General features: G+C 38.2%; 1 protein-coding gene across 1 annotated transcript; it reads left to right on the top strand.

Annotated features, from left to right (window-relative positions):
- Positions 1 to 1,124: 1,124 nt before the first annotated feature.
- On the top strand, positions 1,125 to 39,753 carry MYBL1 (MYB proto-oncogene like 1). The gene is made up of 17 exons (XM_053930353.1): positions 1,125 to 1,460; positions 2,912 to 3,022; positions 12,704 to 12,809; positions 13,138 to 13,209; positions 16,495 to 16,587; positions 17,662 to 17,882; positions 19,432 to 19,597; positions 21,932 to 22,003; positions 22,576 to 22,680; positions 29,078 to 29,311; positions 30,373 to 30,786; positions 32,574 to 32,716; positions 33,076 to 33,190; positions 34,034 to 34,150; positions 34,243 to 34,347; positions 34,789 to 34,968; positions 37,119 to 39,753. The coding sequence occupies exons 2-17, from the start codon at positions 2,994 to 2,996 to the stop codon at positions 37,245 to 37,247; spliced, it is 2,301 nt and encodes a 766-aa protein (XP_053786328.1). The 5' UTR covers positions 1,125 to 1,460; positions 2,912 to 2,993; the 3' UTR covers positions 37,248 to 39,753.
- The last annotated feature ends 32,336 nt before the right edge of the window (positions 39,754 to 72,089 follow it).

Below are 72,089 nucleotides of genomic sequence, written 5' to 3' on the forward strand. Positions count from 1 at the left end.
GTTACAATATTAACGTGTGGCTTAGTGCTCTATGCAGTAGAGCATGTTACCTTGCATATCTGGATCCTTTACCATCTCTAATGGGTACTGTAGTTAATGTACTTTAACGCTACTTGAATTGAGCAGTTCATAGTTACTAGATCTGAAACCTGTCAAGTAGTTGCAACTGCTAAAAGCTCCTCGGATGCAGTTCCCCCTCCTGCCGTCCCTCCTACTGTTGACCGCCGTCCTCATTTATCTGTGCGAAATTCCCAGCCCGCTCCCGTCTCCCAGCCTCGTTCTCCCGGATCAGGGCTCCTGCCCCGGGCACATCAGTTATTTCCCCCACTTCGAAGACTTGCCGCCGACTTGGATTATTTCCCTTTTCCGTTCCATGCACGTCTCCAGCTAAAAATATTTTTTTCACCTGTCACACTCCTGCTCATTCATGATATTCAGTTTTCTACCACAGAGTGTTCGCCACCTCAGTAGTTAAGCCATCTGGACAAAAATAGTTCACAGTTTTGCTTAAGCAGCAACGGCCGCCCAAATTTGATGGTAAGATTTGTCTCACGTCCAAAGACCGCGCCTCCTACTAGTGCGGCTTGCTGTGTCGGATGAGTGAGGAGCTGTGGCCAAAAGAAGGCTGCAGGGACGTGCCCCAGCGAGCCGCCGAATCCCCCTGGGACACAGTCCACGGACCCCTAGAAGTGTGAGCTCCCGTCGCCGCTTCCAGACTCGTCTCTCCGCTAGTGCTGGCATTCCTTTTCCCAGCAGGCCCCGCGCAACCCTCTGCGCCCCGCCTCCTCGCGGTGCAGCACAGGGCGCGCTCCGCGGTCTGTCAGAGCTAAACCCGCGAGCCCCACCCGCGGACCTACACCCAGACTCCCAGCTCCTTCCCGACTCCCGCGAGTTCCAGTCCCGGCTTCCAGCACCCCAGCCCCGCCCTCAGCCGCGCGCGCTCTCCCCGCCCCGCCCCCCGTCCTCGCGTGCGGCCGCCACAACCAATGAGGTTCCGGGCCGCGTGCGCAGATTCAAACGGCGGCTCCTGAGGGAGGCTAGGCGCGAGATTCGGCGGTGGGCACAAAACCCTGCAGGAGGCTGCGAGCCCTGCAGAGCCGCTTGCTGCGGAGGGAGGGCGGGGGTCGGCGCCCGCGGCTGGGAGGCAGAGAGCCGGCGGGAGGGGCCGGCGGAGGGCGGGAGCGCGCCTGCTGACATGTTGGGGTCATCCCTGAGCTGGCCTGACCGGGGCTAGGAACGGTGCTGTGGGCCGGGGGCGGGTCTCTGTCCGTCCCTCCTTCCCATCGTCTGGCCCCCGCGGGAGAAGCGTTCCGCACTTCGTGCCCTCGGAGAGGGAGCCGGGGAATCGGCGGGAGGGTCGAGGGAAAGGAGCATTCTCCTGAGGCTGGAGGAGGCTGAACTGCGTCCCCGCCCAGCCCGCGCCTATGCGGTACTTGAAGGATGGCGAAGAGGTCGCGCAGGTGGGTGACATTCCTTTCGCCCAGGCCTGTCGGCACAGCCTCGGCCCAGATTCTCTTTCCTTTCGCGCTGCTTCCCCACCAGGCCCTCTCCGGCCGGGGCAGAGGTTTCCCTTCCCGCTGCTCCACAGCCGCCTCAGCCCGTCCGGCCGGAGCGCAGCCGTGACGTGTGCAGAGTTGGGGACCACTGTGTAAGACGCGGAAAGTAAAGTAGTAGTAGATGCCCAGGTTGCTCCTTCGAGTTGATTCTCTCCATAATCTTTCACAACCACTTCTTGGTGGGGAGTTTCTTGCCAGGTAAGTCTGTGCGCTTTGGGGAATACGCTACGCAGAGAAAAGTGGTACTCTCCTGCCAGGATGACTTGAAAATGGTGTTCGGGGGACTCTTTCTCTGAATCACTACCAGTTAAAATAGGAACTCCGTGGTAAATCTGGGCGGGGACCCCTCTGCCATCCTTGCTCCCTTAATGGGTTGAAAAATCTGCTGAGGAATAGTTGAAGGAGGGCGTTTTTGATGTTTTCTGTAATTACCATACTCATGTTCTCAGCCTTATGTGTGTGTATAATATTTTCTGTTGAGAAGCTGTCACACTGTTACCACCAGTAAGTTGATCTTAAAATAAAACAATGTATTTGATTCACATAATATTTTGAGTGTCCATGTTTGGCTCTGACCGTACCTAAGTTTGCACAGAGGTAAGACACATTTTTTGTTGTTGGAAAATTTGCTAGGATGAATTTATGCCTCTTATTTTTATATCTATGTCACTATAGTAGGTACCCTTAAATTGTGTGTAGTAATCACTTAGAAGACAAAAAAATAGACTGTCTTTTAATTTCATTATTAATAAACTTGAAAAGATATTTGACAAAATTTCCAAATGGTTTTATTTCTCGATCAATAACCTCAAAGTCTTAACTTATTTCTTAAGTTGAAACTTAGTATCAGGATTCGTTCATTGCAGATTTCTGTTAAAAATAGGTAATAATACACATAATATTTGTTGCTTTATTCACTTATTAAGTATCAGTGTATGTACGATGTTTTTTCAGAAAGCAGCATAAAATATAATTAAGTCTTTGTTAGCCTATTTGTAGCAACTACAGCATATAGGTCAAACTCTTGTGGTGGAAAAAATTTACATGCACACACATATAAACCCACATATCTAGAACAGGGTTTTCAACTTTGGCACTCTTTTTTTTTTTTTAAGACTTTATTTATTTTTAGAGAGAGGGGAAGGGAAGGAGAAAGGGAGAGAAGCATCAATGTGTGGCTGCGTCTCGCGCGCCACCTACTGGGCACCTGGCCTGCAACCCAGGCATGTGCCCTAGACCAGGAATTGAACCGGCGACCCTTTGGTTCTCCATCTACACCAGCCAGGGCTCAACCTTGGCACTCTTGATGTTGATATTTTGGGAGGAAGCTGACCTGTGCTTTGTCCCATATTTAGCAACATTCCTGGCCTACAAACAGTTGATACCAGTAAGGACTTACCCCAGTTCTGAAAATCAAAGATCTCCAGACATTACCAAATGTCTTGTTGGGGGACAAAATCACCCAGGTAAGAATCATTGCTGTAGAATGTCAAGGGCCCAACCTCTTAAATTTCAGAAAAGATCAATATTGAAAGCTTCTGTAATTATTTAGGTACTGGTTTAGGCCTTTTCTTTTGAATATACAAAAATTTTAAAGTAATTTCATTAAGCAAAGTGACAACTGACTATATGTGGCATTATCTATTTATCAGTAGTGATGTTAATCTTATTCAAAATAATTTTTTGGCAAATGCTGTCATCAGCATTTCATTATGTTTAGACATGGATACTTGAATATTACAACCCTGCCTTCTCCAGTTGGTTTTCTGTTTGCTTCATAATAATAGACTAAGAAAGAAGAAATGATTTCATGATGAATTTGCCCATATAAGCTTTCTTTTATTGACAATATTGTGAGCTTTTGAGATCTAAACATTAGTTGTACTGTTGACTTTTAGTCCTGGTTTGCAGTATAAATTAATTTAAATATATGTTATAGAATGACTTAAAGAGTCTTAAGTGTGGAGTAATTAAACATAGTGGAGTGAAGTTATACTCCCTATGGGAGTATTCAGGTGGAGAATGAGGTGAGAAATTATCTCTGAATGGTATATTTTCTTAGGGCCTTCATACTTGAACATTTTGTGTTCTAAATTATAGTTCTTGTATATGGAAATGTGACTTATTTATCTTAGAAGCTAATAGAATGTGAAATGCTTTGACAGGGAAACAATCTAATCATTTGGCAAAGTCTAGGCTCAGGTCTTTTGGCTAAATATCTTAATATTAAATATGAACTTAATTTATAATTGAAAGGGAAAGGAAATAATTCAGTCACTTTAAGATCTCCTCTAGACAACCATTTAAGTATTTGAGTGAAAATTATACTTTGCAGTATATAAGTTTTGCATAAGACTATAGGCATAAATCCTGTAACACACTTTTTCTGTATGATCTGGAAAAAAAAAGTAAAGCACTGTTACCTCAGGTGTGAAACAGCTGAAGGATGTTGGCTTTTTTGATCTTTAAGATAGCTATATCTATATATACATAAAGGAAAAGGCTCACTTAGTGTTGTGACTTTAAATAGTTTTAGGTTCCCTTAGGGGTTTTAATGACATAATTTGCAGGCAACACTAAAATTGGCATATATTATTAACATGTGTTTGATCTTTAAACATGTTTATGTATTAATTAATTTTAGTTTTTTAAGGCAGTTCTACCCTTAAAAATAAACTTAAAAAAATGTCATTTAGAAGCCAGAAAGACTATTTATGTAGTAACAGATTTAGGTATTTACACTTGAAATGACCTGTGACCGCACTAAAGTAAAAGATAAAAGCCAGATCTTCAATTGGAAGATGTTTTTCAGTGGGATGAGTGTGTGTAGGAAGCAATTTTACTATGTTGTCTCCAGCAAAATGGGTGTTATCGGTGAAAGAATACATAAATGTGAGGACTGATTTTTTAAAAATCAGCTTTGTCATTAACTAGCAATGCTGTTTTGGGAAAGCAAGTAAACTCTGTATGCCAGTTTTTTATCTGTTATTGTAATGGGTTTGAATCTTATGGTTTGTAATGTAACTTCTAATTTAATATAGATCCTATTTTGAACCCTTTTGTAATACTCTTTTCTCATTAAAAAATATCCACACACTAATGGAATAAAATGGAAATGTTCTCACATTGTTGTTGTTTATGGATAACTAGGTAGAACTCTCTTCAGTATTTACTTAAGTATTGCTCTTAATAATGGTCCAAAAAAAGTCAAGTTTGTTTCACCATGATGATGCTAGTTGGCAGTCAAGATTTAGGGAAAAAATATTCATGTATGCAATGCATCATATTTACCACTGGGTGGCCTGATTTCACTGTATTAAATTAACCTGGTACATTTTTGTATCTCGAATTCAATTGGACTTCAATAAATACAGTTTTTCTGTCAAGACAGTATAATAAAGTTGTATATTTTTGACTATGATAAAAATTTCAGACTTGATGCAGTTTCTGGTTTAAAATATGATTAATTGGAAGTGATTTTATATTAGAGCAAATTTAATAAAACTACTGATGTTTTTCCCATTTCAAACCAGTAGTTTGTTTTCAAATAAAAATAAATTTAAAAAAATTCTCAAATTCTTCCTTTGGCTGCCTCATTTTACTTGTTTTAGGTGGTAAAATCAGTGGCTATAAAATCAAACTTCTTCCATATGTTTTATCTTAATATTGTCAGGTATGAATAGTTTGTGTATTATTTCACAAATGACTGTCACATCCTATTAGCTTACACCCCAGTGCAAAGTTACCCATAACCATCTTCCTTGCATAATGAGTCATAGTATTTTTGTGTGTGTCTGTGTGCTTCATTTTGCTGTTTTATATCACCCTAGTCTCTGTGTTCATTCATAATTGACAAAACTCTTTTCATTTGAATATAGTACTTAGGTAGTATATTAACAGTTATACCATAAATATTTTCTTTGACTCAAAAAATAAAACTGGCAGAATGACTCAGGAAGCCAAGGCCTGAATAAAGATTCTGAGACCAAATTCTTCTTCTAGTTTTGATTGCAGATATAATTTCACTTTTTCCCCTATCTTCTAGACTAGTAACCCCAAGCTAGAAATGGTTTATCTACACAGTAGGAATTTGATTTTATTTTTTACATCTTACAAGCACCGATTGCTACAATGCAAATGCTAAAAGGTGATGTAAAAATCAGAAAAATAGAGCAGGTTATAGAGCAGTAGAACTTTCTCATTGTTAAATGGTGAAATCGGAATATTGGTGAGGTTTCTTGTGGGGTTTTATCCTTTCCCTTATTTTCACCCATCTTTCTGTTGTGATGTTGATAAGTTTGTATGATCTTTTTCTGTCACACGTACTTGAAAGTTACACCATCTTTTACTTAAATAATTACTTAAATAATATAGAAATAACTTAATTATAAACTAAGAAGTAGCTAGACTCTACTTCTTAGATAGACTCTAGGAAAGTCCCAGTGGTAGAGAGATGATTCTAAGAAATCTGCATTAATCCTCCCTCACACTCACCCACTCAAAAACCCAGCTTCCTGAACACTGGTTGAGCTGAATAACTGCCTGAAACTGATGACCATGCTGATGCAAAACAGAATGAAACCTCATGAAGAAAGAGAAATTTCTCACAGACCAAATATATGGTTAAAAAAAATAAGGGGGAATTTTAAAGTTAAGATGAACACGTTTTCAGGAAAATTACTCTTTTGACCCAAGTAATATTTTTGGATCATATCCTTAAAATAGTTTGATAACCTTAAGGTAAATTTTGTGCAGATTGGATATGATGTAGATACTTTTGTGAATACTTGAGATTTACATGGACCAGTCCCAAAATAGAAAATTGTTTTTATTTATAAATAACCTAATTTTTAAAACAATCTCAAAATGCTTTTGTGGAAGCTATCTGAGGGAAGGGAAGAAGAGGGAAACCTGTGAAGAGCACAACTGAGGGCTGTTTGGGATAGCAGAAGCAGTAATGTTGCTGGGACAGTTCTGGGAATGGTTAGCAACATTAGCAGATACCCCAAAGAAACCCTTCTGTACTGAATATATATGTATATATATTTATGTTTATTTCAGCAGGTTCTGTTTTATATATTCTACCACTTGGAGGTGCATTTGGATTTTGAAAGTCTTTTTTAACAAATGGGAATGCCTTTCCTCTCCTCCTAGAGGTATTTTCATTTGTTAAAAAAAATGTTTTCTTTTTCATATCTACTTGTGAAGTAATTTTTGGAATCCAGAGCACTTGGAAGAGGTGAAAGAATAAGGAAACTAATTCATTAATTTTATACATACATATTTGAATGGCAGATACTGTGTTTGGTGCTGCAAGGTGAACACATTAGATGTGGTCTTTGCACTCCTGAACTTACTATTTGGTTGGGAAGGTTGGCGGGGGTAATGGGCATTAAAAAGGAAGGGTAGATGCTATGGTTATATACAAATTGCACAGAAAGATTTCAGTATGGTGTTCTATCTGCCTTCAAAATTTATGAAATCATTGGATCCTGAAACATTTCCAGTTTAACAATTTGTAATCTTGGCTAATCAGGTGATATTTCTGAAAGCCGAAGATAGTTGCAACTAACAGGTATTTTCTTTATCTAGACTTTTGTTTTTATTTTAAGCGTGGTTTAATGAAACAAGTATGTATGGAAGTAGGATTGGCAGATTATTGTTACAAATAGACATTGGCTTTATGGGGAGAGCACTGGAATATTGAAGTGTGTTGAACTAAAGAAGCACACTGTATGTCTACCCTAGGTTGGGGAATAAGGGATATTGGTGTCTTGCTTGGTCAGATTTGAGGAATTTTGGTCCTATGGAATTAACAAATCAAGGGAAATGAGAAGTTCCTACAAGGGATTTGTAGACAGTATATATTAAATCTAGGTCTTTATTTGTCAGTTTTATAAAATTGAAACTATATGTAATATCAGGAACTACCTACATGTTCTTAAGTATATATATATGTTATAGTAAGATTAAACAATTCATCAAGTTTTTGCTATTTGAAATCAAAATGAGTTTTTGGGAAGTTGAATCTAGTAAAGCAAAATAATTTTGAATATTTTTAGGCAATCAGCCTATATACATAATAAGAATATTGAGCCACCTCTCTCTGCCATGCTATATAAGGTGTTTATACATGTTTTCATTTATTGTCAAAGTAGCACTATAAGGTAGGTGGTTTTCTTCATTTTACAAACAGGTGAACTAAAGCCCTGAGAGACTAATATGTTCAAGGATACGAAGGGAGTAGGTAATTTAGAACTAGAACTTTGTTATGATTTCAAAAGGTACTTGAGGTTTATCTTTGGAATGTTCCAGCTTTTTGTATCTTCTTACCTATTTTTCCAATATGGTATATTTAGTGGTAAGATAGTAAGTTTTGGAGTTGAGCCATGCTACATTTCATGTAACTGTGGGCAAGAAATCATGCACTTCCAAGTTTTATTTTTTTTTGCTTTTAATTTTTTAATTATATTTTATTGATTATGCTATTATAGTTGTCCTGAGTTTTCCTCCTTTGACTGCCTCTACCCAGCACCCCATATTCCCTTAGGCAATTCCCCCACCATTGTTCATGTGCATGGGTCATGTGCTAAGTTCTTTGGCTACTCCATTTCCTATACTGTAGTTTACATCCCCATGGCTATTCTGTAACTACCTATTTGTACTTCTTAATCCCCTCACCTCTTCACCCATTCTCACCCACCCCACTCCCATCTGGCAACCATCAAAACATTCTCTGTATCCATGGTACTGGCTCTGTTCTTGTTTGCTTAGTTTTTTTTTTTTTAGATTCAATTGTTGATAGATATTTTTTGTCATTTTATTGTTCATAGTTTTGGTTTTCTTCTTTTTCTTAAGTCCCTTTAACATTTCATATAATAATGGTTTGATGATGATGAACTCCTTTAGTTTTTTCTTTTCTGGGAAGCTCTTTACCTGCCCTTTGATTCTAAATAATAGCTTTGTTGGGTAGAGCAATCTTGACTGTAGGTCCCTGCTTTTCATGACTTCGAATATTTCTTGCCGATCCATTTTACCCTGCAAAGTTTCTTTTGAGAAATCAGCTGACGGTCTTATGGGAACTACCCTGTAGGTAATTAACTTCTTTTCTCTTGCTGCTTTTAAGATTCTCCCTTTATCTTTAACCTTTGGCATTTTAATTATGATGTGTCTTGGAATGGGCCTCTTTGCATCCACCTTGGTTGGGACTCTCTGTGCTTTCTAGACTTGCATGTCTATTTCCTTCACCAAATAAGGGAAGTTTTCTTTCATTATTTTTTCTGAATAAATTTTCAATTTCTTGCTCTTTCTCTTCTCCTTCTGGCACCTCTATGATGAGAATGTAGGAACTCTTGAAGTTGTCTCAGAGGCTGCTCATGCTATCCTCATTTTCTTGGATTCTTTTTTCTTCTTCTTGTTCTGATTAGTTGTTTTTTCCTTCCTTATGTTCCAAATCTTTGATTTGATTCTAAGCTTCATCCATTCTACTGTTGTTTCCCTGTAAATTGTTCTTTATTTCAATTAGTGACTCCTTCATTTCTGACTGGATATTTTTTATGCTGCTGAGGTCTTCCCTAAGTTCCTTGAACATCCTTATAACCAGTGTTTTGAACTCTGCATCTGATAGATTGCTTATCTCCATTTCATTTAGCTCTTTTTGTTTGTTTGTTTGATCTATTCTTTTATTTGGGCCATGTTTCTTTGTCCCTGTGTTTTGTCAGCCTCCCTGTGTTTGTTTCTATGTATTAGGTAGAGCTGCTTTGACTCCGTGTCTTGGTAGTGTGGCATACTTGGTAGTAATGTAGTAGGTGTCCTGTAGGGTCCAGTGGCACAGCCTCCCCTACTCCCCAAGTGAGGTACTCAAGGTTCACCCTTTGTGTGGGCTGAGTACACCCTCTTCTTGTAGTTGAGCCTTGGTTGCTGTTGGCAGATCAATAGTAGGGATTTACCCAGGCCAGTCAGCTGCAAGGATTGGCTGTGACCACTGACCACCAATCTCCACCCTCCGTGGAGGATCAGCTGTGCAGGGTCAGGGTGGTTGGTACTCCAATGTGGTCTGTAGCTGTCCACTGGGTGCACTGGCCTTGGGGTTTCCTGGGTAGGTCAGGCCAAGGTCAGCCCCAACCTTTGTTTTGCCCAGGGCACCCTCACTGAGCTATAAAAGCAATCTGAGATGGCTGGTACTTGTGCTGGGCTTGGAGATTCCTAGGCAAAGCCAAGCTGTGAATCTAGGCTAACTGCTGATAGTTCCCCACCTGGGGCTCACTGAAGCCATCAGTTGCTTGTTTGATAGGATTTAGGAAGTTGTGAAGCATGAGCCAAGACCAACCATTCACATGGAAAAAAGCAGCTTGGGTGGGCCCCTAAATTGGGTGGTGCAGAGTCTCTGGGGATCTCCAACGCATGTCAAAGAGTGTTAGCCAGGTTGATGGAGTCTCAGATATGACACCAGCTTGCTGGCTCTGTGGGGGGAGGGTTTAGAAAAGGGACAGTGGCCTCTGTTTGCTTTGATGTCAGACCCTTCAGTTTCTCCCTGTATACCCCTGGTGCCTTTCAAGCTGCTACCGCTGTGCTGGAGCTCAGAGTCAGTAAGTCTGAGTAGGTGAGTGTGTGTGTTGGTTGTTTAAGAGGAACTGCTTGGGGCTCCAGTAGTTTCTTTCATTGACTCAATCCCCACTGATTTTTGCAGCCAGAAGTTGTGGGGACTTACCTTCCTGGCACGGAAACCCTGGGTTGGGGGGGCCTGTAGTGGGGCTGGGTCTTGTGGTTCGTGAGATACCCCTCCCAAAGTTTTATCCACCACACATGGGTGAGGGACCAGCCTGTTCTGCTTCTGCACCCCTCCTACCAGTCTGGAAGGATGTGGTGTCTTTAATTCCGTAGATTTCTAATGTTTCTGAGTGATGGTTCTATATTTTAGTTGTAATTTTGATGTATTTGTGTGTAGAGCAAGCCATGTCTGCCTATGCCAGCATCTTGACCAGAAGTTTTAAGTTTTCTATTATGTAAAATGGACATAATAATAATCCCCTTTGAGAGTTATTGTGGGGTTTTAGGAGAGAAATTATAGTCTGCCAGAATGTCTGGTACTTAGAAGGTTTAAATAAATATTAGCTTATGTTATTTTCAGATGCTGATGTAGCCCCCTGGCTACTCAAAATTTCCTAATTCAGTTTATCATAAAGACCTGCCCTCCTTTCTGGGGCTTCTTGCTCTCATGGTTTTAATTGTATTCTGTATTCTGGTGATTGCCAAAACCGTGTGTCTACTACCCTAGACTTCTTTCCTGAACAGAAGATCCATATGCCCAGTTGCCTTCTAGATCTGGTCTACACAATAGGAATAGCTATTGAGTTCTTTTAAGTGGCTCTTTTGAATTGAGATGTACTGTAACTATAAAGTACACACCAGATTTTGAAGACTTTAGTAAGAAAAAAAAGGAGTGTGAAACATTTTAAGATTATGTTGATTACAGGTTGAAATGATAAATTTATTATATATTGGGTTAAATGTTTATTATTTAAATTAATTTCACCTGTTTCTGTTTTCTTAATGTGGTTCCTAGGAAATTACATATGTGGCTTGCATTGTATTTCTTTGTACAGTGCTGTTCTATATATATCTGCATGTATATTTCTCATATGGTTCTTTTGTTTTTAAGATTTCATTTACTTATAGTTAGAGAGAGAGGAAGGGAGGGAGAAAAAGATGGAGAGAAACATTGATGTGGAGAGAAACATTGATCAGTTACCTCTTACATGCCCCCAACTGGGGACCTGGCTGGCAACCCAGGCATGTGCCCTGACTGAAATTGAACCTGAGACCTTTCCGTTTTCAGGCTGGTACTTGGTCCACTGAGCCACACCAGCCAGGGCTCTCATATAGTTCTTAAGTGCCTTGAAATCAGGTAGTACAAAATTGCTTACTCTCCCCATTCCCTTCTCTCTCCCAAAGTTCAGTTTCTCCTTCTCTATTCCTTAGCTCAGTGAATTCCTCTATGCTCCCAAAGCCAGAAATTTTGGAGTCATCCTCGATTCCTCCTTTTCCCACATCTCTCATATTCATTAGTTGTAAAATCTTTTTATTTCTACTTGTTTAATATCTGTTTCATATGCTTCTTTCCATTGTCATTGTCATTACTTTAGTCAGTTTGTTCTTTAGTGGTTTTTTGATTTGTCACATTTATATCTCCTCTATTCAACAATATAAAAATGGAATTCTACTCTGTTATAGTACTATTATGATTTTATTTTTAAAAAGGTAAAATATTTGCTTCATTTGATTTTTGTTACTTTAAAGTAGGACTTGATCTTTATTTTTTAAAAAATAACTACCCAGTGCTTTACCATTTATCAAAAAGTCCATCTTTACTTCACTGATTTGATAAGTTATTGTTAAAATTTACCAAGTTCCCAAATGGATCTTGTTTTTTTTTTCTGAATGTTCTATTCTGTTTTATTGATCTGTGTATATGTTCATGTACCATTGCCATTCTGTTTTATTTATTGTTTTTCTACAGTATATTTTGATATTAATTTAGGGAGAATGGATATCTAGAATACTGTTTTTCCTGTCCAAGAATATGGTCTGGATGTTTTTCCATTTGTTCAAGTCTTTCGTGTCTCAAGATAGTGTTTTGGTTTTACTATACTTTGATGTTGTGCATAAGTTATTTATACATATTTTAACTTTTGTTGTTGGTATTATTAATGGATCATTTCTTCCATTATTTCTTTTAAATGGCTGTGTTTTATATTTTACCATTACTGTTGTCAGGCCTTAATAATTTCTTATTGGGGTTATTATAAAAGAGTATTAATTGGTCTTCCTTCCTTCATTTCTCCACACTCCTGCCAGTGATATCTGAAATACAAGATATTTATCTTTCAGTCCTTAAAGTCCTTTAACTCTATAGGATAAAGGTCAAATAAAGAATAAGGCTCAAACTCCTTAGCATAACATAAATGTTACCACTTGGACACTGGTGGCATATCCACCTTTATCTCTGGTGTCAATAATAACTATAGCTCCTTATTTTATATAATATATGCCTCTTAGTCTGAGTGACTTCTTCAGTCATACCTGTTCAATGATTAAATTTATAAAAGTAAATAAAATTCTTTATTTCACAATTGTGCTTTTTTTAGTGAGGATGAGGATGATGACCTTCAGTATGCCGATCATGATTATGAAGTACCACAACAGAAAGGATTAAAGAAACTCTGGAACAGAGTAAAATGGACAAGAGATGAGGTGATTATCTGATAAGGTTTATTCATTTCATACCTGTCTTTATTAATGCTATTATAGATATGAGAAATATTTAAAAACAAAACATAAGAAAAGTAATCCATCAACTTACTTTCACATTTTTTTTCTTCAACTAGAGGCATGAATAGTGGATTGATGTTGAAATTGATGGAAACAGTAGAGTAAATGGGAGAACTTATATTATAGTGGCTTTAGTCCTTCTAAAAATGTCCACCAGATGTGACATGAGAGAATTAGAGGATTATCTATATTCAGGGATAGAGGAATACAGTGGTAGAAAGCTTTCTAATATTCATACCTGTTTTAATAGGATGATAAGTTAAAGAAGTTGGTTGAACAACATGGAACTGATGATTGGACTCTAATTGCCAGTCATCTTCAGGTAAGTGAAACATTATATTTCTAGATGTAATGGATGATTTAGGTAATTGGGTTAAATTTGCTGTTTTTTAAAAATGTGTCTATATTATTTTAGATTTAGGTTTCCTTCCTAAAAGCATCTCTAATTCTGGTCCTTCTCCAGTTGCCAATGGCTTAGAAAATCTGATTTTTCTACTAATTAGTTTATCTACAGGGCCTAAAAAGATTGGTGATCTAAAACAAAAATGATACTAAGTTTGGGTAGGCCTTTATAAATAATTGCTGATAAATGTTAAAATATTTTGAGAGAAGTTACCTATGTTAAATATTTGATAGCTAATTAATAAAATCAGAACAGGCTCTGTGGAGAAGTTTGTTATAAAATGCTTACATTTTAAAGTGTTAATTGATTTTTATTTTAGAAAAACTTACTGTTCACCATATTACTATTTACATACTTTTATTAGCATGTAATTTTATAATTTACAAAGTATTTTTGTATATATTTGCTCCTTACTACACTGTAGGTACTGAGGCAGAATATTCTTATTTCAATTTTTGTATTGACCGTCTACTTTGGATTTCAGAAACCATATGTTACCTATGTTCTTTTCATATTGTTATGATGCCTTTTAATATAACCTTAAAATTGAAACCAAATAACGGAAAGAAAACTTTTTGAGTCAGTCTGAATTGTGTGCAAATGTCAGCTCTACTTAGAAAAATCTTAACCTCTTTGATCTTCAGCTTTCTTATCTATAATACATAAATAATAATACTGTTTTTGTAGTATTTTTGTGAGAATTAGAAATAACATATAGGAACAGTTCCAGACATTTAAAAGATGTTCAATAATGGAAGCTAAATCCAAAAAGTTATTTACATTAGTTTTATCAGTTTAACTTCAATGGTTTAATAGCACATAAAGTGAACAGAGAAATGCTACAAGAACATACAGGAACCACCTGATTATTTTGAAGAAAGTGATAACCTTAAAATGGGTCAGCATCGATGTACAGAAGCCAAGAATGAAGCTCAATTTGAATAAAAATAATTTGAAGTCCACTAGGCTCAAAGACAGAGCTCTTGGTAAACAAAGTATTTGTCTCTGTTATACCTTTATACACTTCTAAATTATCTATAACTGTGTACAAGGCCTGTCTGGAAAAAGTCCAGCCATTGTTAATATAACAAGAATAGTTTGCTCAACATTGATGTAACCTGGCAGCTAAGGAGAGTGGACTGGAATGCACATGTGTGAACAATGACAACTTCACTGTACTAGTCAGTGGGGGTGGTAGATGCTGTTGAGTGAGCATGTGTACTGTTAGCTGTTGCATTCAAAATGACTCAGTGCATAGAGCATCAAATCTGCATCAAATTTTGTGTTAAGCTTGAACATTCCTCTGCGGAAACTATTCAGATGATTCAGAAGGATTTCGGGGACAATGCAATGAGTGCAGGGCAAATAAAAGTGTGGCACAAATGCTCCAAAGATGGTCGAGAATCTGTTGAAAGTAATCCATGTTCTGGAAGGCCTGCAACAAGCATAACACCTGAGAATGTTGAACATGTATGGGCTGCAATCAACAAAGATCGGCAACTGACAGCGCTGAGAACTAGAAGCTGCTCTGGGAATTCCAAAAACTACTGTGTCTGAGATTTTGATGCGGGATCTTGGCACAAAACTTGTCATGGCAAAATTTGGTCTGTGGCTTCTGCTAGCAGACCAGAAGGAACATCGTGCTGCAGTTGCTAATGACTTGATTCAAACTGCTACCAATGAACCAGATTTCCCCAAGAAGGTCATAATCAGAGAGGAATCATGGGTCTATGATTATTTGGAAACAAGGGCCAAGTTGTTCCAATGGAAGTTGCCTGGTTCTCCACGCCCGAAGAAGGCACTGCAAATTCACAGCAAGATCAGGACCATGTTAAATTGTGTTTTTTTGATTTGGAAGGTGTTGTCCATCATGAGTACACCCATTCAGGCCAGACAATTAATAAAGAGTACTATCTCAGTGTTCTTCATTGGTTGAGACATGTAATATGATGAAAATAACCGTAGCTATGGGCAACTGGTGATTGCCAGCTACATTACGACAAGTGCCAGCTCATGCAACACGTCTCTTGCAGAGTTTTTTGGTGAAACATCAAATCACCCAGATGACTTAGCACCCCCTACAGCCCAGATTTATTGCCCTATGACTTCTGGCTTTTCCCAAAACTAAAATCACCTTTGAAAGGGAAGAGTTTCAGACCATCAGTGAGATTCAGTGAGTTCCCAAGATGCCTACTTTGAAGGGACTGTGGTGTCATTGTCCTATGTACAATGTTCCTTGTATCTTCTTCAATAAATGTCTCTATTTTTCATATTACATGGTGGGATACATTCTGGACAGACCTTGTATATTAACTAATATCTTTGTAAACTGAATCACTAATGAAAAGTTGCTATTGTTCTTGTTGTCATCAGCATAAAACATAGGATTTTCTAGGTCATGAATTGACTAAAATAAGGCTTCGTTTATTATTAATTGTTTTTGGAGTTTGAGATGTTTCTAGATAAGGTTTTTCATATTTCTTTTAAGCTTCAACAATTAAATAATTTAACTGATATATAATGCATATCTCCTATGTAGATATGATTAGTTTTTTCTTGATAACTTGGGAGGGTCATCATTTATAAACATCCTGTAAGTACCATTCAGTAGTCTAGCAGTGTCTTTAAGGGTTTTTTAATTGTGTAGAGTTATGTACTGCTGAACTATTTGAATCCAGACTGCTGTGCTGTTTGAGTTCTTTCATCTGCTTTGTATAGTTTTCTGTTTACTTCCTTTATTTCTCAACCTCCATACATTTTTTATGGGCAGTTTCTGTATTATAGCTTTGTCGCTTGCTGTCTCATAAGACAATTTGTAGAGACAAATACTTTAATTTCAAGTACATATTGTTTTTATTCGTAGTTTAAATCCTGCTACTACTTTAATTTAAAAAGAATTGGACCCTGACTGGTGTGGCAAGCCAGGTCCCCAGTTGTGGGCTTGCAAGAGGCAAATGATGTGTGGTATTTGTTTCACACATTAACATTTCTCTCCCTTTCTTTCTCCCTCCCATCCCCTCTCTGTAAAAATAAACAAATAAATCTAAAAAAAAAAAAAGAATTGGGACACAGGCATGTAAAAGAAACATTACATGTTTAAGGAATGCTGTTGAATACATTATTCTTGAAGACTGTTTTTAAGGTTTTAAGACATAAATTTTGGAAGACAGTTGTTCAATAATAAAATCATCTAAATTCTTTCAGAATCGTTCTGATTTTCAGTGTCAGCATCGATGGCAGAAAGTTTTAAATCCAGAATTGATAAAGGGTCCCTGGACTAAAGAAGAAGATCAGAGGGTAATTATGTTCATATTCTTTTTTTTTCCCCAGAGTGTAGGTAAATTAGCTTTTTTTCTTCCTAGTACATTATTTTGACGCATAAATTATACATCTAAATTACTTTGATTTTGTTCTCTGGGTGCTGTTTGCATAGGAATTGTAAGTTGTGTCTTGAAATGTAGTTTTAAATGAATTGAGTCAAACCAAGTTTATGTAGAATGAATTATACATGTAGAATTTTTGAGAGTTTGGTTTGTGGGAGTAAAAAATACCAGCAACTTAGCACCTTGTTTAGAGCTTAGGTTAGTAAAATTTAGAGTTTAGTTTCTTTTTGAAAATTGAGTTAACATTTTAAAACTAATTTTATTTTATGTGATAACATTATATGTAAGGAAATCATTCTCAATCTTCCCTTTTGACCTGTAATGTGCCTTCAAATAAGACAGATATCAAAGCATCACATTTCCGAAGTGTTGGATAATTTAACCAAGATAATTCTTTGTATTATATAGGTCTGAGAAAAATGGGAGAATTTCTGGTCTCCACTTGGAATTACCCTTTAGTTCATATGCCTTATGGCATAAAAATTGTTAATGTAGTTGAAGAATTAGAGTATTTTTATTTCTACTCAAAAAAAGTTATTTCATTAAGCTCAGAATTGATTTAATTTACCTGATGGCTAATGATAAGTTTTAAAATGTGTGAGCTAGATCTTTTCTGTTTGAGAAAGGAAGCAATGAAAGGACAGTAACTGTGGGTCCTTCCTGTTTCAAAATTGATTTATTTGGCTTCCAGCTGAAGTTTCTGTTTTTTTAAAGATGTATGACTAGAAAATGCATAAGTCTCAACATTTTTATTGCTATTTTAAAACTAAACTATTTAACTTACAAGTCACTTGAATTAGTACCTTATATTTTAAATACGTTTGGGATCAATTTTTGAACTGGGCAAATATCGAAGCAGTATTTATTGGTAAAATTGTTTTTTTAAGTTGTGACTTGGATTTAATGCATTTTTTAAAAAAGTATAAGTTATGTTTTTAACATTCTGGCAAAGTAATGCTTTTTTAAACTTTGTTTTTTTATTTCTTAGGTTATTGAATTAGTTCAGAAATATGGCCCAAAGAGATGGTCTTTAATTGCAAAACATTTAAAGGGAAGAATAGGCAAGCAGTGTAGAGAAAGATGGCATAATCATCTGAATCCCGAGGTAAAGAAATCTTCCTGGACAGAAGAGGAGGACAGGATCATTTATGAAGCACATAAGCGACTGGGAAATCGTTGGGCAGAAATTGCCAAACTACTTCCTGGAAGGTGCTTATATAAATGTATATACATTTTTCTGTATTTAAACTTGATCTTTATTATGTTACTATTAAATATATTTGAAAGTACCCCATGACTTTCATTTTATTTATAATTAAAATTGAGACTACAATACAAGCAACCCTTTGGGACTATTTGTAATGTATCTGTGGTAAGGGATATAATTACTTTTTAATGAAATATTTTATAGTAGTAATTTGTGCAATAAAATGATAAGCCTTTGGATTATGAACATTTGCTGCACTCCCCAAATTATGTTTACATATCAATGCCAATGAGGCAGACAGTCTTTTTTCAACCTTTGTTGGAGTAGAATCTGAATTGAAGAGATTTCTTTTGTATTGGATTCTGTGCATAAGCCCAGAAAATAACAAATATACTGGCTGAAATAAACTATGAAAGCACGTTAGAGAAAATGCAATTTGTAATTAATTATGGTGTGATTCAAATCATAGGAGTATCCATGTGGCTAAAGTATAGAAGTTCCCTCAGGGGCAGTGATATGCTGTGTACACTATATGTTGTACTGGTTCAAATTTTTCCTATAGTACACTAAACCAACAACCTCGGGAAAATCTATGCCTCACTTAGAAGATATGCATTTTTTTATTGTTGTAATCTCGATCTGTATAGTACTTCATTGTTTATAAAATACTTTTATATATATTCTTAATTAATCTTCATATACTTGTGAAATACACAGAGCAAACATTGCTGTTTTCATAGCTAAGCAAATTAAAGCACAGTGTTAAGTGTTTTTTTCAAGTTACTGAACCTGGTCTAGGAACTTTGATGTTTTTAATCTCATACATCTTTTTACTGTCAATAGAACCTACCCTAGTACCTTGACATAAATTACGTTCTCAATAAATGTTTGTAGATTTTATGAAAGATGGAACTTATGCCTTAAGTATCCATAGGTTGAAGAATTACATTTATATAAGGGAAAATTAGGTAAGAAGGGAATCCATGAACTTGTTTCCACAGGTGTTTTGTTCTAGGAAGTGAAAAGGAGTACTGGGATTCTGTAATTTGTGGTTGCTTTTCACAACCATGTTTATACCTGGCTTCAAAGTCTTTGTCCTCAGTATGCCCTTAATCTGGGATGCTTTCTTTCTAATCTTGTATGGTTGGTTTATCCTTGTCATTCAGATCTTAGCTTCACTGACACCCAGAGGTCTTTCTGGACTATCTAATCAAAATTGTCCTTTTTATTCATTTTTCTTGTCCTACTTTAATGATCTGCATTGCACTGGTATCTTCCTTATTAGATACTTAGTTTTTTGTTTTTCTCTTCTTCCTCCTTTCCTTCTGCCACACTTCCAATGAAAATGTAAATTCCATGAGAGAGGGACTTTGTCGTCTTTACTGCCATAGCTCCAGTGCTTAGAACTGTGCCTGACATACAGTTTGTCTTTTTAATTAAACAAGTATCTAATTTACATAAATGTTATAAAATGCACTTTGTTCATTTTATACAGTACTAACTTTGTTGAGTCCTCTTTTTCTTTTAAAATTATACACTTTCATTTTATAGGACTGATAATTCTATCAAAAACCATTGGAATTCTACTATGCGAAGAAAAGTGGAACAGGAGGGCTACTTACAAGATGGAATAAAATCTTCATCTAAACTTCAACACAAACCTTGTGCAACAATGGACCACTTGCAAACCCAGAATCAGTTTTACATACCTGTTCAGGCACATATTTTTAATACCTTTATTATTTCTAAAATTTCTTAAGTTGTTATTTGGGAAGGTGTTTGGTTTCTTAATAGGACAAATACAACATATATTTAGGGGAATAGATATTTGAATTTCCAAGCTGAAAAATTATTCCATAATTGCTGTTAAATAATTAGTGGAGGCTTATCCCTGCTTGTTTTGATAAAAATTTTGGGAACAAATTCATTGAAATGTTTCCTTTTATTGATATATGTAATTTTTACATATAAAAATTTAGTATGTACATTTCCTAATAGTATCATTCTTTGAATCTTCATTTATGATTCAAAGCTAATGATTTCTCTGCTTTAACACCTATTATAATTTTTAGAAAATTTATGTAATTTTAGTATTCCTTATCCCTAAGACGTATGTGTATATAAAATGGTTTAAAGGAGAACATAGTAAAATGTCATTCAAGCTATCATTTTGGTAGGTGTGGTAAATAACTGGTTCTTTGATGGCATTGAACATTGCTTCCAACTACTAACCAACCAGTTGTGTGACTTCAGTCTTCATTTAAAAATGTTCATTAGAGTAGAGATTACCCAAGTCCATAATGGGGCAACTCTATTTTCCATACAGTGCATTTTCCTATCTGTAAGGAATTAGTTTCGTAGGAGTTTTCATAAGGTTTGTTTTACATTTCCCTACGTAGCTATCTGTCATGCCACTGTTCATGTTGAACAATTCTTGGTTCTTGTCACAATGTAAAAACTAAGTCAGAACTTAATAGTACCTACCAAAGGACAAAATTTGGCTAAGTATTAAAAATTTATGCTTAGAAAAAAAAATTATGCTTAGTATGCCTCAGAATTGATTTTATCCCATTGAATGGACATTTTTAAAGACATAATTTTAAAAGAAAGTAATGACATCTTAATTTACAAATAGGAAGGCATATGAAGACATTATAGTTATCTGCTGATACTCAGGACCTGCAGGGGTGTCCAACCTGCAGCCCATGGGCTGCAGGCGGCCCAGATGAATGTGGCCCAACACAACAACATACATTTTTTTTGCTCATCAATTTCATTAGTGTTTGTGTATTTAATGTGTGGCCCAAGACAACTTTTCTTCTTCCAGTGTGGCCCAGAGATACCAAAAGATTGGACACCCCTGCCAGGTTTTTATTGTCTGTTTTTTTACATTTTTCCTTAGTGCCCTAGATGTCAGCAGCATAAACTGAAACCTTCTTCTATCTTAGAAAGGTTATTTAAATTTAATTTTTTAACTCATAGATAATTTTAGAAAATTATTTGAGGCCAAGGGATTTTTTTAATAGTCTCAAGCAAAATATATTGGAAAGATAAGATTTGTACTTTAAGAATTGTTTCCCTTACATTTAATAATTCTTGAAAGATGTGTATATTCATAGTTCAATTCATTTAAACTACTAAAAAGATAATTCTAATTTTTACTTGGAAAAAAAAATTGATTAATTTGAAATACTGTCACAGATTTTAATGAAAAATATGAGAAAGATATATTTCTAATCCATTAGAGTTACCAAATTGATAACTGATTCTAATCAAGTATTGTGAAAATTAAGTTTAATGTTAGAAGTTATGTATAATGATTCTACATTGATGATTTAGGTAGGCCATTATGGGAAATATACACTATCATATTTAGATTTATTATATTTTAAGGTTTTAAAAAATACCATCTCATATTTCTTTCCACCACTGCACACTAAATTTGCATGCAACTTCAAATTTTTTATTACAGATGCTTTAGAAAAGAAGCAGAATAATTGTTAGTCTATTGTTGGAGTATTAAAAAGTACATGAGTGATTCTGATTTTTTTCTAAGCAAGCAATATAAGAAGCCTCTATTTTCATATCTTTCTACCCAGAGGTTGCCATAGGGTAGTGGTAGGAGCAGGAGATATGAATGTTGAAAAATTTGCTTTAGTGCCATCTTTGTGAGTGCTTCATAAGAACTAATCCCTTCCTCTGAAAGATAGGAACAATTACTTTGTCTTCTCCAGGAAATAGAGCAATCCTAATAGCAGATTTAAAAATACTTGGTGGATATTGGAGTTAATAGAGTAACTGGCTGAGAATCTAGACCAAGTAATTCTCATGTTTCATATAGAAGATAGATCTTTCCTGTGCTAAGACTTTTAATCAGACCCTGAGAACAGAGATGTACTTAGTAGATAAGAAACTATTATTGGTATGAACATTTAAAGTTAACAAAAATACTTCCTGAATTTTAATGTTCATATTTTATCAATAGTTTCTGTGTTTTGTCTCAGATTTTCAAATGTTATATGTACAATATTAATGATACAATTACTTTTAGATTCCAGCTTATCAGTATGTGTCACCTGAAGGCAATTGTATAGAACATGTTCAGACTTCTGCCTTTATTCAGGTAACTTTTTATTTATAATAAAATGAAGGAAACCATTTCAAACATTTTTGAAAGTCTAATAGTGCCTGTTTCCTCATATATAAAACTGGAACAAAAACAATATTCTCTGTCCCATTTACTTTGAGTAAGATAACATTAAAGGAGAAAGTTTGTTAAGTGGGTTTGAAAAACATACACTGTAAAGTGGAAGACACCACCAGTAAGGTGGTTCTTTTATTTTCCAACTTAATGCATTCAGGTTGTGAATGGACATATTTTTGCTAAATTAGTTAAGAATATATACTAAAACTTAATAAATTGAAACATACTCCAGACACAAATTTTTAAATTGATACAGAAGATACAGTATACGTTTTTTTAATGCATTTATTTTCCCCAGTTCTTTTCTGTTCTATTGTAAATATTTACCATCACCTCTTTAGATTCCAGAGGGATTGTGATTTTGGATATTTGGGATTTAGTAGTATTAAGCTTTAGAAAAAATAGATTTACATTGTGTAAACAATAAAAATTAGAACACTAATAATAAAGCAATTATGTAAGTAGCCTGTTTTTTATTTAACTTATTTTAGCAACCCTTTGTTGATGAAGATCCTGATAAGGAGAAAAAAATAAAGGAACTTGAGTTGCTTCTTATGTCAGCTGAGAATGAAGTCAGAAGAAAGCGAGTTCCAGCGGTAAGAAATTAGGTTAAGTGTTTAGATTTTGTTAGAATCTTTTATATGCTTTTATAATTTTCCTTAGCATTGACTTTCATATGTCAACAAGTGGAAAGCATATTCATTATGACTTAAGATTTTTATATAGACTAAAAATAGTCATTTTAATTTGCAACTTTAAGGTTACTTAATTTTTTTTAATTGTATTTTTTTCCATTCCCATTTAGTCCCCTTATATCCCCCATAATCACCACACTGTTGTCCATGTCCATGCATCCTTTTTTCCTTTTTGCTCAATCCCTTTACCCCCACACTCCCCACCATTAGCTGTCATCCTGCTATGAGTCTGTCTCCATTTTGCTTGTTAGTTCAGTTTGTTCATTAGATTCCACATATGAGTGAAATCATATGGTATTTCTCTTTCTCTCACTGGCTTATTTCACTTAGCATAATGTTCTCCAGGTCCACCCATACTGTCACAAAGGGTAAAACTTTCTTCTTTTTTACAGTCAATTAGTATTCCATTGTGTAAATGTCCTTTAGTTGTTTTATCCATTCATTTGCTGGTGGACACTTGGGCTGCTTCCATATCTTGGTTATTGTAAATAATGCTGCAGTGAACACAGGGGTGCTTATGTTCTTTTGAATTTGTGTTTTGGGTTCCTTTGGCTATATTCCCAGAAGTGGGATAGCTGGGTCACAAGACAGATCCATTTTTAATTTTTTGAGGTATCTCCATACTGCTTTCCATGGTGGCTGTACCAGTCTGCATTCCCACCAACAGTGCACTAGGGTTCCCCTTTCTCCACATCCTCACCAGCACTTGTTGTTTGTTGATTTATTGATGATAGACATTCTTACAAGTGTGAGATCGTATCTCATTGTGGTTTACTTTGCATTTGTGTGATGATTAGTGACATTGAGGATCTTTTCATATGTCTTTTGGCCATCTGTATGTCCTCTTTGAAGAAGTGTCTATTCAGTTCCTTTGCCCATTTTTAAATTTGGTTATTTGGTTTTTTTTGGTGGTGTTGCGTAAGTTCTTTATAAAGTTTGGATATTAACCCCTCATCAGGTATATCTGTCATATGTTCTCTTATTCTGTGGGTTGTGTTTTTATTTTGTTGATGTTTACCTTTGCTGTGCAAAAAGTTTTTAGTTTGATGTAGTCCCATTTGTTTATTTTTTCTTTTGTTTCCCGTGCCTGGGGAGATATAGCTGATAAAATAATGCTATGAGCAATGTCCAAGATTTTGCTGCCTATGTTTTCTTCTACAATTTTTATGGTTTGGGCTCTGTCCTTTAAGTCTTTAATCCACTTTGAATTTATTCTTGTGTATGGTGTAAGAAGGTGGTCTAGTTTCATTTTTATGTGCACATCTGTCCAATTTTCCCAATGCCATTTATTGAATAAACAATCTTTAACCATTGTGTGTACTTGGTTTTTTGTTAAATATTAATTGATGATGAAGGTGTAGGTTTATTTTTTGGCTCTCTATTCTATTCCATTGATCTATGTGTCTTTTTTTATGCCTGTACCATGCTGTTTTGATTACTGCGGTCTTATAGTACAGTTTGGTATTAGGTAGTGTGATTTCTCCAACTTTGTTCTTTCTCAGGATCACTGTTGCTCTGCAGGGCCTTTTGCGGTTCCATATAAATTTTTGAAATATTTTTTCTAGTTCTGTAAAACATGTCATTGGAATCTTCATAGGAATTGCATTGAATCTATAGATTACTTTGGATAGTATGGACATTTTAATAATGTAATTTTTCTTATACATGAATTCAGTATGTGCTTCCACTTACTTGTATCCTTTTCAGTTTCTTCAGTGTCTTATTTTACAAGTACATCCTTGGTTACATTTATTCCTAGGTATTTTATTCTTTTAGAAGAAATTGTGAATTTGATTGTCTTCTTAATTTCGTTTCATGTTTGTTACTGGCATATAAAAATGCTATGAAGAAAAAGAACATTTAGATTTTATTCTCTCTAAAAAATTTTTTATGTGGATGTTGGGTTTTGGTTACCAGGTGTGAAAACTATTGTCTGAGATTTGGTTGCTGAGAACAACTAGTAGTATTAAATTAGGATAAATGGTAATCATTCTAGCAAAGTTAAACAGGCTATTTTAGATGGATTAAGAGGAAAAAAAGTTTGTACTGAAGTGAAATTTAAAAATTTTAAATATCCTGAGACTTTTTACATTTAAGAAAGGGGTTTTCCTTGGTTTGGGGCTGAATGAGGGATGGGAACTAATATAGAATTACTAAATAGAATAACCTGGGATCTTGAAATAGTATTATGAGGTAGTTGGTGATGTCTTTATACCATTTAAAAGAGTATTAATAAGAATGACACTTGTTAATTGTAATAGACAAGATATATTCCATAGGAAGAATAGTTTTTGTTTTGAAACTATAAAAACCATGGGCAAATAGGAAGACCTGAAGAATACTTATTTTACTTCTTTTTTATTTTGTTTTTCATTTTATTAAATATATTTTACTGATTATGCTATTAGGGTTGTCCCATTTTTTTCTCTCCTTTATTCCCCTCCACCCTGTAAGCCCCCTCCCACCATCATTCCCCCTCTTTAATTCATGTCTATGGGTCATACATATAAGGCTTCTCCATTCACCATGCTATTCTTAACCTCTCCCTGTTTATTTTGTACCTACCATTTATGCTTCTTATTCCCTTTCCCCTTTCCCCCATTCTCCACCCTCTGCCTCCCTGCTGATAATGTAGGTAATTGTCTCCTTTTCTCTTGCTGCTTTTAAGTTTCTCCCCTTATCTTTAATCTTGGGTAATGTAATTATGATGTGCCTTGGTGTGCACTTCCTTGGGTCCAACTTTTTTGGGACTCTCTGAGTTTCCTGGACTTCCTGGAAGTCTCTTTCCTTTGCCAGATTAGGGAAGTTCTCCTTCATTATGTTTTCAAATAAGTTTTCAATTTCCTGTTCTTCCTCTTCTCCTTCTGGCACCCCTGTAACTCAGATGTTGGAATGTTTAAAGTTGTCCTGGAGGTTCCTAAGCCTCTCCTCATTTTTTTGAATTCTTGTTTCTTCATTCTGTTCTGGTTGAATGTTTATTTCTTCCTTCTGCTCCAAACAGTTGATTTGAGTCCCCATTTCCTTCCCTTCACTGTTGGTTCCCTGTACATTTTCCTTTATTTCACTTTTTACAGTCTTCACTTTTTCCTCCTTCCTGTGACCATACTCAATGACTTCTGTGAGTGTCCTAATTACCAGTGTTTTGAACTCTGCCTCCGATAGGCTGGCTATCTCTTCATTGCATAGTTGTATTTTTTCTGGAGCTTTGATCTGTTCTCTCATTTGGGCCATATATTTTTGTCTTTGCGCGCCTGTTATGTAGTAAGGGGCAGAGCCTTAGGTGTTCACCAGGGCAGGGCAACCCAAGTGGCTGCATTGTGGTGCTGTCTGTGGGGGTGGGGTCCAAGAGGGAGCAATATTGCTTATTCAGCTCTCCGCAGCTTTCAGTCACTTCCCCTGCTACCCACAAGCAAACTGGGCCCTTTTGGTGCTGATTCCTGGGTGGGTGGGTTTGCATATGGTCTAGGACCCTGTGGGTCTCTCCAATGAACTCTCCTGTGAGTCTGGGAGTTTCTCCTGCCTCAATCCCCACAGGTTTTTTCAATCAGAGGTTTTGAGGCTTTATTTCCCATCCCTGGAACCATAGGTTGTGTGGTCTGTCTCACCAGTTGTTCTTCCCAGTTTATCCACAGGCAAATGTGGGACTGCCCGCAGCTGCTGCCTCACCTAGTCTGCCAGCCACCAACTTGTCTGCCTCGGTCCCCCAACCACTCCCTTGCCATACATCTTCTCAGTCCATGCTGCTCCTCTCTGCCCCTCCTACTGGTCTGGATGAATGTTTCTTCTTTAACTCCTTGGTTGTCGGACTTTCATATTTTATGGCTGTTCTGGTTATTTTATGTTTTTAAATTTGTTGTTGTCCTTCTTTTGGTTGTGTGAGGAGGCACAGTGTATCTACCTACGCCTCCATCTTGGCCCTACTTTTTTCTTTCTTTCTTTTTTTCTTGTTGTTCGAATACAGTTGTCTCCATTTTCCTGCCACCACTTTTACCCACCCCTTCCACCCCCACCTTTCACCCTCCATCCTTCCCTCCTTTGGCTTTGTCCATGGGTTCTTTATACATGTTCTTTGACCACCCTTTCCCTTCTTTCCCTTGTTATCTCCCTTCCCCCTCTCCTCTGGTTGTCTTTTACCACCTGGCTTACTTCACCTAGCATAATGCTCTCCAGTTCTGTCCATGCTGTAGTGAAGGGTAGGAGCTCCTTCTTTCTTTCTGTTGCATAGTATTCCATTGTGTAAATGTAGCACAGTTTTTTGATCCACTCATTTACCTATGGGCACCTAGGTTGCTTCCAGCACTTGGCTATTGTAAATTGTGCTGTTATGAACATTAAGGTGCATAGATTCTTTTGAATTAATGTTTCATGATTCTTAGGGTATAATCCCAGCAGTGGAATTGCTGGGTCAAAAGGCAGTTCCATTTTTAGTTTTTTGAGGAAATTCCACAGTTTTCCGTAGTGGCTTCACAAGTCTGCATTCCTTCCAATAGTGTACTAGGGTTCCCTTTTCTCCACAACCTTGGCAGCACATAATGTTTGTTGATTTGTTTATGATGGCTATTCTGACAGGTGTGAAGGGGTATCTCACTGTGGTTTTAGTTTGCATCTCTCTGATGGCTAGTGATGCTGAGCATCCTTTCATATGTTTCTGAGTGTATGATTGTAGACCTATGGTTTTTCCAGTGAGCCCAGTGATCTCCCTTTATGAATCTCTTTCCTAGTTGCAAACTCAGTTGAAATGAATATGGTTTAAAAGCTCTCTTCAGAAAGTAATTGTAAACTCTATGCTAATGAAATAAGATTGCTTTAATTTCTTATATTTTTAAGGAAACTTTAAAACAAGTGGGACTTATATTGTAACAGTGTTGAAACTTGTTTTTTCACCTTACTTAACTTGAAACTTAATATTTTGTTATTGTGACTCTAGCACATTCTAGCAATTTTTATTTTTAATAGTAATAGGTGCCATTTATTGAGTGCTTCCTATGGACTGGGGCAATGTTCTCTTTAAAATAGAGTAGTTACTAACCACATTTGATTTTAAATAAGATTTAAAAATTCAGCTCCTTAGTTATAGCCACATTTTGGCTGCTTCTGTGGTTATAATGGCTTCCTTACTGAGTAGCTTCAGATGTAAACCATTTTTATCACATCAGGAAGTTTTACTGGACAGTGCAGTACACTTTACATATTGTGTTTCTTTTTCTTTTTTTCCCCAGTATGTGTTATAATTAACATAGAGCACTGTGGAAGTTTAAGTTGTATAGCATAATTATTTGACTTACATGTGTTGTGAAATGATTACCACTTAAGTTTAGTTAACATCTATCATCTCATATAGCTGCAAAAAAAAGAAAAAGAAAAAAATTTTCTTTGTGGTAAGTACTCTTAGGATCTACTCTCTTAACAGCTTTCAAATTACATATTCTTTTTAAATTATAGCTCTTCCAGGTCTCTTCTCTTGTTTTTTATTATGAGACACTAGGAAACTAGGCTCAAAAGATAAGTATATTGCCCAGTGTACATCACTAGCAAGAGAAAGAAAAATGATGCAGTCCCTGACCTCAAAGGATTTACTCTGTAATGGGAACATGGACAGGAAACAGGACATATTTTGATAAAATAAGTCACAAAGTTTTATGGGAGCACATAGGAGAGTTGCCTAATTGAGAGTTAGGTAGTTAGGGAAAGATTCCTGGAAGAAATTCTATTTGAGTACAGTCTTGAAAGATAGGCAATGATTATATATTAGCAAAGTAAATGAACTAGGTCATTATTATACATGGAACAGGTGAAAGTATAGCCCAATGGAGTGCTTACCAATGTTTGAACTTTATCTTAGATGAGGAATAGGAGGTTCCCTGGTCAGTAGGTTGGACAGCATTCTATAAAAGGAGCAGCAGTTTGTGCAGAGGCACTCCAGGGTAAAAAAAATAACTCATCGGGGAATCTCAAGTACTATAGTTGGGTATTTCCTGGGAGGAGGAAGTGTCAAAAGATGAAGTTTGAATGGTAGAGGCCAGATTCTAGGAGTTTTAACTTTATGTTATATGTGCATGCTTGTATTATCTCACCATGATTTTATAAGTTTTAGAACAAATTTAGTTAGAAAAAAGAAATAGAGTCAAGATATGAAATTTAATGAAAAAATTTATATCAGTTTTGAGGAAAGACAGAATATTTGCTATGATATTTTTAGTTGTAAAGTATGTTGTAGAAAAAACTCTCACTTAAAATATAAATGTTATGCTTAGATGGAGAATGACAAATAATATTCAAATTTCTTTTGTACTTTTAGCAGCCTGGAAACTTTTCTAGCTGGTCTGGTAGTTTCCTCATGGATGACAGCACATCCAATACCCTAAATAGTCTCGAGGAGCACGCTAGTGAGTTTTACAGTATGGATGAAAATCAGACTCTGACTGCTCAGCAGAATTCACCCACGAAGTTCCTGGCCGTAGAGGCAAATGCTGTGCTGTCCTCTCTACAGACCATCCCAGAATTTGCAGAGACTCTAGAACTTATTGAATCTGTAAGTTTGAAACTGTGAGACTATCAAAAGCTCAAATTTAGTTACGTGGCTTCGTGTTTAGAAATTTAGTTTAATGGACACTGACCAGTTTTATGTTAAGCATTACTTTGTATGTCATGCTTAATTTCTCTCATAGTTTGCAGTGACTTCTGGAAAAAATTTATAAGTCTTTCTCAAGTATGTACCTTGTATAGAATATTTTAAATTTTAATATTTACCATTTCATTCTTTGTTATACAAGTTGTACAAATACGTTAGAGGTAGTTGGGAACCAGAGAAAACTGTAAGGAAGAAAATTAAAATCTTTCATAAATCAAGAGTTAATAATTTGAGGTATTTCCTTTCAGCCTATGTTCTATACGTATAAAATGTATATATTCATGTATTTTAAAACCCCAATATATACTTACATGTTTGTGGATTTTTTTCTCCACATATCATTTAAACACAATCTCTGTTTTCTTAAACTTGAATTTTAATGGCTTCGTCTTATTCTATCATATGACTGTAACAAAATTTATTTACCCAATGTATTCTTATTGTTGGTAATGGTGTCCAATTTTTCAATATTACAAATTGCAGAATATACTATGTAAAGCTTTATGTAAAATCATGGTTATGTCCTTAGGTTAAATTGAATTTCTCGATCAAAGTGTGTGACCATTGACCATTTTGAAGATGTCCCATACACATAACTGAATGATTATGTAGAATTTGATAGCATTTTTCTCATATGGAATAGAGTGTAAGGTTTTATGATGATTTGTACTCTTTGATAATAACAAAATAATTTGTTCTTTTTACTTAAAATATGATGACAGTAAGATTCAACTGCTGAATTAGATGGAATATCATTTTGGGATATTCCAAATTGTAGTCATAGTAAAACCATAATCTGTTCCTCACAAATGGTCTTGTTTTTAAAAAAAGATGAACAAAGAAAGGAAAACCTGTTTCTATTGATAAAAATGAATAGTTAATTAACTGTGCAAATCATTCCAAGTTCAAGATTAGATTTAACTAGGTTACAGCATTAACTTTAAGAATTTGATGTATTGCAGGATCCTGTAGCGTGGAGTGATGTTACCAGTTTTGATCTTACTGATGCTGCTGCTTCTCCTGTCAAGTCCACTCCAGTTAAACTAATGCGAATTCAACACAATGAAGGTGCCATGACTCCTGTTAAACTAATGCGAATTCAGCACAATGAAGGTGCCATGGAATGTCAGTTTAATGTCAGCCTGGTTCTTGAAGAGAAAAAAAACCGTTGTAATGATGCAGAAAGTGAGGCTGTTCCTTCAACATCCCCAAACATGGTCAAGTTTAGTACTCCACCAACCATTCTCAGAAAGAAGAGAAGAACACGAGTGGGCCAGTCCCCCAGCAGTGAACTTAGCGATGGCTCTTTCAGTGATGGCAGTAATATAGCATTAAAACACACACCGGTGAAAACACTACCATTTTCTCCTTCACAGGTAGTACTGTTGTTTCTATTTATCTTTCCAAATATTGATGAGCTACATTAAATTACATCTTTAATATCCTTGCTAGCAATTCATTGCTTTGATATCATATAAAAAGGGATAATGTACTTAAAATGTATATGTGAGCATGCTAAGCTCTGATAAATCAGAAGGTATCTCACAAAGTGTAGTAGTGGCATTAGAGTGTCTTACAATTTTTAGGGCTAAAAGAGATGTTTTAGATATGTAGTTCCACATCTTTAAAGAGACTCATCAGGAAATAGGCCCAGAAAGGTGAAATGTTTTGTCCAAATTATCTAATGGCAGAGCTGAGCTTGCTGTCAAGTATTCTGACTGACTGTTCAACAGCTTTCAGGTCCATACATAACTGCTTGCTGTAAGAATTTCCTGTGTCAGGTTTTTCTAGGGATATCAAGAACTACCTGCCTTTTCCTATAGTTATGTTCCTGGGTAGCAGATATTTATATTAAGGCAAACTGTACCTCTCTTTTTTAATGAACACTATATTCTAGGCTGTGTGCTAAACACTTCTATTATAGCATCTCAGTTAATCCTCTTTCAAAAAACCTTAGGAGGTAGGTGGAATGAAATTCAGAAGTTAAGCAAGTTGTCCTGACAGCGGTTAAAAAGCTTTATGGGAGTAGGAAGTTTAATGGTCAAATAAACTTGGAGAGTGCTGAGATATTATTGGAGGTGTTTAGATATTAGGAATATGAGGAAGATCTGGCAGGATGCAATCACTGTTTTCTCAAAACTGTGCCTTCCTCGCCCTTCAGGAGGTGTCATTTATGTAGTCTGCAATGTGTGACCCCACCCTACCCCCACCCCCACCCTAGCCTTCAAAGTTATAAAGCTCCTAGAGGAAGGGGAAACAGGCTTGGGCACATAGCAATTTTCTATTTATAGAGCTTTACACATTAGCAATTTTTTTTGAAGTGTAAAATCCAAGGCTGAGAAGGTAAGGCATGATTATAAAGACCTTATATCCAATGGCAAAGAGCTTGGATTTTATCCTGTAATTGATGGGCATCGCTGCAGGGGTTTAAGAGGGGTAAGTATGTTGCAAACATTGGGAACTAAAAATGATAGAGCTAGAATTCATTCCAGTTATAAATAGCTTTACAGCCATTTCTACTTCTTACCACTGCTTCTAATCTATGGCTTCAAAAATAACTTAGTATTTCACAATTGCATGTAAGTTAAGGTCCAATGAGTAAAGCTTGTCATTTGGAAAATGGACTATGTGATACCAATTTTGGCTGCTCGGAGGTTCTGAGCTGTGTTGTAAATAAGCAGATTTGCCACACAGCTGTATTTTTATCAGTAAAGCATTATTCTGAATTCAAAATATTCTCATAGGAAAGGACACTTAAGATCATTTACTAGTAAACTAATAAAACTTTTTATAGTTATACTGTTGTACAAATCTGTTACATTTAACACGACAGCTATTTATGGTTTCTAGATTCCTATTTGATAATATACTGTTTTAAAATTTTTGTGCTGTCTTATAACTTTTGAATATGTGTTAAGTTACTATTTCCTGAATGTCTGTTATGTGCTACACAGTGTTCTAATTGCTGGGAAGGCAGTGATGAACAAAACAGAAAGTCCTGCCCTCCTGGAACTTAATTTTCATGGAGTGGAGTGTAAATGTGCTATTATTTGCAATCCTTTTCTAAGAGAGATTGGGAAATAATTTGAAAATATTATGTTTAGCAGTTATGCAGGGATATTTATGTTCTAGAAATTATTTTTAAGCTCTCTTCTGTTTTTAGTTTTTCAACACATGTTCTGGAAATGAACAAGTTAATATAGAAAATCCTTCATTTACATCAACCCCTATTTGTGGGCAGAAAGTTCTCATTACAACTCCTCTTCATAAGGAAACAACCCCCAAAGATCAAAAGGAGAATGTAGGGTAAGTAGGTATTAAATAATTGTGTTAACCCTAGGAGACCAAACACCAGCTAAATGTATTTGTTAAACCTTTGAACTCAAGCAAAACAACATTTTTACTGAATTTTTCTATGCTTGTTCTATTTTCTGTATTAAGATCATTGAAATAAAGTCAATTAGTTATAGACTTTAATCATATCTACAAAATACTTCCACGGGGGGAAAAAAAGATCGTTGATTAGAATAAGAATTAGCTTAAGCAGGTGTACTTTACAGTTGTCCTGTAATGTTTAAATAAAGCATGTATATATGCAGTTGCCTTCCTTAATTCATATGAAGTCAAATTTTGACTATAACACAAATATCTAAATGATTGGATAGGTTTAGAACACCTACAATTAGAAGATCTATATTGGGTACCACACCAAGAACTCCTACTCCTTTTAAGAATGCGCTTGCTGCTCAGGAGAAAAAATATGGACCCCTTAAAATTGTGGTATGTATATTCTTTTTATTTTTAAGAATTTTCCGAATTTAATAAAAACACAAATTTTGTTTTTTATTCTTGATTTTTAACATTTAAAAAAAGATATCCATGGAAACTGATAAAAATTTAATCTCTTGATTTATAAGTTTGAATTTGTGTTCCTCTTTTTACTTGACTTGTAAGTAAACCTTTGCTTGACTTGTTTTGAATTTTTACTTTATATTATATCAGCTAGGGAAGGCAAATCAAGTGTCAGCGGAGTTCTTTTCTTAACACTAAAACCAACTTTTTACTAGTTTCAGTAGTGCTTATCTGTAATAGAATAAAATAATTGTAATATTTTGATATATATAGCACTTTGCTAATAATACTTTTTTAAATGATTGGTCAGGATATCTCTTTAAGGCTCAGTTTCCACTTCTGTTCATTGGAGATCATAAAACACACTCCAGAGGGTTATTGGTGGAGATAAAAGAGATAATAGAAATAAATCTAGTGAGGCTAAGTTTCAAGTACAGCAGTATGTGCTCCATTAATTGCTATTAAAATTATTATTAAAATAACTTTAATAATAGTGCTAGCAATCATAGTTCATGAATAGAGATGGAAGTGTTACCTGTGCTTTCACTTACATATGTGAAGAAAGTGCCAAACCGTTCAGTGCTTGCAATGTCTAATATTACTTTTGCCATAAAACTGGTTAGTTGATTAATTATTTAACTTATGTATCAAGAGGGACCGGGAGAAAATTAAGCCACTAATGAAAAAATATAAAAGATGGGTTTCTGTATATGGGGAGAAAAAGGAATTCTTATAAAAGACTTTTTAAAAATCTTTTAAAAAACAATTTAGTCACAGCCACTTGCCTTCTTGGAAGAAGATATTCGGGAAGTTTTAAAAGAAGAAACTGGAACAGACATATTCCTCAAAGAGGAAGATGAACCTGCTTACAAAAGCTGCAGACAAGAGGTGATCTTTTAGTATTATTTATCGTTAATAAAAGCTGTATCATGTCCAAGAGACTTTGCCATCATGTTTTCATTGTAAATTATTCATTCTAGCCTACTGCTTCTGTGAAGAAAGTCAGAAAATCACTAGTCTTAGATAATTGGGAAAAAGAAGAACCAGGTACTTCACTATTGACTGAAGACATTTTAGACACTCAGGTTTGTAAAGCATTTCTTTTAAATGGTTGCTTTAAGTCCTAGTGGTTTTTGTTTCTTACTCAATGTGTGGTCAATTCATTAGAGATTTATATAAAGTTCCTTTAGTATTATTCTACCTAATTCAGAAAGAAACTATTAACTATAAGGAATATTTTATTTGCTTCCTTACTTTTCATATGTTTTTTTGTTTTGAGAGGAGTTGGGTCTCTTATGTATGATGTCAAAAAGTGATAGTTCTTAAAACTTTAAATTTCAGTATTTATCTTTGGTTCATTTCTGAAATATTTAATTTTGCCACATTATTAGAAATTTCATTGGAGTCAAAAGCTTTCTTGGAGGGAAATGAGCCAGGCTTCCACTACTGCTTACTCATTAGTCCCTCTATTTGTCTGTTTTTGAATTAGTTATTTTATTTTCCTCTTTCTTTTTTTTCTCTCTTAGTCAGAAAATATATTTACAACATCTTTATTAATGATACCATTATTGGAAATACATGACAATAGGTGCAACTTGACTCCTGAAAAACAAGATATAAATTCAACCAACAAAACATATACACTTAATAAAAAGAAACCAAACCCTAACACTCCCAAAGTTGTCACATTGGAAAAGAATCTTCAGGTATGAATTTATAAATTTCTTTTAGTGATTTTTGTTGTTGTTTATTCAATTATCACTTTGGACTTCTGATCACAAATTATGCTTTTTCTTTTTAAATTTGATACTGACTATAACAATAACTAAACAATCATTATTATTTTGTCACTCAAACTAGATTTGGGTTTTGAGTGACTCATTCATCAGGGCACATATAAACTAAATAATAGGAGTTGTAGCCAGAGACTCTTCTGGTGATTTCCTAGATGCTATTTCATTTTATTTTTATTTTTTCTTATTTTATTTATTTATTTATTCATTCATTCATTCAGAATGGAACTTATTGGGGTGACATTGGTTAATAAAATTACATAGGTTTCAGGTATACAGTTCTATAATACATCATCTGTATATTGTATTATGTGTTCACCACCCCAAGTCAAGTCTTCCATCACCATTTATCCCACCTTTTTCCTTTTCTATCTCTCCCTACCCCCTTTCCCTGTGGTAATCACATACTGATGTCTGTGTCTATGGTTTATTTTTATTTTGCTTAATCTCTTCACCATTTTTCCCCGCCCCTCAACCCCCTCCCTTCTGACAGTTGTCAGTCTGCTCTCTGTATCTAAGAGTCTGTCACTGTTTTGCTTGTTAGTTCAGTTTTGTTCATTAGATTCTGCATAATGACTGAAATTATATGGTATTTGTCTTTCTCTGACTGGCTTATTTCATTTAGCATAATACTCTCTAGGTCCATTCATGCTGTCACAAAGGGTAAGATTTCCTTCTTTTTTATGACTGAGTAGTAGTATATTGTGTAAATGTACCACAGCTTTTTTATCCACTCATCTGCTAATGGGCACTTGGGCTGCTTCCAAATTTTGGCTATTGTAAATAGTGCTGCTATGAACATAGGGGTGCATATTATTTCATTTTTAAACTAAAGATATCGAAATACCCTTCTGGCACCTCTTCTCTTATAACAATAAGTATGGTCCTAATTGTTGTCTTGAAAGGGTAGGTGGTTAGAAGCAGTCTACGCTTGATTTTGTCGGTATAATGGTTTCCAGTGAACTTTTTGGCTCAAAAGTTGTAAAACAAAACTTTTAAAAATTTCTGTTGCCATGCAGCCCTTATGCAGCTGCAAATGAAGGCTGGAAAATTTTTACTATGTTATCTGAAGAATTCAACCCAAAGAATTTGAGAGTTCATTGAGGAGGAAGTTTTCTTTACTCTCACAATTGTTGCAGCACTAGCATTTCTTGAAAACATCTTTGGCAATCAAATATGGCCACCTCATCCCTGTTTTGAACCACTGCTCTTCAAAGGGCCTGGTAGCATATTCTCTTAATCCATCTAGAATGATTTGATTTCCAAGTGTTTAACACAAAGCTTTTCAGGAAAATTTATTATATAGCAGGTCATACCTATAATGTAGTAACCCTTACAAGGGCAGAAAACAAATGAATCAATGTAAACTTGACTTTGTGCTATGACTATATTTCCTAATTTGCAAGACATAAATATTCTTAGCTCATTTTTGACATTACATCTTCTCAATCTTTTGTTAAATTTTGAAGCAATAAAGACTGACATTCTTTCCATGATTTGATTTGGGGGTACGGAGGGAGTTGTAGGGACAAAAATTTTAAATTGCCTCCACAGGCTTGTAAACAATATAGAAAGCTAAAAAAATTACCTTAAATATATTTCAGGAAGGTCTTTTTAAAATTGTGACTTAATAGTCACCACTTAATTTTTTTAGACCTTATTTATTTATTTTTAGGAGGGAGAAATGAGGGAGAAAGAGAGGGAGAGAAACATCAGTGTGTGAGAGAAACATCATTCAGTTGCCTGTCACTTGTGCCCCAACCAGGGACCAGGCCCACAACTTAAGCATGTGCCCTGACTGAGAATTGAACCAACAACCTTTAGGTTTGTAGGACAATGCTTACCCAACTGAGCTATACCAATCAAGGCTCAGTATGTATTTTTAAAACATAATATCATTTAAAAAGAATCATAATGTCATTATCCAAACATTTTTAATAATAACTACTTATCAAATATCCAATTGATTGAAATAATTGACTTTTAAATGTGTAATTGTGAAGTAGTATAGATAATTAAGTACTTTAGTAATTTTAACAATACTATTAATATTTCTTTCCTAGTCAAATTGTGAATGGGAAACAGTGGTTTATGGGAAGACAGAAGACCAACTCATCATGACTGAACAAGCAAGAAGATATCTGAGCACTTACACAGCTAGCAGCAGCACTTCAAGAGCTCTCATACTGTAACTGTTATTAAAACTGATGAAATGCCCCACTCCCTTATAGTATTCTATACTAAATTAGGTTGCAATGAAATTTTTGTCAATTAATTGTTTTTAAGGTTTTAATACATCCCTAAAACGGTTTGCATCTTTTTTTTCATACTTAGCAGGCAGAAAGTAAGGGGTAGGCAATTTCATAGTTATTTTTTAAGAGATGAAATTTTTAAAAATTGTTTTTAAAAAACAAGTTAAAAAATTATATTGGAATGTTCGTGGATAATCTAAAAGTAAATTCTCACACATTTTCTTCAAAAGATATATGTTGCTACTCTCTTAATGCTGCAGTTTTGGTATAGACAGGTTTATGTGTGATTTCTGAAGTTAGTCTATGTATGGGAAGCACACTCGGTTTTATGAAGTACCTTTGCCTGCGTGCTGATTTACTTAGGCTCCATTGACAAAGAAACACAATGGAAAGGAAGTTAAAGGAAAGATAGAAAGTTGCACTACTAATATTTGGTGTTTTTCAAAAACAATAAAACTAACTACAGTGTTAAATGTATTTATTTGAGCATAGTACTAAAAACAAAAAAGCATGGAAAAAGGATCTTTTCCTTTGTAAAGAGTCAGTATTTTCTTCGTGAATCTCAGAAGAGCTGAGAGTTTGTTGAATGTATTGTACAGTATGTAGGAGCAGAAAAACTGTAAATTGGAAAGAAGTCTGTTTTTATAATTTATTTTCATTTTTAAAGCTTAAATGTAGATATTTATACCTAGACACGGTGTCTAGAAGCCAGTGTTGTTTCCTGTTATTACAGCTGACATATTAAAGAACAATTTTGACTTTTAAGTATGAAACAGTAGTAAGTTATAGCTGCAAAATACACAATATCTATACTGTATGTCACATCTACCTAAATATTGCACTATGCCCTTTAAATCATGTTGGTTATAAAGTAGCTCTAAAATATGTACTAAATAATAATTTAATATTTTCTTTTTAAATTATATGGGGGTTATATAAATTAATCTGGTGATTTGTATATGTGTTTGAAATTTTTGCATTTTGTTTAAAAAATAATATGGTACTTTGGTCCCTAAAAACAGTCTGCACTTAGAAGTTTATTATATTTACTCATTGTTTCAGAAGTAGAGAACATTATTTTTTATTTATAAAAATACTTTGTCCTTTTATAAAATTTGTATTCCTCTACAGGTTACAACAGTTGCTTCAGTTGCCTGTTTTAGGTGTTTGCACTTACTTTATTTCTTCTTGAAAGAATGTCTTTATTTGCTTTTGTGTAGAGGTTTTATGGGGTTTTTTTTTTTGAGATATATAAAGGTGTGCTGTCAACTTAAACACTGACAGGTAAATAGAATTGTACACTGTAGTTTTAATTTTTATTTATAATTGACATACTCTCTCCCTCTCCACCCCTGAAGTATGCTGCTATAGACAATAGCAGAGTCGGCTCGCTGCTATGAGAGAAGGAAAGAGCGACCACCACTTGCACTGTGTGAAAAGAGAAAACGCAAATGATGGCATGTTCTCAAGTTAACTTAACGGAATCAACCATTACCAGGCAGATCCTTGCAAATACCAAAATACTATGCCTTAAGACAAGAACAGCTCAAAATTTTCTGATGTATTTATGTTAATAGAAAAGGAAATACTAAGTATTTTAATGCCTAGCTCTTGAACAGTATAGACCTAATAGGGTTTTAAGCTATTTAAATCCAGTAGCTTGTTTTTGCCTATTAGATGTGGTGAGAAGTGAAAAAAGTGTCTGCTACTAGGATTATGCCTTGTTGATAACAAATAGATGAACCAATTGGAATCTTCTTAGCACGTTTGTTAAGTATTGTTGATTGCTTCCTAATTAGTGAACTTCTCACAGAAATTTCACTTTGTAAAACCAATGATTGTAACAAAATCATACTGGATTATTTGAATTTCAGTTGCCTTGAACTATCACATAATGGTTCATTTTTTGGTTTCCGGTTTTTTTTTTGTTTTTTTAAAAAATTTATGTAGCCCTTAGCTGGTTTGGATGTACATAGTCTCCAATCACCAAAGTATAATATCTTGGGAGAGCTATATTTTTTAAAGCACAATTTTTTCTTGAGCATGAAATTATCCCAAAGGTAATATATTGCAGACAAGCCTGGGACTATTGGACATAGCACCTGTTTGGGTTGGTATTGGTTGAATCCTTCAGTTAACTGCTTGTTGCTTTTTGTAAGAACTTTTTAAATCTTAAGCATGTCAGGCATCTTCAGTCACCTTCATCCTGTTATGTTCATTTGAATTTCTTTTTGTATGTTATAAAATGCCAGACATACATATAGCAGCCATACTTGCATGGAAACTGAGTACACATATATAATACTGTATTTTGTTGTAAGGTTTTCACATTAATACAACAATTACCCTGACTAAATTGAGTTTCTTGATGTATACGAAAACTTTCCATTGTAAGAGAATCTTGCTTACCGTTTTGACTCTTAACATCTGAAATAAAGCATCTGTGTACAAGCTGACTTGGCACTGCTCATTTCACTTTGGTTTTATGTTTTATGGTATTCATCAACCTTAAGGACTTAACCCAAGATTCTGTTCTTAGACCTCTTCTCCTTTAGGGCTCTCTTTACAGGTGATTTTATCTGTTAACACAACTTGACATGTTGCACTTTACTCTTAAACCTCATTCTGAGCCTTATTTTCAACTGCCTTTAGATATTTCCATATGACTCTTCTGTCAGCATCTTAAATCCATCATGTCCTCTTTTTCTTGGACCTGCCCTTCCTTTTTTCTGCCTCTTAGTGATGTCGCCTTCCCTTCAATCATCCACTGCGAAGTCTCCTGCCCTTCCCTCACTCCTCACATTGAAATCTGTTGTAAATTCTCAGCCTGCAGAAGGCCACCGCTCTTGCTCCATTCCTTCCTCACTTACTTGGATTATGGCCCTTAATCACTCTGATCTCCATTGTATAGGAACATCAGGAAACTGTTCAGTGGTATCTGGGTGTCACCTGGGCAAGGCCAGCTGGTCCCCAGTCAGGTCTATGCATTATTACATTGCCTCAGTAAATTCATCACCTGGGCAAGGCCAGCTGGTCCCCAGTCAGGTCTATGCATTATTACATTGCCTCAGTAAATTCATCACCACCCAGATTTTACCTTTAGCTTTCTAGGTGCAGAAATCTGACGGATTCACCCACCACAAAAGAGTTTACTTCTCAGTAGACTGGTTATATCAAGTGTCTGAGGCTGATGCATGAAACCAGAATGCCAATCTAAGGAACAGTGTGAAATATAGCTGCTGAGAGGACGATGCATGATCTCTTCTTAAAGTAAGCATGGAGAAAACACACAGATCTGTCACATTTCTCCTGTTCAGAGACCTTCTGCAGTCTGTTGTCTAAATAATAATATTTCTTCTTATGGGCATGCTCTTATCTCCATATCTCCATGCCTGGGTTTGCAGTGTTCTCTCTGCATTACTGCTTTTGTCTCCCTAGCCTGTTAAAATCTTAACCTTCAAGGTACAGATCGATGAATCTTTTCCTGATTATCCTAGTGCTTCCATAAAACTTTCCCACTAGACTTTGTTTTGAAAAGTACGGATGGCTATTTATAGCTCCTGTGTCTAGCATGGTGCTTAGAAAATCTCAGTAAGTGTTAAATTGAAGAATTTTTAAAAGTCATGATCTGGAGAATATTAACCATACTTATTTTATGCAACAGATTATAAATAGCTTTGGTTTATTAGTTATCTGCATGAAACAGATTTGCTTAATTGTCAGTTAACTATTATTTTGTTAAAATCGTCTAGCTCATTTTATAACTGTGATTTCCTGCTTGATTTATTTACTTAGATTGATTGGCTTGCCAGCCAATCAGAACTTTAATATAAAACAGATGGAAGTTTTTGAAGAGGTACTTCACTCTGTGAGAAGTGAAAATTTATTTTTAATTAAGTACTGGAGGGTAAAATGAACCAAGTGAAATTCCATTGGAACATTACACTTTCCCCTTTCCTGCTTTAAAAAAAATGGATATGGTTAAGAAGATGTGAAATATATCGGTAGGAAACCAACATGAAATGCACCAGGAAAAAGGTTATTGATGGCTGACATGTGTTGGGAAGAGAGTGTTTTTGAAAACTGTAGTGTTTTTGGAGTTGCTGTTGTCCAGGGTGTAGTATCCTGGCTTTGGCACGTTGAAAGCTGCTGAGTTTGAGTAAACTCAGTATTGCAAGCATTATAGTACACTGTCCTGAAAGTTTCAGACCTAGTGTGCTTATTCAAGTTCCAAGTACAGAATGTGCTAGTGATTTTCCTGGCCAGCACAGGAAAAGAGGAGGCAGATTGACTTTTCTGTGATTTTACTACTGTAATTTTGCCAACCCATAGCTCAAAAGATCGGACCAGATTCTGGCATAATTTTCTAAGCCCCAATACAATTAGCACTTATTTATTCTTTCAACCAGCAACCTCTACTTATCTGAATGCTTACAGTACCTGGTGCCAGGTCTTGGGGATGCTATGATAAATAGGACAGGACCCTTCCCTTAAAGAAGCTGATATTCTAGAAGGGCAGATGAATAAATGTATAACTAGCAATCGCGACTTTTCTCCTTTGGCCGCAAGTGAGATGGATCAAGTAGCCAAGCTTTCTATTTTATTTCAAGTGAAATGGATAAAGTAGCCAGGCTTTGTATTTTATTTAAAGATACTCATTTGAAAATAGTGGAATGATTGGTCACTGCCTGGATGGCATGGACTTTTCCCCCACAGTCTATGAAGAATTGGTTAGGTACTGCACCACCCAGGGGTATTGCAAGTTCACAGACTCAGAGTTTGAGAACAATGTAGCAGCTGCAGCCATGTATTGTACAGTCACGTACGTTATTTCATTTAACCCTTCCAGCAACCCTATTAGGTAAACATTATTATAATCTACTTTTATGGATGCAAACAGGCTTAGGTGAAAAGGCTTGTCTAAACTTACAGTACAGTGCTGAACTGGGATTTGTTCAATTGTCTCAGAATTAGGTTGAGTCTTTAAATTTAAAATTAAGCATAGGGCACAAGAATATACAGTGTATGCTTCCATTTCTATAAAAGTACAAAAGCAGGCCAACTTTATGCTATTAGAAGTTAGGATAGTGGTTATGCTGTGTGGGAGGGTTTCTGAAAGGAGCTGTGAAGGGGGCTTCTGGAATACTAGAAAGCTCCATTTCTTGCTATAGAAGCTGCTTTTATGGATGTGTTTAAGTTTATACAAATTTAAGCTCTACTGTTATGAGATGTGCACTTCTATGTATGTATGCACATTATGCTTCTATAGTAAGTTTTTAAAAAATTAAGCCTACTTGGATAGGAGAGGAAAATAAAAATGCACTGCCAGAGGAAAACACAACAAATTATTCCTTGCACTTTTGCTTTCATATGCTTACTTGTAACAGTCTATGAAGCTAGACTCAGGAACTTCTCACCATTATTCTCTAGCATATGTTTGGCCTGTTTCTTCTAGTAAAGTCAATTTATGCTAAATTTCTACATGAAATAAGTGAATAGTTCATGAGCTGTATATACCAAATTTATGAAATTTTATGTGTGAGCTTACTCTACTCCATTACAGGAACCCTTTACTCAATAATTATAGTTCTAAAGTAAATAGTCCTCGTTCTCCGTATATACTCCACAATTACATCTCTGAACCTCTGCTTAGTCTCTTGCTTCCACCTTACTGTTCATGTTTTCACTCCCCTCCGCCACTGAAATCTCCATACTCACCTGATTACCTATTGCCAAATATTCATCTAGCTGAATATTCATCTAATGTGGCCCTCTAGTTACTTTGCACCTTATCGACTCCATTTCTTTGTTTTTAATGTCCAATGATCTCCGAACTTTTCATTGGCCTCCTGCCTCCCAAGGGGTGCCCCACTTCTGCCACCTTAATGCCTTAGAACTTCAGTGTTGTTGGCCTCAGACACCAGTTTGCTGTCCACAGTCCTGTGGGCGGTGTGGTCTTTGGATGGATTGTATGGAGTTGCTGTTGTCCAGGGTGTCAATATTGTTTCTTATAGCACAATGTATTATGAACTTGTTTGTTCAGTACTGACATTGTCTTAACCAACACTCACTTAATTCACTCGTGTGATTGACCCACATTCTTCATTCCCAAGTTCTCTGTTCACCCAGGGCTCATAGGTTATTTGACCTTCTCCAGTTTATTGAACACTTTTGCTCAATTAACAATGAGTGCAAATAATATCAGTTAAGAGGGCTTCTACTGCATTTTTTAAAGTTTAATAATATATTTTATTTACCACAATATATCCAAAATATCATTTTAACATGTTTAGTATATGTCATTAATGAGGTATTTTACATTCTTTTTTTAAAATTGTTATTCTATTCCAAGTCTTTGAAATCCAATGTGCATCTTACAGCCACATTTCAGGGGCTCCATAGCCACATGTGGGGCGTGGCTACTGTACTGGGCAGCGCAGTTCTAAACCACTAGGAATTCACAGAGCAAATGCTTTGCTTTGTAATCCAGAAGAAACACTACCCATTTCAGGCCATGACAGAATAACTTAGTAAATTAACAGTCACTGTAGTCCTTTTCCCCTCCCTCCCTCTGTTTTCCCTCCTTTCTCCCTGAGTCTTCGAATTCATTAAATTTGGTACCAAGTCTCCTTACTGACTGTGTGAACTTGCCCGTCACAAGCTTTAGTTTCTTCATTAGTATTTTGGAAGTCTACTACATTCTTTAACTTTCATATTACTGTCTGTCTCACAGGGTGGTAGGCCCCCTGAGGAAATGCGCCCAGCTTCTAGCACACCAGCTGGAACTACACAAAACACACAGGGTGTGCCGGTGAGCAAAACAGTCCGCTAGCATGCTTAAATCCTGCGGGGGGAGATGGACAGAACTCTAAGTGCTGTGAAGGAGAGAAATATGGTCCCATGAGAGGTTGTGACCAAGGAAACATCTATTTACCTCAGGAGAAAGTTATGTCTGAGGTGAGGTGCCCAGATGGATAGGCATGAGGAAACTAGGTAGAGAGGGCTGTGGAACAGCAGTAAAGGCCCCAGGGAGGGAGTGAGCATTCCATACTCAAATGCATGAAGGCCAGGTGGCTGAAGTGGTGAGACTGGTGGAGAAGGAGGACAGTGCACAGAAGGCTCCCGGAGAAGAGGGGCCAGACCTTAGGGCATTACTCTCTGGGGAGCAGATCCTGAGATGGAGATCAGCTGGCAGTACGTGGGAGTGCTCTTGTAATCCTCACTTCAGGAAGGGAAGGAAGCAAGGCAAGACCTGGCAGAGGAAGAAGGTGGGTGGCAGTGCAATCTTGATGAAGAGCTCGGCCGGCTCCACGGACTCCACTGGGAGCTCTGAGGCTCGTTCAGGTTGTCCCTAATCAGGTGAGCAGATAGGTCTTTACCGCCCTGGGCCTATCATTGCTAGTGGGCTGCCCCAGGGAAGGGGCCTGCCCTTGGGTGAGGACTCTCCTAGTCATTCTTTGACTTTTGTTTCTTTGTGGAGTAAGAGGCAGGGTTGTCTGCTGAGACAGAAAAGCAGGAACTGTTGTTGTGAGAGGCACTGTCAGAGATCAGAGGAGAATAAAACATTTCTGAAATAATCCTTGAGAAGAAGGGGGAAGGGAATTGATTTGAGCAGGGAAACAGTAGAAATGCCAAGCAGCAGTGGTGAGCAGCTTTAGGTTGGCAGGCAGTTCAGACTCTGGCTTAGGTTCCATAAGCCATTTTTGTGTTAATTCAGTCCCACCTGTTTCCTCAGCTGGGTGCTCCACCACCAGCAGGGGCCTTGCACTGATACACAGTGATACACACTTTCTGTCCCTGTGGCATCTGACACGTGGCCCCATCGATCCAGGGCAGCAGTGGAGGTGGCAGATAGCACAGCCATTTGCCAAATAAATGTGACAAAAGGACTGAGGGGCAAGGGAATAAATATTATAAAGAAAGGTGGTTCATGGAGTAAGGGGAGATAACCTCGACAGAAAGTCACATTTCCTCTTCAGAATTCTTATCACACTTCACTTGTGGTCATCATTACTTCTGGTTTTTGTTGTAGCTTTTTTGCCTCCTTGGGTCCCCTTTTAGATTTGTAGTTCTCTGAAGAGTCCCAGCTCCCACTGGATTCTCAACAAGTATTTTCTAAATGTTCTGGAATGTTATCTTCTGGTGTGTGACTCACCTACACTGACTCATTTGCACAGAATTTATTTATAGCTTAGCCAAGTGTTTGATAGGGGAGGAGGTAGGGAGTCGGGATCCACACCCTAGGTCCCTTATTCATTCATTTGCTCAACAACATTAATCATGTCCTACCGTAAACTAATAGAGATAAATCGGATCTGCTTTCAATATTATGGGATTTAATGTTTGGTGGGGAGAAATGCACACTTGACAGTGAATACATAACTACAAACCATGGTAAACGTCCTGAAGGAAAGGGATACCATGATTTGTCTACACTACAATGAACGGATCCACTAGAGCGGTGGTCAGGCAGGGGAGGTTTCCCTCGGGCAATGATGCTTGAGCAAACCCCTGCAGAAGGGGTCAAGAGGAAGGGAAATAAAATATCAGAATAGGAACAAAACAAGGCTAAGATTATGTATTGGCTCACATATGCCACCCAGGCTCTATGCTGAACACATCGGTGGGACCCTGAACACAGTCTGTGCAACCCCTCAACAGGCAGGCTCTCTAGACTTCTGCTGCAGCCACTGAAAGAGTACATTCTAAGATCAGAGCTCACAGCTGCAGGAGGTGTAGGGTCCACGCCTGGACATAACCTCTGCATCTTTCAAAGTTTCAGGAGAGCACAAGGACTATGGCATCTGCTTTGGGGAATGTTGGGGAGAGTGCGAGCTCTTAGGACAAGCCCTTTGATTTCCTGGTCCTCAATGACCACCTGTAGCTGCTTCTGGCAGGACCTCCCTCTGCAAACATTTACAATATGTTACTATAACTACATTGAAACTAGAAAAATCAAACCCAACATATACTACTAGGGACTTCTCAGTCACTGTAACTGTCAAAATACTGTGTTTCCTGTTATCACTAAGACCTACAGGACTCTAGAATTCATTGAATTAGTTATTTTTTAAAAACATAAAATGACTTGAAAGACATATTAAGAAACTTATTGGGTAAATTCTTTCTTAAAGAAAAGAGCCAAAAGGTGCCAAAAACACAATGGAGAAGAGAAAGCCTCTTCAATAAATGGTGCTGGAAAATTGCAAAGCCACATGCAAAAGAATGAAACTAGATTACAGTTTGTCCCCACATATAAAAATTAATTCAAAATAGATCAAAGACCTAAATATAAGACATGAAACAAAAATTACATAGAAGAAAACGTAGGTACTAAACTTATGGACCTTGGTCTTAGAGAACACTTTATGAGTTTGTCCTCAAAGGCAAGGGAAGTAGAGGCAAAAATGAATGAATGGGACTATATCACACTAAAAAGCTTCTGCACAGCCAAGGAAGCCACCAACAAAACAAAAAGGCAACCAAATGAATGAGAGATGATATTTGCAAAAAACAGTTCCAACAAAGGGTTAATATCAAGAATATATAAAGAACTCATACAATTCAACACCAAAGAAACAATCCAATTAAAAAATGAGGATAGTATCTGAACAGACACCTCTCCCAGGAAGACATACAAATGGCCAACAGATATATGAAAAGATGTTCAACTTCACTAGCTATTAGAAAAATGCAAATCAAAACTGTTGTACAATGAGCCCTGACCAGGTATCTCGGTTGGTTAGAGCATCACACCGATATGCCAAAGTTGGGATTCAATCCCCCATGACAGCACATAGAAGAATCAACCAATGAATGCACAAATAAGTGGAACAACAAATTGATATTTCTCTCTCTCTCAAATCAATTAAAAAACTAAAATGAGATACCACCTCACATCTGTTAGAGCAGCTATTATCAAGAAGACAGGTAGTAAGTGTTAGAGAGGTTGTGGAGGAAAAGGAACTCTCATTCACTGCTGGTGGGAATGTAAACAGGTGCAGCCACTGTGGAAAACAGTATGGGAGTGCCTTAAAAAATTAAGAGTTAGTATATGACCCAGAAATTCCTCTTCTGGGTATTTAACTGAAAAACTTGAAATTTATTTGCAAAGATATATGTAGCATTGTTCATGGTGGCCAAGACATGGAGACAACCAAAGTGCCCTTTGATAGATGATTGGATAAAGAAGATGTGGTACATATTTACTATGGAATACTATTCAGTCATAAGAAAAGATGAAATACTGCCATGTGTGACAACATGGATAGACCTTAAGAATGTTATGCTAAGTGAAATAAGTCAGAAAAAGTTAAGCACCATATGATTTCACATGTAGAATAAAAAAGCTGAAGTTCATAGACACAAACAATGGTATGGTGGTTATTAGAAGGAAGAAGGTGGGTATGTAGTTAAGGGTAAAGAAGACCAGGTATATGGTGATGGGAAGGTGATTTGCCTTTGGGTGGTGAGCACCCAATGCAATGTACAGATCATGTATCATAGAAATGTACCCTTGGAACCTATATGATCTTATTAACCAATGTCACTTCGATAAATTTAATAATAAAAAAGAGTCTATATTGGATTATGTTAATGGATTTTCCTTAGACACTTTTCACTTCTAGACTGGTTGAGTTTTTTCTTGTTATTCCTACTCAAGGAATATCAACTAATTTTATTCAGGTCACTGTGCTCATTTACTTTGGATTATAGACATTCAAAGTAGAAAGATCTCAGATATCTTTCTGTAAAATGAGAATTATTGCTGCTGTAACAAATTACCACAAATGTAATAATTTTTTAGTAACATTATTTATTATAGCTTGGAGTCAGAAATTTGAAGTCAGTTTCAATGAGCTAAAATCAAGGCATCAGCCAGCCTACGTTTCTTCTGGAGGCTCTACAGGAGAACCCATTTCCTGCCATTTCTAGCTCCTAGAGGCTGCCCGCATCCTTGACTCTTGGCCTCTCCCTCCATCTTCAAAACTAGGAATGGTTGGTGTAGTCTTGCTACATCTCTCTGACATTCATCCCTCTTTTAAGTCAACTCTCCCTCTCATTCCTTTGATTCCTGAGCCCACCCAGATAATCCAGACTAATCTCCCCCAGTCAAGATCCTTAACTTAATCATACCTGCCAAGTTCTTTTTTTACTATGTAATGTAACATGTTTATAGGTTCTGGTGATCCACATGTCAATATCTTTGAGGGTCAGTTTTCACCCTCCTACATTAAGCTATTATGAGAGTATGAATTATTGCATTTGTGGCGAATCTGTAGTCCATTCACTAATTCTGAATAATGGAGTAAATATAACATGTTAATTACATAATGCTTAGAAATTGCAGTCAATGAAAAGAAGCTATCCAGTAGACTTTTTAAAAAATGGACTTTATCTTAAATGCTCTTTTTATTATATTATTACTCTTATTTTATTTCATAATTCTTAACCTATTTTTCAGGATGGAAGAGGCTTTCTCTATCATCCATTCACTTATCTAATAAATATACATCCATATCTGTGTATGTGGGAAGCATTCTTCCCAGTCATAGCGTTGGTTGGGTACACTCTCTTTATTAGAAATCACCATTTATTGAGCTATACTGATGTTACTGAAGAAAGAAAAAGAAAGAAAGGAAGGAAGGAAGGAAGGAAGGAAGGAAGGAAGGAAGGAAGGAAGGAAGGAAGGAAGGAAGGAAAGAAAAGAAAAGAAAAGAAAAGAAAAGAAAAGAAAAGAAAAGAAAAGAAAAGAAAAGAAAAGAAAAGAAAAAGGAAAACAGCTGAGCTTTGAGCAATAGTAGGGATTAGTACAAATTTCTCATACTTTTGGACTGGGATATAAATTGGTGGACCAGATATCTTAAGAGAGGTAAAATCATGAAATTTACCATAGAATCAAAGTTGTTAAATCAAAGCAGATATACTTTTTGCCACTTTCATGAACTTAATTTAAATTTGAGGTCAATTCTCTCTCTTATAGAATGCACAATTACTAAACATTTACTTTTGGTATTTAAGGAGATATTCAATTATGTCTAAGTATTTAAACATATATTCTTTAAAAAAAATTTTTTTAAAAGATTTTATTTATTTATATGTAGAGGGAGGGAGGGGAAGGAGGAAGAAACATAGGGAGAGAAACACCGATGTGCAAGAGATACACCAATCAGTTGCCTCTCACATGCCCGCAACTGGGGAACTGGCCTGCAACCCAAGCATGTGCCCTGACTAGGAATCACACCAGCAACCCCTTGGTTCAAAGGCCGGCACTCATTCCACTGAGCCACACCAGCCAGGGCATATTGTTTTTTAAATATAAAAGAGAATACTAGAGACTTAATAAGAGAAATCTTTGGAAGTAGTAGCTGTGCCTCACCACCCACTCTTAATTGGTTTCTTGTTTCTTCTCTCCAGCACTCAGAGGTTGTAGATGGCCCATTTTCCTGCCTCTTTGCCCTAGATCTGCTTTTGGGATGCTGCCAAGCCTCCTTTTCAGGCTCATCTCTCCTATTCACCTTGTAGTTTTCCCTTTCCGTTCCGTCTTCCAATACTACATACAGTAAGGTAACTGAGCGGAGGCTGCAGTGGTCGTAACTGCAGAAGCATTTCTTTCACAAAGGTAAGACTAAACTGAGGTTAATTTTTTTAAAGCAACGAGACACTTGGCATCTCTTGCCTGTTGGGGTATTAACACCTTTACCCAGGTCATGTATTATTTTGCAGTTACCTAATTAATCCTTGTTTGTCAGAGCTGGTAAGATATCAGGTAAAATGGCAGCCACATGAAAATGGTCCTGGAAAGGGAATGAGCTGTAGAATAAATGACTTAGGGACAACCTTCAGGGGTCACCTTCAGACTTTTCATAACGTTTTAGAGAAGTTGCCACAAACAAAGTCATCTTTATTGGAGAGGAAGCAGTAAGAGGAAATGGTCAATTGACACTTGTGTGGGTTACTTACAAAACACAAAGGATTGTGGTGGAGTCCCAGTGGTATGAAGGAAAGCATTTATGTGTCATCCAAACTGAATTACCCTGTAGTGATTTGTTAAAGCCAAACCACTGATGAATATAGGCCACCAGAGAGGCCAGCCCTGAGCAGTGTGCACCTCCAGTGGGGCATGAAACAGACAGTTCTCCAGGCTTTTGTCTCATAAGCGGACCAGCTTGAGCAGGAAATTCATCTGAGACTGCTGTGAATTAGAAACTACAAAGTTATTAATGGCCCGTCTGCTCACAAGCCAGAGACATTGAAACTCTTAGTCCTCTAACCTTTTTCTAATTGTTCCAGTGCATCCAAAAAAAAAAAAAAAAAGATTTTATTAGGCATTGTTTTCAGAAGAAATAATTAAGGGGAAAACCTTGATAAAGCGTGGCTTTACCTAATTCCTATTTTAACTATACATTGCTATAGAAGGGTTTGCAAAAACTAACAAAAGCTACTAGTCTAAAATCCATTAAAACTGACACAAGAAAGGAAGGCATAGATTGTTAAAAAAAAAAAAAAAAAAGACAGTATCTAACCAGAGGGGAAGTGGTCTCTACGAGGAGTGGAGCAGTGGAGCGAGGAGTGGGAGCAGTGGGGGCATGGTGTTAGAGGGTGACCAGCCGGTGTGTGCTCAACGGATCCCGACACTGGCTTCTGCATGATTTCATTTGGTCCTCACAGCAGCCTTCTCAGGTAGCCGTTAAGATTCTATTTTACAGATGAGCAAACTGATGACTAGAGAAGCTATGCCACCTGCCCAAGATCATACTGGCACAGGTATACTTAATATAAGGCAAATGAGGCTAAATCTTCAGGGTCTCCACTTGCACAGGCCCTGCTGAGTTCCAGAGTCACATGGTGTATGACAAGGAGGGGCAACAGGATTGCAATAAGGAAGTGCTTCTGGTAAATTGCCTAAAGACATCTCAGAAGAAAAGATCAAAATCTACAAATCTCCAGACATATGTTGTTATTTCCTTTTTTTCCACAGAAATAGTCATTATGCTCTCAATTTTGTATTCTTAAAGAGGGGCTCCCCAAACTGTGAAAGCTTTGGCTCCGTAAGACCTGCGTTTGCAGGTAATAAGTGGTAGAGCTGTGTTTCGAACTTGCATCTTCTGATTCCAAGACCTGTTCTATGTTCGGATTATGTCAACACACAGAAAAGTCTAAATAGAACATCAGGTGAAAAAAAATACAAGCTGGGTATGAGGACTATAATTGTAACAACAAAAAAATTTTGCCTTTGATAAAAGTCAAACACTTTGATGAAAGGAAACACTTCCAAGCTAGCAGTGGTTGTATTAGAATTTGTGGAGTATGAGAGTTTTTGTTAAATTTTCTGAAATGTTATTTTAATAGTGTAAGACAAAACTAGAAATGCAAAAGAATTACTTGTATTTGAAGTTTTTACTGGTTTGACATGTTACAATATTACTTGTTCAAGTTTTAAGTATTTGTAAAGCAAGGTCAAATTACCACCAATTGAACTTATGAATTCAAATTCCAGCAAATTGTTAATTTTTTCTCAAAGCATAGGTAGCTGATTTATGTTATCTTGGTGGAAGAAGTAACAATGAATTTTATTTCCAAATACCACTAGGCTGCACTTATTTTGCAACATTTCCTGACTTCCATTGTGCTTAAGTGAGTTTTCTCATTCGTAAAGTGGATATAATATTGCTTATCCCTCCTCCACATCTAGTTTCTGGAGGTGGTCAAATTGGACAGGGGTGGGGGGTCAGAAGGCCAGCATCCTTATCCTAGATCTGACATCACTCTGGGTCAGTTAACTTAACCTCTCTGAACTTCTGTCTCCTCTTCAGTAAGGTGGGGATAGGTTTATCTCTGCATTATCTCTGCATTAGGATGAAATGAGATAATGAATGTATATGTGTTTGTTAACTCTGGAGTTGTCTACAAAGGCAAGGCATTCTTGTTAGCCAAAGAACCAATTATTGTGTTATTAGATCAGAAAAACAATACATTCTAAACAGAAATTCCGCCAAAATTCTCAGAATAGACTGGCCAATTAGCAAAGACAAGGATGTGGTGATAATGTCAGGAAACTATATCTTCTCATCCACCTCTGTAGTTCAATCACGTTACTACATGCCTGAAATATAGCAGGTGCTCAATAAATATTTGTGGAATAAACGTACACATGCATATAAGGAAGGACAATTGAATTTTAATCTATTCCATGTTGAGCTCCAATACTGGAGGATAATTTTGATCAATTATGGTGAAGGAATTTTAGGCAGAAAAATCAAGAATGAGTCAAGGTTGGAGAATGGGAAATTAAAGACATTCAAAGGGAATGACAAGTGACCCATTTTGGTTAAAATGTGGAATGAGTAGTAAGAAATAATAAAACAGTGAAAATGCACATTAGGGCCAGATCCTGAAGAGCCTTTAAAATCCTGGTAAGAGGTTAACATTTGTCCTGAAGGAATTCGAGAGTTTATATGTCTCTGAGGATGAACAAAGAATTATTTCTACAAACTAGAGCATACATGTGAATAAAATATGAGTATGCATTATTCCCACTGAACAATGGGAAAATTTGTTCTGGCAACATGACAAGATAGGCCACCAAAGTATGGTTCTCTTAGTGACCGTTGGCCTAAAGCAGTAATGCAGTTAGTAATTAAAGCTTATTCCCATTCAATCAATCAACAAGTATTCATTCAGTACCTTCTGTGTGCAAGACCCTGTGTGGGCCATGTATAACAATCACAGATGTGCCAGACAAAAGCACAGATTCACTTTGCTTAAAGCTTCCCTAGAGAGATGGACACATACATGCTAAGTTTATCAAAAACAAATGGCAATCCCTCCAGTGTACCAAAGCAAGGGGTATAGACAAAGGGCTTTAAGAGTTCTGGGAAGATTAGATGCTGGGCTAGAAAGAAAAATGCTGAAAAGAACATTATTAGTGTATTAGTTTGCTCAAGTTATTATGACAAAATACCAGAGAGAGTGTAGCTTCAACAATAGAAATTTATTTTCTCAACAGTTTTGGAGAGTGGAAAATCAAGATCAAGCTGCCTACAAATTCAGTTTCTGGTGAGGGCCCTATTCCTGGTTTCTAGAAGGCCATCTTCTGGCTGCATCCTCATCTGGCTTCAGAGGGAGGGAAGGGGAGAGAGAGAGAGAGAGCGCTCTTGTGTCTCTTCTTGTAAGAACACCATTCTTATTGAATTAGGATCCCACCCTTAGGGCCTTATTTAAACTTCATTACTTCCTTAGGGCCCCATCTCCAAATATAGTCACAATGGCGTTTAGAGCTTCAACACATGAATTTCTAGATGACACATCCAGTCTGTAATAATTAGGAACACAAGTAAAATTTATGTAGATTATATAATAACATTGTATCAATGCTAAATTTCATGATTTTGATTGTTATCCCCTGGCTGTATAAGTGAATATCTTTGTTCTAGCAAATACTGAAGTATTTAGAGAGAAAGGAGCATGATGTCTGCAATTCTCTTAGTGCAAGAAAGAGTGTGGGTTTGCGTGTAAGGGAAAGGGAGAATGATAAAGCAAATGAGGCTCTAACGTCAGCAAATGGTGAGCCTCATTCAAAGGGTTACGTGAAAGTTCCTTGTTCTGCTCTTCTTTTCTTTTGCTGTGAAATCTTTTCAAAATGAAAAGTTAAACAAAAAGTTTCAGAAATCAAAAGCAGGCTGGGATTGTGGAAAAGATAGGAACAAACATTTTCCTCTCCGTTGTTCCCAAACATTGTGCCCTTAGTCAAGTTCGGCACCCTTTGGCTCTGAAGGCCTGTACTTTGGGTCTACACCTTAGTTCCCATGTAGAGACTGCATTGTCTTCATCCCATCCTCTCCCAGCCTGTGAGGACCCAGGGAGGGCAGTGCACCAGTAAGTGGTTGATAAACCTCATCTAACCAACTTAACCTGGTAAGTGTAATTTATACCTTTATATTTGGCTTCCTGTTCACTTTCCAAAGGAGAATGTATATCATATCACCAAGGAGTCACACATAAATTTGAAGAATAGATATGATAACACCTAAATTTACTGCCACTGCTGAGCACTTCAGATCTGGTGATTTGTGTGGTTTCTCTCACTTTAACGTTTTACATTGTGATTGTAAAGGTGAATGTTTTCTCAGGTTTGCTGATGGAGAATGAGTGGCACAGAAAATGATTTCCTTAGACCATAATACAGATTAAGGGCAGGTGGGGGGAAGAGGATAAGAATATAGAATCTCTGGAATTTGTGAGATCATTGCAGATTTTATTGAGTTCAATTTGGGATTGTTTTTTAATCAACCTTTAGATGTGGGTAAAGAATTAGAAAAAACTATATTTTTTTCTAATTTCATTGTCTATATGAAAGTCAATTCTACTAATGATACATTTGGTAAGGGGTTAATATCCAAAATTTATTAAAAACTTATATAACTGAACACCAAAAAATCCAATTAAAAATAGACAAAAGGGAGTATTTGAAATCTTGCTCTTCATACTGTCCTCAGGGTCCAAATGAACTCTTACAAAAAAAAAAAATGGGCAAAGAACCTGACTAGACATTTCTCCAAAGAGGACATACAGATGGTTAATAGACATATGAAAAGATGCTCAATGTCACTAATCATAGATAAATGAAAATTAAAACCACAGTGAGATATTACCTCACACCTGTCTGAATGGCTATCAACAATAAATCAATAAACAAGTGTTGGTGCAGATGTGGAGAAGAGGGAACTCTTGCGCATTGTTGGTGGGAATGCAGACTGGTGCAGCCAGTATGGAAAGCAGTATGGAGTTACCTCAAAAAATTAAAAATGGAACTGACTTATGCCCCAGCATTTTCACTTCCTGGAATATATCTGAGGAAACCTGAAACACTAATTCAAATGAATACATTCACCCCTATGTACATGGCAGCACTATTTACAATGGCCAAGATTTAGAAGCAGCCCATGCGCCCATCAGCAGATGAATGGATAAAAAAGCTGTGGTACATTCACACAATGGAACACTACTTGGCTGTAAAAAGAAGGAACTCTTACTTTTTGTGACAGCATGGATGGATATGGAGAGTGTTATGCTAAGTGAAATAAGCCAGTCAGCGAAAGACAAACACCATATGACTTCACTTGTATGTGGAATCTAATGAACAAAATAAACTAACAAGCAAAACAGTGACAGACTCTAGATACAGAGAGTAGACTGACAACTGTCAGAAGGGAGGGGGTTGAGGGGTGGGGAAAAATGGTGAAGAGATTAAGCAAAACAAGAACAACAACAACAAAACACCAAATGCAAAACTCATAGACACAGACAACACTATGGAGATTACCAGAGGAAAAGTGGGGTGGGGAACATAGAAGAGGGTAAAGGGGTATAAATGGTGATGGAAGGAGACTTGACTTTGGGTAGTGAACACACAATACAATATACAGGTAATGTGTTATAGAGTTGTACACTTGAAATCTATATAATTTTATTAGCCAATGTCACTCCAATAAATTCAATACAAATTTAAAAATTTTTAAAAAGTCAGTTCTATTTTGGGTGAGGATATGCTCTTATTCAAGGAAAGCAGGTGGACACAAATTTTTAAGTGAAACAAAATTCAATAAACTTATAGAATAGTCACTCTGAAACATGTTCTTCCTTACTGGGAGTGTTCAAATAATTTTTTAAAGGAGGATATCCTTATTTGACAAGATATGCCAGCCTTTGAACTATCACTTCTCCAAATGCCCAGTATTTTTGAAATTGTATGGGTCCATGAAAGATAAAAGTTTGGGATCCACTCTTGGGGCTCTTAGAGAAGAAATTCCATCTCTCTAGCATATTTTTGCTGAAGGGCTCTAGACAGATTTTTCTCTTTTCCAGGCACTTTGTGTTGTTGACATTCTTGAATGTGTTCTGGGCCCACTGAACACAAACACCAAGCTGGGTAAGAAGTTAGGATTTAGTGCTTGTTGCAATTAAGTTTTCTTGGTACATTGATACCACAAACTCCACTCATAGTAGTTGGCAGGAGAGATGATTTTACAATGTTAAATGTGTAATCCATGAAAGTAGTCCTGGCTGGTGTGGCTCAGTGGATTAGGTGCCGGCCTGCAAACGGAAGGGTCACTGGTTCAATTCCTGGTCAGAGCACATGCCTGAGTTGTGGGCCAGGTCCCCACTGGGGGCATGCAAGAGGCAACCAATCAATGTATCTCTCACACATTGATGTTTCTCTCCCTCTCTTTCTCTCTCCCTTCCCCTCTCTCTAAAAACAAATAATCTTCAAAAATGCATCCAAAAATATAAAAAAAAAAACACATGAAAGTAGTAGATTTCAGTGCAGCTATGATGGTGTTCTTTTGGGTTTTGTGATGAAAGAGAAGTTGATCAGTAATTTTCAGCTTGGAATCCTCATGTAGACTGATGATCTGTGGCAAAGAATAAAAGGGGCCCACAGGAAACCAAGGCCCATTGCCTTCCCAGCAGCTGCATGGATTTTCTTCCCTAATAATCCAGAAGAAAATGGAGTTAAATGACAAGGTAGGGTGTCAGTTAGTAGTAACCACAAAGCCTATGTAGCTGGCTGAAGAGGTATGATGCTTGGGTGAGCGTGAGGAGGGGAACCCTGGAGACAGAACTCTGGGCTGTGTAATTAAATCAACAGATATGAGCTATCATCTTTCTCCTATTTTATAAGGAGAGAGTTATCTTTTCATTTATGATTATATCCCTCCCTTTTCATGAAAACATAAGATGGAGTATGTCTGTGAAAAAACACTAAAGTACTATCACACTAGAGCATGTGGTAATTATTTTATAGTTCACATTTATCGTCTTAAGCGTTGAAATGAAGTCATTTCCTGATACATAAAAAAAATTAGGAGAGAGAGTATGTGTGTGTTAGGGAGTGTATATTTGGGGATGGCATTAAATTCATTAAATAATAATTTTAATAGAAACCTCAAGATATGCATAATTTTCCATTATATAAGTAAAATTAATTGAATTTTTGTTGTATTGGTTGGTTGCACAACTCTGAATTTACTAGAAATTATTGAGTTGACACTTAAAACACACAAATTTCATGGTATGTAAATTATACCTCAAAAAAGCTGTTAGGAATTAATTCAGTTTTGTTTGATGTGCATAACCAATAAAATAGTGACAAAACAAGAAAATAAGAACAAAACATTTAAAAAGATATACTCAGTTTACACTCACATGTAATACTGTCGGGCTGTGGAGGGAGGGTCAAAAGTGAGAATCTGATACCGAACCACATAAGAAATATGAAAAAGTTCAGAATTTTCAGGTTGCAGATTGTTCTGAATGCTTTGACCCAGGTAACTGTCCTCAGTCTGTACTCAGTGTCCACTGAGGTGCTGACGGGAGTTTGCAGGGGACGATGACTCCGAGGCCTTGGTTGACTAGATGACAGTCGCTATAACTGGGGTGACTGTATAATTTATCATCTAACCTAAGGACAGCTGGGAGCTTGACATGTGTTCTTATTACTAATTACACTACGACAATAACTATAAGCAAATCATATGCAAGTTCCCTGGAGCTTTAATGATGTGTCCAATAATACAACAAATAATTATGTGTAACTCTTGGTTGATTTTATAAGCAGGATTTGGACCTATGCTTACCTTTGTGAGCTTTGATTTCCTAAATTCTGAAATGAAGAAATTTCTTCCCCCTTCCTGCCTCCTTCCCTCCCCTCCTCCTTTCTTCCCTTCCTCCCTTTATTCCTTCAACACAGATTTATTGAGCTACTACTAATTTTTTCAAGTTCTGTCCTAACAATTCAGGAGATAAAGATAAAGATAACCCATGTCTAGCTCTCAGGGAACTCCTAGTTTAATTTTACAAACTGATAGAGGTGCCTAATTAATATTCATGTCTTTCGTGGGGACACCTCCTGCAGCTTTCTGCAGGGTGTGACCTCCAAGTTAAGCCAGATCAGACTTTCTGCAGAGGGGGAAGCAGCTGTGTGCAGCAACGTGTTCCAGCGTGAGAAAATCTTTGCAGGGCAGCCTTCCCGGAGGCCTCTGCTCACCTCCTCCATCACCCTGGGCAAGTCTCATCCACAGAGCACCGGAGGGCGGCTAGAGCAAACACAAGAGTGCCGACTGATCTTGCGTACATCGATGCCACAGTCCCACGCCCCTGGACAACTGAGTCTGCCTGCTCTGCGGGCATCCTCCTCACCTCTCCCCTCAGACTTCCATTTGCTCTCAGCTTGCTCTTTTTTTTTTTTTTTAAAGTAGTGACAATCAGCCTAGAAATACTTCATCTCCCCCAACCCCTCCCGCCACACCAAGCTGCCTGCGCGGTGTCCACGGCATTGGACTCGAGTTCTCTTCACAAAAGATGAACTGTCCTGCCTGCTCCTGGCCCGCCCCTTCCTCCTTGAGCAGAGGAAGCCTTTCCCGCCAAACTGGTTGAGCTTGAAATTCTCCTTTCTCTCTCAGCATCCTTCGTTCTTTGAGCATTCTCATCATCCTACAACAGTATTGAAGTATCTCCCACCTTAAAAAATATAATTCCTCTCTCGATGGACACCAAACCCCTCATCTTCCATTTACCTGCTGCTCACTACAGCAAAGCTCCACTTCCTCACCTTCCCTCTTATTCTGATAACATTCCCTCTTGCCAGACCAAAGCTCTGTTTGCTGTCCTAGTCTTATGATGTGACTGCTTAGGGACATGTGACAGAGCCACATGAAGTGGTTCTGTCTGAACCACTTCTTTCACTTGGCCTCTGGGATCCTTCTGTTTTTTCTCCTTTCTTACCAGCTGCCCTTTCTTGGTTCCCTTTCCTGTCCCCTCCTCCTCCTATGCCCAACTTCTAAGTATTGGATGGAGTCCCCAGGCCTGTGCCCTGGACCCTGTTCCCTCCTCTATATTTTCCCTCAGATGACCTCTTCTAGTCCATGGTTTTAAATAATGCCTGTAAGCAAACGAGAAAGCATTCATTTTTAATTTCATTTTTCATTATCAGGTAATGCACATTCAATTATAGAAAGTAAGTAAGAATAAGAAAATACAGATAATCAAAAATAGGAAGAAATCAGCATAAACAATACACAGAAATAATTAGTTAACATCTTGGTGTATATACTTTTTCCTCATGCACACATACACACACATATACATGTATATACACATATATGTATAACAATCTAACATGGCACATGTCATTTTGTAACTTGCTTTTTAAATTTGAGAATGGTTTTGTGGATATCCTTTGATATCAACATACACAGGCCTCCAGTATCATCTTTAATTGCTATAAAGTATTTGATAGTATGGATATTTCCAATATTTATGTAATTCAACTTGTTCTGAATTGCTAGAGCTGTTTCCAAAATTTTGCTATTATACAGAAAGATGGTGCTGCAAAACCCTGGCAACCTTGTCATTGGGCCCTTCTGAATTGGGGACAGCTCTGTCACTGGGCTGTTCTGAATCTCAGCCTAGGACATGTTCTTAGGAGCTGGGAGCTGCTGAGCCACAGGCCCATGTGTTTTGGTACACATTGCCAACCCTGATAGGTCCTAGGGCTCCAATACCCGCTTTCTCTGGCTGAGGGCCAACCCATTGATATCACCTGTCAGTCCTGGGCTAAGAAAATGTCCTTAGTGTCCACCCTGGAAAGCTGAGACCCCTGGCCCTGTGCCCTGGGCCAGGCCTTTGTCCTCCTTCCCTGAGTGACCTCAGATGGCCCTAATCCAGGTGCCCACCAGCACATGCCCGACCAGGTCTGGCAGGGGACAGCCCCAGCCTGGGCCCCAGAAATGCACAAACGGCCTGGAGAAAGGCTGGGCAGGGCCAGGTGGAGGCCTTTGTGTGTGCCAGACACCAGATGGGAGGCAATTAGGGACATGCGAGGGGGTCAGATGGCAGGCTCTCCACGGACCTGCTGCTGTGTCTAGGGGTGCAGATATTTTGGCGGGAAGAGAAAATTAAAAAAAAAAAAAAGAACCCTGTCTCTGTGACAGGCCCTTTGGGCCAATGTCTTTTTGACTTTGTGTTGGGGCGGGGTTGCTGCTCAGACACTGGGCTCTTTCCTTCTGAGATAAAAGCCTTTTGCTCTGTCAGATGTGGGCCAACAATGACAGGGAGTTTCCATATGGTCTTTGAGGGAGCAGAGAGCAGGGCGATGTTTGCGCTCCACTGAGCACGGCTGGCCGTTGTTAGACTCTGTGAATGCAAAGTATGTCAGTGAGGGATGGACTTGTGCTGGGCCCAGGGTATGTGCATGTGTGGAGAGGAAGGACGCTGGGGGGAGAGGGGAGGGACATGAGACCCTCAGAGAGAATCCCCCAGTTTACATCTTAGCCCAGTGTTCCTCCTGGGCAAAGCGAGACCTGGCAGGTGAGAGTCATGTGTGGCTTCCCGGCAAGGTGTTGATTTGTGTTTTCTGTGTGTGTGTGTGTGAGGTGGTGGGTGGTAGGACACAAGTTGGCACAGCCAAACTTTATCTGTACCACATGCCCCATGGCCTCTGTCTACTGGGATGGCCTTTCTCCAGGTCTGAAGCAGAAGTGATTATAGCAAAAATGAATTGGAGGCCTGAGGCTTGGGAGCCACTAGATGAAATGCACATGGTGGTAAATGCCCTGTTCAGATTTGAACGGAGCAGTCAGTTCTAGAACACTGCTGTTCTGGAGCAGCAGACATGAAGGGAAATAGTATAAAAGCTCCTCTACCTCCCCAGCATCTGCTCTGCTGACTTACCTTCTTCAGGTCTAGGTGTCCTCTCCAGAAGGTCCCAGTTCTGTCTTTAGCAGTGACTCCAGGTCTAACACATTAGCACAGTCCATCACTTAAGCAGAGAGCAGAGCATGCAGGTAATGACACGCAGCCCAAATGTGTTATGAGGACATGAGGCTCAGGGAGGGGTCTGCAGTGAGTGTGAGAGAGAGGACAGGCAGACCAGGGTGGGAGTCCAGCAGAGGGACCCCATGGGAGAGGAGTGAAGAGAGAAGGCACTGCTGGGCAGCTTGAAAAGCCACTTCTGACACGTTTGCCCACGGCCACCTGCTTGGATCCCACCTTCCCACAAACCCATATTTTCCTGGATAGTATACACAGGCATCCATCTGTGTTGGGGGCTGTGTCACTGCTCTTCTCCATCGAGAGTGAAATCTGTACGGGACCAGACAGAACAGAGTCACAGAGTCCTTTGGAGTGTCAGGAACTGTTCCCTGTAATCAGGGCTTTTCCAGGGCACTGTGTGGCCAGCACAAGGGGTCAAGATCCCACACACACTTCTTCATGGTGTGACCGTGGACCAGCCTTCATTACTGACCCTGTTTCCTTAGTGCTAATCAGGAGAGAATAATTCCCAGTTTACAGGGTCAGGGTATGGGATAAGCTCTGTAGAGACTCTGATGATAATGGCAGTGACATTATTTGCAATACTTATGGTGGCAACTTCCCTGGCAACCAGCACCCCCCCTTCCCCTACTGCAATAGGCAGGCTGCCTCTTTCCAGAATACTGACTCTGAGAGGTTCAATACTGTGGCCATGAACTATGTGTGGGTCTTCAGCACTTGCAATGTGGCTGGATTGACTTGAGATGTACTTGTGTGGAAAATACACACGAGATTTTGAATATTTAAGACAAAAGAGAATGTAAAATATCTTACTAATAATTTATATTGGCTACATGTTGAAAGGACATTATTTTGGATACACTGGGCTAAATAAAAATATTAAAATTAATTTCTCTTTTTCTTCTTGCTTTTAAAAATGCAGCTTCTAGAAACATTAACATTACATTTGTGGAATGCATTATATTCAACTGGACACTGCTGATCTAGGACGAAGAAGCAGACTGCTTTCTTACTGTCCAGCCCTTATCCTTCCTCATCAAGCTGGCTGGCTGGGGGACAGAATGCTCCGATCTGTCTTTACCTTACTCTTGGGGAGCCCAGTCTTTCTGCTTCTGTGTTTTCTGACATGAGGTTGCTTTGAGTCTGTGAATCTTGCCTTATTTCTATAAATCAGGGGCCAAAGCAAGCTTCTGCCCTCAGGTTGACCAATGCTGTTCTGGAAATAGGAGCTCTGGCTTGTGTTTTAGCCAAGGTGATTGGGGGAAGCCCAGGTCAAAGGAAACTCTGCCAGGGACTTGCAAAGTTTGATGTCTTATTTAACTGGCTATCTCTTTTCTTCTTTGTAAGTTTAAATCAAAGCATGAGGAGATATTTTGAGGTGGTGAGACCTGTGACCACTGACTTGGAGAAGGTGTCTGTCCTTCCCTCTTTGAGCAGCGGTGAGCCCGGAGCACCTCGTCAGCAGGGACTGGATCCCCACGTACATCCTCCACAAGGACTGCAGAGAGAGGAGAGTGATGACTCGACCCCTTCTCACCTCCAATGGGAAGCAGCTGAGCGTGTTGCATGTCTCACTTAGCTCCCATCGAGAAAGTGATTTCACACCAAGCTCTTTGCATGTTGGTGTAGGCCAAGCAGAATAAGTTGCATGTTCTTAACTTAAAGATTCTCTTTTATACAGTGTAAAATTCATTTACATTTTTGTTTTTAAGAAAGAAAACAGGATCTCAGCACACTGGATACAGGTGTGTCAGCTGCTTCTGCCATCAGAGGTACAGTGCCCCTGGTAGCCCCTGTGAAGGGCCTCTACCTCTGGCCTGCAGCCCAGCATGAGGCTGGGACAGCTGGGCACACACAGCCTGAGGACATGGGTGGCCGAGGAGCCCCTCCTTCCAAGGGTGGGGGACGCTAGAGATCCTCCTCCAGCTTTTACATTTACATATTTTTCAAAGGCTCTACTCTAGCTTGGCCATCTACAATTGGAGAAGTCATTCAGTCTCTCCATTAAATGAGGGAATTGGCAAAATGGCTCTACAGTTCCATCCAGTTCCCAAGTCTGTGATGTTGACATGACAAAGAAGAACCAAGTTCGCAGAAAAAGGGACTGGATGTTTCTTCTTAGAACAGCACATACCCAGAAACAAGTCCAGGTGAGGGAGGTTATTGTGAAATGGGCTTTCCTATCTGATCACCCTCTCCTTTCTGAGGATGACAGTCATTGCCACCCAGACTTCGATAAGTCCGTGGCTTTAGTGCTTTCCATCGTAACACACCCGTGCTCTGTGACCACCTTCCTGGGAACGGGGCTGTGCTGCTCCCCAGGCTGTTCACTTTGAGATGCTGAGCATCTGTTGACTGCATGGTGGCAGGAGGGTGGTGGAGTGGGGAGATGGAAGAACATGACAGAAAAGGATAATATCTATGTCTTCAACTGGGAATTGTTGGAAGCAATAGGAAAGTCTCATAAATTCTTACCCTTTCCCACTCACTCCTTCAGCTGTAAAAATGCCTTGTGCATAAAAACTCCAAAGGATAGATATGATCATGTCATTGCTCTCCCCCAAAATCTTTGACTTCCTGCTGCCCACATTTGGGCATTTGAGATCATCTATGACCTAACTTCCAGCCTTTCTTTCCAGCTTGCTGTCCCACTCCTCAGAATCTTTCATCTCCTCAGAGAAAGCCCTCCTCTTGGCAATTCCATACTTTTTCATGGTGCAATGCTCTTTCTACAATAAAATACTCTAATCCCATATCAACCTCTGAAAATCCTAATTAAAATCCTAATCCTCTGAAAATTCTGATGCCTCCCTCATGAAGCCTTCCTGGGTTTCCTGAGGTAAGAATGTTTTCTCCCTTATCTGAACATTCATAGCCTTTGGTACTACTTGCTGTCTACCTATTGTTATAATTATTTTTATGCATCTTTGACCACACCTTTATGTACCTGAGAGCATTTAGCTCGTTATACACTTAGTAGGTAGTCAACAAATGTTTCCTGATCCATATATAAAGTGAAACCAGCATAAAAACACATGCATTGCTGCCGATGTGGCGCCGCAGGACAGCTGTGAGGCAAGGTGAAACGGAGATCTAAGAGTGAATGGCATCAGACCACCTCAAAGCACAAAGGCTTCATTTTCTGGAACTGAATCCACTGGTAGCTGGCCAGCCCATCTGCCTCCCAGAGAGGACCCATTTCTTCCCCTTCTTTCTTCAGCCCACACACCTGCATCCCTCTCAGAATGAATAAAGGAAGAACTGGAAATATAAGATGCATTAAGGAAAAGTACTAATTTCGACAGATTATGTTGTGGTTAGGCTAATCTCACAACACAAGGAGTTTCATTTTGATCACTTTCTGCTTGTTAAAACCCCCACCATTTCTAAAACAAGCTTTCCTTAAGACCGTATGGGCTCTAAACCAGTGCTTCTCAAACTTGAATGTGCACAGACACCACCAGAGGAACTTATTAGAATATGGACCTTGGCTCAGTAGGTCTGGATGGAGTCTATAATTTTGCATTTCTAACAGGCTCCCAGGTGATGCCTATGTTCTGATCCTGTGGTCAAAACATCAAGAAGCAAGGATCAAATACACAAAATTTTCAAATTGTGTGCAGTAACTAAGTTTTTCAAATCACCTCTCTCATCTTGAATCCCCATAATGTCTTTTCTGTGCTGTTCTTAAGGCTAGTTTAGCTGATTTCATTTTATTATAGCTATGTTATACATTAGAAGTCATATCCTTGAAGATGGAAGCCATCTCTTCCTTATACTTCTATATTTTTCCTAATAAACTTCATACTGCTAGCACATAGTAGGTCTTCACAAATGTTTGTTAAATGAATATATGAGTAAATTCCTGGGCAAATCAAAACTATAAGACTATATTCCAGGGCATGGTTAAGCCCCTCAGAGAAAATGGAGTCCAGGAAAAGACATAAAGGTGCTGTGTGGAAACTTGGCTCCCCCAGGAGCGGACCTCATTGCCTAAAGAGAGGGGCCATTTGGAATTGACTGGACCAAATGCCCTTTTGGATGCCATAGGCTCCCAGTCATGCTTTGGAATGTGCCCCTAGGAAGGGCACATCACATAGCACATGGCAGTCACCATACACAGAGTTTTAGTTTTATGAGTCCCTGGGAAGTTCTTACTAGAATCCATGTAATTATTCAGATTCTAATTATAGAGCCCATGAAATATCCAGGCCCTTAGCCTTTCTTCCTTACTTCCCTGTTCCCATTTCTTTTTGTCAGTTTTCAGCATTTTGGCACTCTCCCTCCCATCATAGACAGAGCTGCTGCTGAGAGCTTTCTGTAACAGAGACCCCTTCAGAGCTCTCTTCTTCCTGGGCGCTTCATATACCTGCCACTGCCAGCCGGAATCTAAAACATCTGCTTAGCATGGCGTTCTAGGCCCTTAGCCACCCGCCCTGTGCCCCCTTTCAGTTTTATCTTTCATCCTTTCCCACCAGACATCCTTCTCCCCTCAAATGGGCTGTCTTCCACTCCCTGAAGCCTCTGTGTTTTAGCTTTTGCTGTGCACTTTGCCTAATATGCTTTCTCTCCCCCTAGCAACCCCATACTCCTGGCCCTGTCCAATCCCACTTTTCCCTGGGGTCCTCCTCGCACCCCAGGAAAGCTAATCAGTCTTCCTCAGGGGCCCCTACCTCTTTGTGTCACCCCTGTTTCTGCAGTTATCTCATTGCGTTATTGATGGACTCTACCTATATCCCACCTGCCTTCTCCACTTCCCAGTGGGCACTGAACTTGTGGTTGTTGAAGAAATGAAATCAACAGGGAAGTGCTTTGGCTGACCACTGTTTATTTTTTAAAGGACCCCTCTTCCTTTCTCTTGGACATTCAGAAGGAATTCACAGTGATCCAGCACCTACTATATGCCAATTTCATTACTTCCCTATTTTACTTGTTCTTCATAATTTCTGTCTATGGAAGGTGTTGTTATTTCTGAAGATTTTTTTTCTGCAGAACTGGGGCCCAGAACTCACCATATGCTAAAAATTGGGACCCTGGAAGCCTCAGTCCCTTTAAGTATGTGCTGAATAAGGCTCCCTAATAAGGCTATTGGTTGGGAAGGGAATCTGTCAACGGCATCTGAGTCACTCATTCCTGAAAGAAGACTTCAGAAGTTGAATGGATTTCCCCTTTTTCCCTGTCCCTGCATTCATGACTCAAGTGGAGGGCACAGTAAGTAGGGAGCTAGCTGGCTGACTCGGTAGGTGACATTGAAGGTGGGGTGATATTTCTTAACCACAAGTAGCCAAATTATTTCCCCTTTCAGAAGAGGTTATTGCTGGTCATGCTCAAGTAGCCATCATTTGAAAACATTTTCAAGTGGTTTCCTTTTTTAAAAAAAATACAGTCATTTCACACTTGCCTGTCTAGTTCTTCTGATATATTGCACCTGTGGGTAATTGACCAATCTAGGACTGATGCAAACACACTTAGGATCTGTGTGACCTTGGACGCATTATTGAATGTCTCTGAGCCTCGACTTCCTCATTTAGAAAACGAGGTTGCCTGAGAGCACGTATTTGTGAAAACAGGTGCTGAGCCTGTAATAGTGGCTCACAAATATTTGCTCAACCTGAGATCCCCGGTCACCTAGTCTTCCCCAATACTTCTCCTTCATCTCAATCCTACTCAGGTGTTGATTGAAGTGCTTAAGGAATTCTAGAAACAGGTTGGATATAAATTATAAACAAATATTGAGTGATATACCTGAATATGTAAATAATGGGGCCCTTTGGGATTCCTTCCTCTTCAGGAAAATGTGGGCCACAGGGAAATGAAGTGAAGGTGAAATAAAAGTTAATGAAACTCACATATTCACTAAGGATTTTTTAAATCGATTTGAGAGACAGAGAGGAAGGGGGGAGGAGAGACAAAGAGAGAGACATCAATTTGTTGTTCCACTTATTTATGCATTCATTGGTTGATTCTTGTATGTGCCCTGACCTGGGATTGAACTCGAAACCATGGTGTATGAGGATGATGCTCTAAGCAACTGAGCTACCTGGCCAGGCCTCACTAAGGATTTAGAGCAAATTGGACCACTAATATCTGAACCCTTGCTTATTGTTTGTTTGTTTTGTTTTGTTTTATTTTTAATGACCCACACTAACCTATGGTACTCTCTGCTTGAAAGGTCCAGATCTGCCTGGACCCCTTTTGAGTGGGTATCAAGGAAGGAGATGTCACTTTATTAAGATACAAACTCATTCTTAAAAGGATGAAGACTTTAGGGTGACTCAGCTGGTTTTCTTAATCTAGTAAATTTTACTAACAAAAGGTGCCAACATGGCGAACTGGTCTCCCTGTGGTGGTCCCAGCTCTTCCTTGAGGAGCCCCCAGACCATGTTTGGCATTTGTCTTATCCCTCGTTGGCTTCTGCACACAAACCTTTCAGCCGGAAGGTGGCTAACTGCCATGTGTTTTGGAAGGAAGATTGTGGAGATGTTAAAATTAAACTCTAGTCACTGCTGCTTACAGCATGGGATCTTAAATCATATGATCAAAAGCAAGCTAGAAGGTTGATTTTGATCACTCAGGCATTGATTTAGATAATTCAATTATTCTAATAGTCTCTACAGGGAACACAAAGGGAATGAATCTGTTCTGTTCTGGTGGCGAGCATTTAATCCTGGGAAATTGGTTTGTGTAAAATATAACGTGTGTTGTGGGGGCCACAGTAGACTTCGGTGGTTTCTGGCTTTGAGATCTTTTTGGATAAAGTAAGAGATCATTTTGGCTGGAGGATTTCAGGACTGTTTATATTACATAGTGGGTGCTAAATTTGCCCAAGGGTGAGCTGTGGTCCGTGCAAATCCTTGACATGTTTTGTAGGAGACAGGGTGGCTGTGGTCTTGAGAACTCCACAAATGGACATAGGCCATTTGAATTTACTGGACCATCCAACACGAATGTCTAGAAGGCTTTTCTGTGGCCTCCAGGGCAGGCACCACCCTTGGCCTCGCTCCCTCCTGGACTGCTGGGAACTGTGTTCTATGCTGGAAGCTCTCTCCATACCACAGGACTTCGGGCTGGCAGATGACTTGGGGACTGTATTTTATGTGAGAACCTGTGCCCTGGGCTTGGGGAGACAGAGGGACAATCACTGTGGTTCAGGTCTTCACCTAGGTGTGATCAGCAAGGGAGTGAGCCTAAATTCCAATCTTAGTGTCTCAGTGACCAACAGCTCTGGGTATTCAAGTACAATAAGACAAATAAAATACCCCCTCTTTTATCTTACCACCATAGTAATATACATTTATTGTGGGAGATAAACACTGATATCAAAATAATAAAAATTAAATCATCCATAATCCCACATCAAAGATAATCTCTATGAATGTTTTGGCATGTATTCTTTATATATTCTAAATATAAAATTAGATTACATCCTGCTTCTACTTTTCATTTACATACCCAGGAAATACTTTTTGGGAGACCCCAAAGTGCTGTTGTTCACAGTGGAACAAGACACAGTTGGCCTCTAAAGAACAACAGTTGGTAGGGGAGAGACGTCACAAATGTCCAACCCTGACCTCTACAGCTCCCGAAGCAGTCATGATGCAGAGCCACGGGATGGCCACCCACATCACGAACGTACAGCACGCTAGGGACTCTGGCCTAGAGGGAGCTCATCTGTGCAGGGGGTATCCTCAGCTCAGGCTGCTGTAACAAAATAAATACCACAGTCTGTATAGCTTAGACAACAAAAGTTTATTTTCTCACAGTTCTGGTGCTAGAAACCCAAAATCGAGGAATCAGCAGGATTGGCTCCTTTGAGGGCTGGGAGGGAAGGGTCTGTTCCAGGCCTCTCCCCTTGGCTTGTAGACGGTTGTCCTCTCCAGAGGACGCATCTTCTCTTCATATCTCTTCACATCTTTTTCCCTCCAAGCTGCCACTGTGCCCAAACTTCCCTTCTTACATGGACACCAGTCATATTGGATTAGGAGCTACTATAATGACCTTATTTTAACTTAATGACCTCTATAAAGACCCTATCCCAAATAAGGTCACATTCTGAGGTACCGGGGTTGGGACTTTAATATGTTACCTTTTGGGAGAGAACGACTCAGCCCCAAACTGTATCTTTCCCTTGAACTTTGGCTCCATGTCCCTTGCCCAGAGTTTCTTCTACCAAGGGGCACGACCAGTAGTGGGGTCACATTTGTTCCTGGACCATAGGTGCCACAGTGCTCAGTGACTGTCACTGTACTGAGCTCCCAACCTCAGAGCCACCCGCCCCTCCATTCAGGAATGACCTCAGCAATCCCAGGGCAACCGATGATCTCACAGGGATGGAGGTGGGGGTGCTGGCTGTTGTCAGGGCCATGTCAGTGCCCCTCCTGCAGCTCTCTTCACACAGTTGGGAGGGTTGAAAGGGCTTTTTTTTTCTTTCCTTTAGAGGTTACACTACCAACCCCACTTTCTTAAACATTCTAATTCCCAAGAGATAAATGGATTGGGTTGATTTCCTCAGGGTGAACTGATTTAGAGTGGTTAACTACTGTTTTAAGTCCTCAAACGAGTACATATTTATTGAATTTAGAGAGAGGGAGGAAGAGAGAGAGAAACATTGATGTGAGAGAGAAACGTTGATTGGTTATCTCATGTATGCGCCCTGATCAGGGATCAAACCCACAACTTTTTGATGTACGGGACGATGCTCCAACCAACTGAGCCACCCAGGCAGGGCGGTTAACCACCCAGTTGGCTAGAGTGGTTAACTTTTAATTCAACAAACATTTATTTAAAAATTATCATTTGGTCCCTGATTAGTGTGGCTCAGTAGGTTGGGGCAAGTCCCCTCAAATGAAAGGTTGTCTGTTTGATTTCCGGTTGGGGCACATGCCTGGGTTTCAGGTTTGGTTCCTGGTCAGGGCACGCAAGAGAGACAACTGATTGATGTTTCTCTTTCATATCCATGTTCCTCTCCCTCTCTTTCTCCTTCACTTCCCCTGTCTCTAAAATAAATAAATAAATAAATAAGCAGACAAATAAATAAATAAATGCTTCAAAAATATATGTCATTTGATGACCACCCCCAACAAACCATGTTAGATAATTTGCTATCCTTACTATAACTTTTCAGAGTAGCAATTGTTTCCCCTATATTATGGACAAGTCGTCTAAGGTAAAAGTTGACGTGCAAAGTATAATCCAGACCATTCTCTCTCCTCTCCTGCCCACCATCCCCTTGGGTTCAGGCTGACCAGTGTTGCCATTCCCCAAGTACAAAGGGTCTAGACATCTTGCCCAAGAACGCTCCCTGCTCTTACAGCAACAGAAATCCCCGGGAACTGGTTTTGTGGCCCTTTTCTTCAAGTCCTTTCTAGCTGACTTTGGAATGCCCTCAGACCCTTTCTCTTTTCTGTGGCAAAACTCACACTCATTTTTCAATACCTAGCTCAAATGTCCCCAAACACCCCCCCCCCCCCCGTCACAGTCAGATGCTCACTGTTTTCTTTCCCATTAGCGCCCTGTAAATACCTCCACAGTGACACAGACCGTGTGGTTTCCTAACTGGTGTTGTTGGTGTCTTAATCTAGACTGTTGCTCTTTTCCAGAACAAGGTCTATTTTTTCCTTTTTGTATTTCCAGTGTCCAGCACAATTTCCTGTCTGAAATCATTCTGCTTTCTGATCCTAAGCTTTTTTAAGTTCCTCCTCTTTTCTTTCTGACTGCCATCTCAAACACCCTGCTCACTTCCGCAATCTCATGCTCCCTAACCTCCTCGTTCTCTTGCTTGTCATATAATTCCCACTTAGGCCCCATTAAATTCTGTGTTTCCTTAGAATAAGTTTTACTTTTAGTTGTCTTATAGTGAAGGCACATATTGCATTTCAAAACACAATATTAAATTGTGGAGGAGGGTGTGTATCTGAATCCCAGTCACAAATTCAGGTCTTGTGGTGGGGGAGGGGTTCTCATCCTGGAGGTCCCCAACACTATAGGAATTACTTAGGTGGGAATTAGCCCCATGGTTTCTTTATTAGCTGCATTTCCAGGCAGAATGAAGAGCTTGGGATATTTCCAGGTTGGAAAAATGTTCTCACACCAAGAAGCCTACTCTGGAACAACAATGATGCTGTGACTTCGGCTGCCATTGTTCTTTCTGCACTCATAATTAATGCCTCTGTTGCTTTAGAGCACCTTGGAACAGAAAAATACTGTACAACCGAGACTTGTGTTACATTCTAAATGGAGATGACATGGAGATAATCTGTGAATAAGCAAACATTGAATTAATATTTCAGTAAACAAGTAAATTGTTCTTTTCCTTTAAAACAAAGAAGCAGCAGCCTACCTTTTTTTTTCCTGTGCACTGCCCCCTCCCAGCACATGTTACTCAGGAATTTGATGTAAGGGAGTCCAGGGCAGTGACCTGTACGCCTCCACACTGTTTGTGCTGTTGCCCTGGACACTGGGACACAACCCCTGTCTTTCCAAATCAGCTCACCTGCTGAGTAATGGACTGGCTGAGGGCCTGACTGGCTCCTCCTGACTCCCTGAAGCATCAGGCTGCATTTCCTCCCTCTAAAAATTAGCTGTGGTTTTGGTCAGGAAGACTGAAGGAGTTTCTACCCTTCTCTTGGTCCTTAGAGTGACAGACTATCCAACAAAATAGTTAGATCATTGGAAACGGGGAAGACATCCGTGCCCTTTGCCCTGAGCGCAGAGGGGCAGGTAGGTGCAGAAGTTGTGTAGGGACGACACTCCAGGAGCCTTTCTCACACCATCCTCCTTTCCACAAATTTCTCCATCAGTCTTAATGAGTACCAGAAAAGCTCCAGCCTTGTGGAGAGTGAACCCAGAGTACAAGGACCATTTCTTCTTTAGAGTGATTTTCGATTGCAATCAATAAAGTCTCATGAGGCCTTGCAGGCATTTCTGCTCTGGGAGTGGTGGGTGGGG

The sequence above is a fragment of the Desmodus rotundus genome, chromosome 8 (genome assembly GCF_022682495.2).
Source record: "Desmodus rotundus isolate HL8 chromosome 8, HLdesRot8A.1, whole genome shotgun sequence".
NCBI classification, from domain to species: Eukaryota; Metazoa; Chordata; class Mammalia; order Chiroptera; family Phyllostomidae; genus Desmodus; species Desmodus rotundus.

Coding starts and splice junctions, on each gene's coding strand:
- MYBL1 (XM_053930353.1), top strand. CDS start 2,994: ATGTCTTGTTGGGGGACAAAATCACCCAG. Junction 12,810..13,137: donor TAAAATGGACAAGAGATGAG/GTGATTATCTGA, acceptor CTGTTTTAATAG/GATGATAAGTTAAAGAAGTT. Junction 22,004..22,575: donor AGACTTCTGCCTTTATTCAG/GTAACTTTTTAT, acceptor AACTTATTTTAG/CAACCCTTTGTTGATGAAGA.